Source organism: Botryllus schlosseri, chromosome 2, assembly GCF_051294905.1.
Source record: "Botryllus schlosseri isolate E-star chromosome 2, Bs_hap1, whole genome shotgun sequence".
Classification (NCBI taxonomy): Eukaryota; Metazoa; Chordata; class Ascidiacea; order Stolidobranchia; family Styelidae; genus Botryllus; species Botryllus schlosseri.
The window spans coordinates 25527888-25599976 of record NC_137237.1 but is presented as its reverse complement, the minus strand read 5'-3'; the positions used below and the strand labels follow the sequence as shown (position 1 = coordinate 25599976).

Below are 72089 nucleotides of genomic sequence, written 5' to 3'. Positions count from 1 at the left end.
ATCATCATCGGTCTACACAATCGCCTCTGCAATAGGCCTATGGTACGAAAGTTATAATCGCTGGCCTATCGCGTGATGGAACCAGGGCTGTGGAGTCGGTAAATTTTACTACCGACTCGGGCTCCGACTCCGACTCCACACATTTTCAATATACCGACTCCGACTCCGACTCCTGAGTCTTTAAACGTACTGACTCCGACTCCGACTACTGGGTCTTTAAACGTCCCGACTCCGACTCCGACTCCGACTCCCGACTCCGACTCCAGCATTATTACCAATTTACTTCGAAAATTACATGCCACATTGTCGGTTGAATGACTATCATACAACCATTAAAAATATGCAAACATATGATTAACGGTGGCATGCTAAATTGTTTCATTGTGGCACAACTCGAATTATCCACTATGCAATTAATATGAAAGAAAGATTTGCTAAATATCCTTCCTTTTTGAAATTTTTATAACATGATGGACTCTCTAATATCCTGAAATGTATGAATCATTCAAATATGGCAGATATCCAATACTGTATAATAAAAATGCAGATAAAAAATCCAAGTGTAGCTCTTGTGTATGAGTCAGCAACAAATAAAGAGATTGAACTTACTAATTTTGTCATTGCACACTATTCTGATTACAAGCACACACACTCTTACTACTAATAGCCAGTGGTCATAAACGGAATTTAGTTAAGCAGTCAAAGACCATAGCCTATATCTAGTCTACATGTACTTAATCAAGTCTTCAAGGATTGGGACTTGCAGTCTTTCTTAATCATTTTACAAAACTAGCCGATGCATTTGCTCTGCCATAGTATCATGGTATAATTCCAAAAATTGCATCAATTTTGACTGCATCGCGAAAACGCATATTGCGATTTTCTTCCCCTGTGCAACTGAGTTGTAATTTGCAAGTAATGTCTAATTTTATCTATATCAGGGGTGGGCGACTTTTTCGGGCAAAGGGACACATGAGATTTACGAACCATTGCGCGGGCAACTGGAATGTTGATAACATTTTTTAGTCGTCCGATAGGAGCGAACCGAATTAGGTAACATCGCAAACAAGACTTATATTAATAAGCTTTAAAATCGATAACAATATGTCATGCAACTGTGCAGTGCGCAATCAGGCCCTGGTCGAGCGCAGCGCGAAATTTTTTGCAAGATAATGACTGAATTATATCAATAAATATGTGACCAACATACATTGGGGGTCGCATCTGTATACCATTCGGCTCATTTGGCAAGGACAGGATTATTCGACGTTTAGACATAGCAAAATCGACGGTATCAGTGAACATGCCTCTATCATTTTGTTCAAATGTTTTGTCGACGATCTCGCTGCGAGAGCACAAGCGAAGCCGCATGTTGGACGACACGTTATCTCCTAATTGTGAATATAGTTAGACTCAATTCTGTGAATAATATGTATTTATAATTTTCAGAAGGGGGCTCGAATACTGAATGTAAGAAATCTAGTGACAATGAATCATGCTAAGTACCGAGAAAAATTTCAAGTCAAATAAATCTGCTATGAAATATTCTACTTTATGGTCATATACGAAGATCTGGGATAAATGTGGCTTGCCCCTGGATACGTCAATGCGTCAGAACTGTTGTTTTAGTCATCATCAAATTTCGCGGTCATGCTAATTAAATTTTGGTTGGCTTTGCAATTGTACCTGATGTCATAAATAATTTCGAGAATTACCTCGCAGGCCACTGGCCACACCTAACCTTCTCGTGTGCCTAATTTGGCCGGCGTGCCACGGGCTGGCCGCACCTGATCTGTATGGTTATTAATAACAGTGATTGGTGGTACATAAAAATTCTATTGAAAATTCTTTGAAGGCAAATGTTTTCATGATAGAGAAGTTGGAGTCGGAGTCGGAGTCGAAGTCAGGGTAATTCTCACAAACTCCGACTCCGACTCCAGTCAGTATTTCCCCACGACTCCGACTCCGACTCCAGCTATTATAGTTTTCACGACTCCGACTCCGACTCCATCAGGCGAAAATTACCCAGACTCCGACTCCGACTCCGACTCCACAGCCCTGGATGGAACTAGCTGACTTTGGCTCCTATCTCTCGATGGCTAGGAGACAATGCCGTTTAGTGTATGCTGATTAGCGATTGTGGTTAAATTGTGACATCGCGAACTGAGTGACATCGAATGTCGGCAAACATGTGCGACTGTGCGTGCCTACATGGGTATTGAGTAATTGATCTCCGCTAATGCTTAAACATGACCATCAGAAGATGTGTGTCAAGGCTTGAGTTATAAAAGATCCGGTTTGAGCCACCTGAAATCGGTGCCATTATAGAACAGATTCCATAACATTTCGGACATTTTGGCTTGCGCAAATCGTCGCCTAGGCCATGTAATACGCGTTGATAAGCGCGCGTGTCTTATTGTTCACCAGAGATCAGGGACTCGTCAATTGACAGCCCTCTCAGATTCGTTGACAAGCTTCTCATACGCGTAACTTCGTGAACACGAGGAGATTCTATAATCGTCATTTACGCATGTACCTAACCCTAATGAATTGATGCTATATTAGTAAATTCCAAAAAAAATCGAAGCCCCCACTTTTATTTCAAATTCCCCCTCCCCCTTATTTCTCGGCTGGATACGCGGCTGGATATTGCATATATTCGGATTGTTCTCGATACGCTGGTGTGACCTGTGAGAGTGAGCATTGAGCAATCACTCAATGATTTTGCGTTTTACTGAGCCTCCATTGGTCGATCACAAATAAATTGACCACAAAAAAGTGATCTCAGCTCGTAAACTATAGTAGTTAAGTAATATAATCTGATGGCAAAGTATAGATCTCTTTTCTATATGCTCATTGTGATCGGTATACCCACCTTAATCAAATCTCGTGAATGATTTGAATCGAACTTAAGTCTATTACTCGTCAACCATCGGCCCAGGCTTAAAGTATATCTCCCAGATGTGTACGTGGCTATTGAATTGCATCATATCAATTCAGTTACTTAGGTAGTTTAACAGTTTTACGTATGCGTGAGCGATACGAAGCCTTTTTTTGCATGTATATTCGTCCGTCGGTTCCAAATATATGGCAATATTCAAACAGCTATCAAAATGCAATGACGCAATTATGCCTATTACTTCGAAAAATCAACTTGACTTGATTTGTGACTTGACTCGTGACTTGACTTGTCTTCACCTCACTTGACTCAACTTGACTCGAGCCGCCTACAAAAATCGAGTGACTTGTCTTGACTCGAGTCACCTTTAAAAAGCGATTGACTCGACTTGACTCGAGTCAAAATGTGTAATGACTCGAGATGACTCGTGACTCGAAGGTAGTGACTTGATCCCAGCACTGGCCAAATGTACACACACAGCTCAGATATACTATGCAAAAATGGATCAATGGAGTTGGAGGAGTTGGAGTAGGACGAAGGGCGTAGGCGAAAGCGCTAATGCGGAACTGTTGTATGCAGGTTACACGGAGTATGTAATAGTTACCAAAACAATATAATTCAAATATATGTGGTGGCACTTAGGGTTGCATTAAAAACAAACGGTGTTTTAAAACACTTTGTTTAAAACATGTGTTAAACAGTGCTTTAAACAAAGGCCTTTTTTTTTAAATTGTTTTTTTCAAGCTGTAAAATTATGCCACAATTGCGATAATACTTTCCGAAAACATGTTTTATGAGCCTACGGACAATTACCACCCGATATAGCAGACGTATATCGATATGAGATGGTTGGAACCCTCAAAACAGTCGGTTCAACAATAATAGTACTGATATTTCGTCAAAGGAGCTATATTTACCCTATATTTTCAATTGTCAATGGGAATCTACTATGACGACACAATTGAGGGTCTTGTTTTAAACATGTTTGTTTTGTTTTAAATGCAACCCTATGGCACTATACCACATTTGATGACGATGAACAGAATCTCGACATCCGCGATTACAGTTCGACAGAGGTCGTCAGAGTAGTCAAGTAGAGTACTCGCGTAGAAGTAGAAAGAGTGACGCAGAATTCCACTCAAGTAAGAGTAGAAGTAGTGCATTTTGAACAACTTCAAGTAGAAGTAGAGCTTTCTGTCTTTTAAATTATTCAAGAAAGTAAGTAATTTTGGAAAGCAGTCATAATTACGCTTTCGTGTACCGCAGGGGTGGCCAACCTGCGGCCGTAGAAGGATATTTGTGCAGCCGTCGACACGAAATTCAATTGTGTGAATTGTTCTTGGTGGCCGTCGACATGCAAATTGAATTTACGAAGTGATTCCCGGATTTTTGAGAGATTTTTGTTAATCACGAAATTTTCTTCGCGCTGCGCTCGATTTAACGAGACTTCATTTTTCGAATGTAGTATCACCCATTGCAATCTGATCCAATCCAGAAATACCTACTCGGAATCGTGTGCTCCTCACGAAAGAAATTTGTTTCTGGTATACGTTTGAGCGATTCCAATATCTTTCCAGTATATCGACAATCCAGATGGGAGGTCAAGAAATAATAGCGTGCAACAAAATGACTTATAAGAATTGACTGTCCCGAAGAAGCATCATCATTTATAACTTGGCCTAAATTTTCGAAAACACCCCCTCCATCAAGTCTACCGGTGAATCTGATCACATGGGCTAGGGCAGGATAGTAATATGTGAAAATACCAATATTTATGACGTAATTCATTCGTGAATTTGTAAATATTTCGCGCCCATATCGAGTCCCCGAATTTATTCACAACATGACCACTCGCGACATCGGCGTGTATAGCAAGCCGATATGAATAAATAGATTAGTCCCGAGCTCACCGGAAAGGGACATGGACACTGGACAGTTGAACATGGACATTTGGCGTTAAGTTATTTCATTAGGACTATGCCTTGGAGTGCGGCCGTAGGGTACATTAGCAATCCGAAATGCGGCCGTGAATTGCAAAGAGGTTGGCCATCCCTGGTGCACCGTAAAAACCTGCAAACTGACATAAGCACGGTGCAGAGAGCTGGGTTTGCGTTTCCACATCACTTGCATGAGATACATACTTTGAGCAGCATAAGGGTTAGAAGATTGGTTATATGATGTACCTTTTTCACCTCAGTGCCTGCTTAAGGAATATTTGACAGTATAGCGCATTTCCACGTATTACAACGTCGTATTTAACAGGGTGTGAAATAGACAGATAAGTTGTACTGGATACTACACTAACGTCTTGCGTGATTATGAAGGCAACTGAAAACACGGTATGCCTATAGTTGGATAATTCTAAACGTTTTGCTGAGGAAATGGTCGTATGATCGACTTTATGGCCTGAAACTCCGCACATGAACCACGGAACAGCTACAAAAATTATATTGACCAACCGTCACGCAAAGAATGACGAAAATGCAAGACTCTGCGTGAAAACAGCCCCGAAATTTCTCCGTCTTAGGCTCTCTCTCTCAGGATTTGTGAAATTTTCGCGGATTTGGATTGGATTAGGATTTGAGATTTTTTTCAGTGAAGTAGGATTGGATTTACCGATTTTCGGGGAGATTGGTGTCCTGTGGCGAATGACGACAAAGTTTCTCGTCCTACCTCGATTTTACAAAGTTTGCAAATTTATTACTTCATATACTTTGGCCCCTATTGAGCGTTATATTTCTTTTTACAGAATTTTATTGTCATAAGATGTGGGCTATAACTTTCCAAGTGGAATTCAAACTGGAATTCCAAGTTTGAACCAGATTAGGATTAGGATTTGAATTTGAAGCTTCGGATTTGGATTGGATTAGGACATAGAAATATCTAATCCGCTCATTTCTGCAGTGAGGTGTAAAGTATCCACATTCGTGAATTTGTAAATATTTCGCGCCCATATCGAGTCCCCGAATTTATTCACAACATGACCACTCGCGACATCGGCGTGTATAGCAAGCCGATATGAATAAATAGATTAGTCCCGAGCTCACCGGAAAGGGACATGGACACTGGACAGTTGAACATGGACATTTGGCGTTAAGTTATTTCATTAGGACTATGCCTTGGAGTGCGGCCGTAGGGTACATTAGCAATCCGAAATGCGGCCGTGAATTGCAAAGAGGTTGGCCATCCCTGGTGCACCGTAAAAACCTGCAAACTGACATAAGCACGGTGCAGAGAGCTGGGTTTGCGTTTCCACATCACTTGCATGAGATACATACTTTGAGCAGCATAAGGATTAGAAGATTGGTTATATGATGTACCTTTTTCACCTCAGTGCCTGCTTAAGGAATATTTGACAGTATAGCGCATTTCCACGTATTACAACGTCGTATTTAACAGGGTGTGAAATAGACAGATAAGTTGTACTGGATACTACACTAACGTCTTGCGTGATTATGAAGGCAACTGAAAACACGGTATGCCTATAGTTGGATAATTCTAAACGTTTTGCTGAGGAAATGGTCGTATGATCGACTTTATGGCCTGAAACTCCGCACATGAACCACGGAACAGCTACAAAAATTATATTGACCAACCGTCACGCAAAGAATGACTAAAATGCAAGACTCTGCGTGAAAACAGCCGCTAAATTTCTCCGTCTTAGGCTCTCTCTCTCCCTCTCTCTCTCTCTCTCTCTCTCTCTCTCTCTCTCTCTCTCTCTCTCTCTCTTCTCTCTCTCTCTCTCTCTCTCTCTCTTATTGGAAGCTTCTACTTGCCAAACTGTAAATGACGAAAAACAAGTAAGTAAGTCACAACATGTGATAAAGTAAAAGTACCAAGTAGCGTAAAATGAAATTTACTTGAGTAAGTACCGCAAGTTTAACGGAAAACTACTTAAGTACTTCGAAAATTTTGAGTTCTTTGTTACTGACCACCTCTGCAGGTAAATCTGTCGTATTCAACACAATGCATACACAGGTCCAACGTATAGCATCTGAAACAAAAGTTGCATAGAAATATGCCAACTTCTATGATCGTCGTTAAAGTCATTGTTCTAGAGGTCTATAACTGTCTTTAATCGGCCAATCATCGTATTTTTTCAATTACGTTGTTTTCTAAAATAGCTGTTGCAAGAATAGAGTCCCCTGTGATCCGTATTATAATATTATATAAAGCTATGTATGTATCGGCTTCGTAATAAACCATTGAAATGATTGACAATGAGGGTATTTGGAGTTGGAGGTACCATTTTGAAGATCTTCCAGTATTGTTGAAGAGCGAGCAAAATTGGTAAATACAGTGAGGAACGTCCCTTGGGCCGATTACTAATGATAGGCATGGCAGCTTTATCCAGAAGTCTTATTGGACATACACTCACCCCCACATAGGGCGGCGAGATAGCGTAGTGGTACGTTCCACAGCTGGACTGCAATAGGTTGCGGGTTCGAGTCCGACTGAGGTCGACTTCAGGATTTCTACCTAAGTGGTAGATCCCTACCTAATTTTCAAAGGCTTCTTGACAATCGTTTGTTTGGTTCGGTACCTATAGGAAGGCGATAACCAACATTGAGAGCCGTAGCAAACTTCACCCGTAGCGTGAAATATTATGCTCAAATTTCAGAGCAAACTGTTTCGCTTGTTAGGTCCAAAATAATCGCCTTAGTTATACGGTGCAAGTCATATAGACTAGAGATGCAATCATGACTGCATAGGCCTAGGTGGCACTGTTGGGGTGACTCGGGTTAACTTTTTCATATGACTTGACTTGACTCGAGTCACTTTGCAAAAATGAATTGACTTGACTCGGCGTTTCAGAAATGGGGATTGACTCGTCACTCGGATCAAAATTTACGAGTTAATTTCAAGTCATCAAGTAATCGCTGAATCCTGTGTATGTTCAGATTGTTCGCGATACGCTGGTGTGACTTGATTGTAAGAGCAAATAGTCATTCCATTATTGTGCGTCACATTGTTCCATCGCAAATAAATTGACCGCAAACGAAATGATCATAGCTTACAGCTTGCGTTGTTGTCGTACTAGCAATCTACCCTCAAAGCTGCGCGCGTGAGGGGCCGCGCACTGCTGACAAAATCGCCGCGCACAAGAAATCCGAAGTGATGACGTTTTTTTTCTCCTTTTTAGTCGTTACGCACCGATGTCGAAGGGACCGCGCAGTGAGTTGGTGAGTGTGCGCAGACTCATGAAAATTAGAGCGAACATTGCGTACTAGTGTATCTCTGTTCTGTAGACTGCTCACATTGCTCGGTGATCACCTTTATCAACCCTCTTGTGTGATACAAATCGAACGAATATAGTTTATGCTAGGCTTACCATACGTCCTCTTTTAAGAGGATTTGTCCTCTTTTTTGACTTTTTTGAAAGTGTCCTCGGAGGACGCCCTTTTGTCCTCTTTTTTGAGATTTTGTCCTCTTTTTTGAAAATTTAGGTCAGATTTAGAGGAAATTGCGAGTGATATGCCGCAAATTAGCGCAGAAGTGAAGCTCCGGCGGGTATTTCGGAGGGAAAAGTGGTGATTTCAGCTCTGAGCGAGAAGAAGACCTTTTTTTTTTTTTAGTCATCCACCTGGCAATGTGTAGTGAAAAACGTGATTTTGAGCTCTGAGCGGAAGTGATGACCTTTTTTTTTTTTTTAGTCAACCGATCATGAAGTGGGAAAAATTTACCGGTTTATGAGAATTCTTCTCCAGTTTTGCATGTTTGAAATTTCTGAAAAAGTGTCCTCTTTTTTCATTTCCGAAATATGGTAAGCCTAGTTTATGCTTCTATATTACTCGCCAAAAGTAGTAGATTTAAATCGTATCTCACGGATGTGTCGATGTGTAGTGAATTGCATCATATCAATTTGTTTCGACTTCTCGGGGATTCGTATTCGATCCTCTATTTTCACTGACAATTACGCATTGTAGCTATACAGTTCCATATTTTATTAGCAGTAAGCGATACAACTCATTTTTGTATGTAATTTAACTTTATATTCGTTATTTGATTGAGACTAAACGACGACCTATTCTGTATTTCAAACAGCTGACAAAATGTAATGACTTTGAATCATCCCTTATACTTCGAAAATTCAATCTGACTTGCATTGTGATTTGACTCCTGACTTGACTAGAGTAACTTCCAAAAATCGAGTGACTTGACTCGACTCACCTTCGCAAATCGAACGACTTGACTTCACTTAAGTGAAAATGAGCAATGACTCGAAGGTAGTGACTTGGTCCCAACCAGGGTTGTAAACCAGGTCACAAGGTTCCGAGTCACAATTCAATTTCTTTTTCATCGTTTTGACTCGAGTCAAGTCGAGTTACATTTAATTCACCACCCAGTCAAGTCCGAGTCCAAGTCGGAGAGTGTTGAGTCCGAGTCCTAGTGTTTCGACTCGAGTCCGAGTCCAAGTCATTATGTTCACTGTTCAGTTATCAGTTCAATCCGGTTCAATCCACTTTTTCCAACTCTGCTCGAGTGATATAGAATGGCTCACATTCATAATGTAGTATTTTTCCTCTGTCTTGACAGCTTTTAGCCCTATTGTCCAAGTATCAGGACTAATAGACCAATAATGGGTAACTTTACTATTCTTCGAAGTTGCAATGAAATGTCAGTCTCGGTCGTCCTAGTCTCGAGTCCTGCACAATGACTCGAATACAAGCCAAGTCAATACAAAAATGGACTCGAGTCAAGTCGAGTAACCAAAAAATCGCGACTCGAGTCATTACAACCCTGGTAGGTGGACTGGCAAGAGTAGGTCGTTTGGAAGGAGTACAGGAATTGTGGCGAGGCAGAGATGAGCATGAATTAGAATTAGGATTTAGGAAACCCGGATTTGTGAAATTTTCGCGGATTTGGATTGGATTAGGATTTGAGATTTTTTTCAGTGAAGTAGGATTGGATTTACCGATTTTCGGGGAGATTGGTGTCCTGTGGCGAATGACGACAAAGTTTCTCGTCCTACCTCGATTTTACAAAGTTTGCAAATTTATTACTTCATATACTTTGGCCCCTATTGAGCGTTATATTTCTTTTTACAGAATTTTATTGTCATAAGATGTGGGCTATAACTTTCCAAGTGGAATTCAAACTGGAATTCCAAGTTTGAACCAGATTAGGATTAGGATTTGAATTTGAAGCTTCGGATTTGGATTGGATTAGGACATAGAAATATCTAATCCGCTCATTTCTGCAGTGAGGTGTAAAGTATCCACACCACCATCAATTCATATGCGTGAGGTGAAGTATTCGATTTACACCTCACAGAATGAGGTGAATTCTGACCATTTACATCAGAGGTCTCAAACACGCGGCCCGCGGGCCGCATGCGGCCCCCGAGAACATTTTGTGCGGCCCGCGAAGGCATTTTGGAATCTGAAGTATTCAACAATATTTTCAAGTGTCATATATTATTTTTAGATTTAAGAACTTAAAGTTCACTCTAAAACTACTGCAAAAACCTGAAATCTAAACAAACCTTACCATCACATCACTTCTAAAATGTACCACGAGGTGTGAGATCGCTATTACGTCACATTTCAGGTTCATGATAATAAAACATGACCCGTTGATGATTCGTGACTGATAATTGTTATTCCGTTTGGTGCGACGTTTCGTCAAATTACTCGATTTTGGATTGATTGGGTGATAAACTGAAAATGACTCGAGTTCAGCCGGGCCAAACATTAAAATCAGAGAAAGACTTGCGTCTCGGAGTAGTGACTTGGTAATCATACGGACGCAACAATCTATGAAACTGTCGTGGGAAATAGTAATATATCAAAACCCCGTAGCTTGCGTTGTGTATGGTATCTAACCAGGTATATATGGAAACCATTGGCATTTTGTGGCCCCTGTGACGTACAATTTGTTACATCCTGGGTGTAGTTTGTTCTCTTTATTCATGTTATTATCGGGTGCGATTAAGACAGTGATACGTTCCACAGCTGTTACACCAGTGGATTCTTCGGCGACTGGTCATTTCTATTCCAGGGGTTTCTTAACCAAGGGTCCGTAGCCCCTTCGAGGTACGAAGCACCACATCAGGGGGAACGAGATGCATTGTGGAAATAGGCCTATATACTGTGAAATATTTTCTGGGCTAATTTATTCAACTGAAAAAATAATCTTCGCGCTACGCGCGATTTTATGTTAACGGGCTTTCTAATTTTTATATACTTACCATCAGAAATTGTGCTGAAAATGGACAGGGGACACGGGCAATCTTATTGAAATCACAAGGGGTACGATCGCTAAAACGGTTGAAAAACGATGCTATTACTATTTGAGTTGTTATTGATCTGTTCCAATATTAATCGAAGAAAATCTAACGCTGGTTTAATTTGACTTTGGCAATGACAATAACAATAGCTTACTTATCACGACTATATCCGAAACCCCGATTAGGCTACACCGCTCACATGCTCTGATATCAGATCAATCTTTAGTAAATTCTAAAATATTCCACATAAAATTGTGGCACGTCAAAGGTCCACTACCTTCAATATTATAACCCGACCGCTTTTACGATGTCATCATGCGTACTCTCCAGGGCTGTGGAGTCGGTAAATTTTACCACCGACTCCGGCTCCGACTCCGACTCCACACATTTTCAATATACCGATTCCGACTCCGACTCCTGAGTCTTTAAATGTACCGACTCCGACTCCGACTCCGACTCCTGGGTCTTTAAACGTACCGACTCCGTCTCCGACTCCCGACTCCGACTCCAGCATTATTACCAATTTACTTCGAAAATTATATGCCACATTTTCGGTTGAATGACTATCATAAAACCATTAAACATATGCGAACATATGATTAACTGTGGCATGCTAAATTATTTCATTGTGGCACAGCTCGAATTATCCACTATGCAATTAACATGAAATAAAGATTTGCTAAATATCCTCCCTTATTTAAGTTTTTACAACATGGCCTCTCTAATATCCTGAAATGTATGAATCATTCAAATATGGCAGATATCCAATCCTGTATAATAAAAATGTAGATAAAAAAATGCAAGTGTAGCTCTTGTGTATGACTCAGCAACTAATAAAGAAATTGAACTTACTAATTTTGTCATCGCACCTTATCCTGATTACAAGCAAAAACACACTTACTACTAATAATAGACATTGGTCATAAATGGAATTTAGTTAAGTAGTCAAAGACCATAGCCAATGTCTAGTCTACATGTTTATACTTAATCAAGTATTAAGGATTGGGACTTGCAGTCTTTCTTAATCATTGTTCGACCCAAACAGCTAAGTTACACTACAAATATTTTTAATTTTTTCAAGTGGGAAGCATCGTTTGGTGATATTCACATCATTTTTACAATTTGACAAAACCAGCCGATGCATTTTCTCTGTCACAGTATCATGGTACAATTCCAAAAATTGCATCAATTTTGACTGCATCGCGAAAACGCATCTTGCGATTTTCTTCCCCTCTGCAACTGAGTTGTAATTTGCAAGTAATGTCTAATTTTATCTATATCAGGGGTGGGCAACTTTTTCGGCGAAAGGGACACCTGAGATTTACGAGCCATTGCGCGGGCAACTGGAATGTTGATAACCTTTTTTTAGTCGTCGATAGGAGCGAACCGAATTAGGTAACATGCCAAACAAGACTTATATTATTACGCTCTAATATTGATAACAATATGTCATGCAACTGTGCAGTGCGCAATCATGCCCTGGTCGCGCGAAGCGCGAAATTTTTTTGCAAGATAACGACATAATTAGGTTATAGCTATATCAATAAATATGTCGCTAACATACATTGGGGGTCGCATCTATATACCATTGGGCTCATTTGGCAAGGACAGGATTATTCAACGTTTAGACATAGCAAAATCGACGGTATCAGTGAACATGCCTCTATCATTTTGTGCAAATGTTTTGTCGACGATCTCGCTGCGAGTGCACAAGCGAAGCCGTATCTCCTAATTTCGCATATAGTTAGACTCAATTCTGTGAATAATATGTATTTATAATTTTCAGAAGGGGGCTCAAATACTGAATGCAAGAAATCTAGTGACAACGAATCATACGAAGTACCGAGAAAAATTTCAAGTCAAATTAATCAGCTATGAAATATTCTACTTCATGGTCATATACGAAGATCTGGGATAAATGTGGCTGGCCCCTGGACACGTCAATGCGTCAGAACTGTTGTTTTAGTCATCATCAAAATTCGCGGTCATGCTAATCAAATTTTGGTTGGCCTTGCAATTGTACCTGATGTCATAAATAATTTCGAGAATTACCTCGCAGGCCACATCCAACCTTCTCGTGTGCCAAATTTGGCCCGCGTGCCACGGGATGGCCGCACCTGATCTATATGTTTAATAATAACAGTGATTGGTGGTACATAAAAATTCTATTGGAAATTCTTTGAAAGCAAATGTTTTCATGATAGAGAAGTTGGAGTCGGAGTCGGAGTCGAAGTCACAGTCATTCTCACAAACTCCGACTCCGACTCCAGTCAGTATTTTCCCACCGACTCCGACTCCGACTCCAGCTATGATAGTTGTAGCGGTCGCTGCAACGGCTTGTTGCAAGACACGCTGGTATAGTGCTTGATTGGAGTCGACGCTACAGCTTACAGTTCCTGTTGTACGCACTAGTCACTGACTAATGACAGCTCTGAGTATACTCTTGCAATCCTGATCACACACGCAGATCCAAGGAGCTTTCTTTACTAGCAAAGAACAGCCAAATAGTAGTAATTAGTGGTCAGAAACTTGTAGATTTACCAGGTTCACATCATACTGCAACATATTAACGAATATAGAAAGAACAAAGTTAGATGTATCTAATTGTATGTGTACGACTCTGCGACTGACTCGCGAACACGCGCGCTACGGCGCTACACTGGCATTCTCTCAAAGCACGTGGCTTGTGCTTCGCAGACTACTTTATCAATAAGAGATTAGGGTCGTGGGAAATGAGGGAAGATTACTGGCACCCTGCTGGGACGGATCTTACAATAGTTTTCACGACTCCGACTCCGACTCCATCAAGCGAAAATTACCCCGACTCCGACTCCGACTCCACCGACTCCGACTCCGACTCCACAGCCTTGGTACTCTCGCATGATGTCTATAACTCATTATTTTAACGAATTATGCCCGCGGCACAAAAACTATTTTATTCAAATATTTGAAAATATGATCTTTTTTTGTGTCAAGCGTGAATAGTATATTAGTAAATTACATTTTCACGATGTTTGTGAAATGCCTGTCTGCAAGGTTCCGTCAAATAAGGCCTACTTGGATATTATACATTGAATACCCCTATTATTGATGCTGCGGCCCGCGGCGTCATCAAAAATGAGGAAATTGGTCCGCGAGCACATTTGAGTTTTAGACCTCTGATTTACATATATGTGGGGTGAGATAGATTCCCTTTTCGTGTTCCACCAGTTGGGGTCTGAATACACAATCTTTTCGCCAAGATTGGAGAGGTTCTGAACGTATGGGTGGATCGCGAGATGTTAACAAAACTCGGATTTGAGGTGCGGTCTATAAAGTGGGGGAGGCCGGGGACAATTGTAACACTTTTTGGATTTTCCAACATCACGTATTGTTCTCGTGGAAATTTCATTTCCAAAGTTTTATATAAGGAAGCCAACAACTCGATAGTTTATATAGAAACTAAAATGGAACTCAATCAACACTCAATCATGGAAATTTCGAATCGCGAAAATCGCCGCTCAAATGTTACAATCGCCCCGTACCCAGGGGCAATTGTACCACCCATGCGGGGCAAGTATAACAGTGTTATTTATAACTGAAAATAAACAAAATGAACAACGAAAACGGGACAATATCTTGTATTATTGCATCAAACTAAAGAAATAGAAGTTTGAACGCTTCCAGGCTACGCCCCATAGCATTTTGGCATTTAAATACAATATCACCCTTCGTGCCTTCTTCATGAGCTCAAAGTGTACAAGAACCACATTCATTCCATCATCTCCCAACACATATTAGTCATCTTCTGCCAAGGTGCTGTTGTTCAGCGTGCACAATGGGTTAGGCATTGGGTCACCTGCGAAGGTGCGAAACCGACCTGGCTAAAATATTTTGGTTGAATGCGCCGATGATAGTGTAGCAAAACGAGGACACAACATTTTGTGGAGTCAAAGCTAATGGCATTCTCCTGTTCTGTAGGAAATTGTTCACAACAAATGACAAAATGTAATTGGGCCATGCTCAAAGTCAGAGGATGAGGATTCAGTCATATGGGCAAGTTCTTAAGTGACCATTGAAGGTCGACACACCAAAAGTCGATCAACATGAGGAAGGGTGGTAGAATCACGGAAATAACCGAACCGTAAGATTCACATCACCACTGCTGTATGGCCATTCCGACAGATAATCATGTTAGAATTGGTATGGCAAGGTATTATCTGTTCTGGTATTGAACTTCTGGCTGTTTCAAGATTCATCTGCAGTAGATAAATGGTTATACCAACATATGAACAAAGATATTCACTATTCAGTATTGAAAAGATGTTGTAACGGGGCAAAAGTAACAGAGCGTTACGTTTGCCCCTGACACGCTCGACCATGATTAGTGTCTCAGTATGGTACCTTTCCGGCGATGCAAGTCCTAGTTTTTCTATCATCAAGGTAGACTGTGGTAACATTGTTCCAGCTACATATATTACGTTGAAACCACTTGAGGTATTATTCGTTTGAACAAATTATTCCAGATCAGAAAATATTTACTCAAGTGTCCAAAATTTCGTTTTTTTCAAATTATTTTGGAGTGTCGCGTCGTATCTCAACGTAACTTCAGATATGTTAGGAGAGATAACTACCACATGCGCACACAAAATATCAAGGTGAGTTATCCACCCTACTAGCGGTGAGGTCGATTGTTACATTTGCCTCTAGTTACATTTGTCCCCGCGGTCTCCCCTGCTATATGTCAACAATATCGTCTGTATAAAGCCACATGTATGTTACTAGCACTGCAACAGTATACAGTACACTGAACAAGTGAACATTAATGCTGCCCGCAAACGACTGCTGTTGTTGAATGCCTTTTCTCTACTGCGTAAGAACAGACATGTAGTTCAGACTTGTACAGACTACTGGATTTTCAAACTAGAACTACAACCGAAACTAGAACTACTAATTTTTTTAAACTCTCAACTATAACTATAACTACACATTGTGTAAATTAACTTACCTCTCCAGAACTTCGTCCTGGTGTCGCCGACAGACATTCGTTAGGCAATAATCTGACCATCGCCATTTCGCTCATCATGCTAGCGGATTACCTTCATATTCCAAATTCTGATTACGACCAGCCATTGAAACTGGCAGTCCATCCCTGTTCTACGTCAATTCAGTATGGGACGTTAGCTACGGTTGCCCGACATATGATAATGAGCACGCAATGGAGTACGACAGCTGAGCGTGCGTCACTGTATAACCCCAAACTAACCCTAAACATACTCCTACAATTAACCCCTATATCTATCCTAAATCCATGCCTTACCCGTACGAAACCTTAAATCCAACCCTAACCCGTAATTGAACCCACGTGCTCATGCCGCATACCGAAGTCTCGCATGTTCTGCTCAATGTCCACGGACCCTTCGCTACGGGATTGCCTCTGATTTCGATGTGTGTGAAAGCATTTAATTGATTCGATCTGGCGCAATAACATTTGTGAACGACCTTCAATTTTAAAAAAGATTGATTCTTTTCACCAGCCCCTGCGGAAGTTCAAGGCATCTTACCACACGAGACAGCATAATAAAAACCTCAACCTCCCTAACCAACCATCCTGTCCCGAACCACTCCCAATGCCAGCAATACTGCTAAAAACAAACACTCATAAATACCACTATGTTTGCAGACGAACGTGCAACAGCTATCTCATGGTGCCCCACCACTAACAGACAGCACAGTAAAAAGCTATATATGTCCGGGACCTCAACCATATCAAGGCCTAATTCCGGGTAAACGTATCTGATATACTCGAGTTGCCATACTGTTATTTCTAATATTTGTCCCATCTTATTTTATGCACGAAGGCCATGGTTAGGTTGACCATGTTCACAAGCTTTGCAGTTACAATTTAACTAAGTGACTTTGGCTGTCCCTAGTTTTTGATACATGACAATGGTAACCCTGCATATTCTAGCAAAATTCGTTTTCGAGTCGTGTATTCTACTATCACGGTCGCTGCACAACCACTAACACACCATGTAGGCCAATTCTTACCAACTACAAATCATGTTTAGTAAAACTCGAGATCCTGATTTGTTACGCCCAGCCCTAGTGACAATAACATGATCTCACTAATTTCAGCAACCACAGAAAGGTCACACTGATTAAACGTCAAAAATTTTCCTACTATTTTTTACCGAGAAACATGTCATTTTCATAACTAATTCCATTCCGACATAATATGTAAGCCGCCTGACAACTTTGTCGCAAGAATAAGACAGTGGTCAGAGTTAATACGGCGTACGAGGGTAACATTACTCATTTTAAATGGCAGTCCCTTTTGTAAAGTGACAGACCTCAAAACCTCGGGCTCCGACGTCTTTGCGAACGACTCGGATCCTCCGCGTACACGCCATAGGGAGTTTTAATAATCTCGGCGTACGGCGGCGCGTGCTTGCAGTTCAAAGGCCGTCGGATGCTAATTTTCAACGGCATGATCACGGGCACGATCGGGTTATTCAACTTCCTCACCATGATATCGTTTGCCTGCTCGCGGGGCCTCGCGGAATACGAGGATAGTTTAACGGGCGCTGCGCATTTCCGTTTTCGCCTCGGCGGCATTGTCGATTCCTGCCCGATAGCGGGCGTGACCATGGCGGGCGCGTGCTTGCTATCGTCGAGAAAATTCGGAGCGTTGCCGATCACATAATTCCGCTCCGTATTTCGTTTCGTAAAGTCCATTTCAAAAATGCCCTTCCTTATCGCTTTGGAACTCTCTTCGGGCGAAGGCTCCCTCCTTCTCTTAGATTTATTACTCTCTTTCGGCGGCATTTTCGAGTTCTTATCACTAAAAGCGCTTGTCGTTGATAAAAACGAGCTGTTGGAATTGCAATCTGAGTCGTAACTGCCGCACTCGCTCGGCGATGGAATGTACTCGTAATCGCTCAACGGCGAGTGCTCGCCTTTCTCATAAGGATCAGAGTTACTCAAAGTCGAGGGCGACGTGTCTTTCGACCGTTTCAGTCTTTTTAATCGTTTCTCCGTTTCTCTCAAACCGTATTTACTGGAAAAAATCTTGCGTGGGCTGCCCTCAGAATCTTGCTCCTTGAAAGCGCCGGTTCTTCGCCTGAACAATAACAAGACTAGAAATATTTGGTACAAGACCGATCCAATCATATGGGTGACGTCACCTTTCGCAGGTCTCGCATTCGCAAAGGCAATTCTTTTCGCCAAAAAATGAATCGCCGTAGTAGCAGGTCAGCTCTTCTCCGCACGCAATGTCCCGCAGAGCCTTCACACACGCTGTGTCTCGGCCGGTGGGCACAAAGCAACAATTAGGTCGACAATCTGGAATATAAAGGGGTAAAAAATCACCCAAAAAAGAACAAGGCAACATATCATAATAACCAAAATACGCAAATATCTTCCTACACATTTTTGTCCGTAAATGAGGACTTGCGAACTGACTAGTGAGATATGCATGATAAAGGGGGGTGTCTGGTATTAGGGGCCCGGAGCGGAGGCCCCAACACACTTTGTTTATCACCAGACTGAGAATTCAATAATAGTTATCATATAGCATGCCATGGTCTGATTTGAACACATATATAGGTGTTTGGCAGAACTACCGTTGCTCAGTTTGAGATTATCAACTGAGATTTTCATTTTAAACAATGGACGTACCATGCTCAACAAATCAATTCCAAAAACAGATGTTGGGCACAGGACAATATGTTATGGGTACTGACTGACATATTAAAGTAAGGATGCATGAAAAAACAAAAAGCTCCATGTCTTGTTGGCCAAATTTCTGCTAAACAAACCAGTAGGTATATCTCAAAAGTTCTTACCGTGGTTAATGAAGGACGCCGGGCCTAGCCAGAGCTGAGCGCAATTTTTCCTAGTAGAGAACATGACGCTGAAATCATTTTCACCGGGACGTAACAATTGTCCCTCCTCTTCTTTTGTCAACTCCGCGATGCAGCCGATGAGAAGCGGAACCTTATCATGTTTCAGCCACTCCTGAGTGGCTACAATTTTAGCGCCCACTCCTTCCATGGAGTACCGTGTACATTTTCTGATATTGTATCCGCACACCGGGTCAAACATCGCCAGATATCTCATGAGGTGGGTTTCAAATGCCTGTAACACAGTGCTCGTAAAATCCAACAGCAGAAATTATGGCATATATTCTGCTCACCAATTTCTGTTGCATATTCTTATTAAGAAATGCCAATTGGATTGAATCCATACTCGTGAGACACCTAATTGCATAGTCATAATCGACAGTTCGTTGAAACTGGGTGACGATCCGAAGAAGGTCGTGGGATCGTCCATTGGCAGGCCGAAACCTTCAATGAAGTTGGCATTTTATCGTGCACCTCAGATCTATGCAATCTTCAATACATACTTCACATTCATCTTGTGCGTACGAAATCCCAAATAGGGGTCGAGAATCAACGAAGAGGCATGATCATCAAAATCACAGAGTTCTTTTGGTGTCATCATAACAGCTGACCGAGGCAAACTACTACGAGGCTTTGTAGTACCTATTGGCCATGAAGATGCTACCATTTCAACGAAAGATTTTACTCTTATTAAGAACGTTATTCTGAAAATTTCACACAATTCATTGAGATATCATCAAAGAATTTGTAGAAAATTCGCCAATCCGATCATGCACTTTACCACAATACGTCATCCTATCAATCATGCAAAAGAATACTGATACGACGACGCTCAGGGCGGAGCTATAGATCGGTCATCATTGTGAGGTAAGGGTTCAATGAAAGACGAAGACAATACGCATGGTAGCATATAAAAGGGTGTTTAGAGAAAAGCAGACTACACTAGTTCATTAACACGAGATGAGTTTGCGGCTTTACATATATTCATCACATCAGTTCAATTTCTGTCAGTTACATATACATATATATTGCCATTAATTTCGTGTACTAGGCCAATATGTGTTCGGAACAATTAAATCTGGAGCAACAAGATCAATATAGCCAACTGTAGGTACCATAACATCTTTGAGTTACGGTGCTAACTGTTACAATTAAATATAAAACAAAGCAGGACCTTTACAGAGTTCATGCGATTTAATCAAGATTTGTGATAGAATTTCTGTTAGTATTTGTTTAGTGTATTAAGAACAGATAATACTAGTGACCAATGATGAATCGGATACAGGCAAAATAAGACCAGTGACACAGAAGTAATATAGCAATTCACAGAGGTTAGCTGTACAGACTAACTCGGGCATGACTATCACATTGAACAGCTTTTTACTAATGTATGGATAACTCTTCAGTGCATAAGGCAATGAAATGACATTCTATTTGAGCAAAGTCTGGCATTTTGGAATATCGTAGCATTTTTGTGCCGAATCATTTCCAGATTCAAGAACATAAATTCAGAGCAGTTAGCACCACACACCAGGTATATTTTACATTCAGATTTAATTGGTCAAGCTTATGTCATTCAAACCTAGTTTCAATTTCAACCGGTGAGGTGAATAGGCGACTATGATAGGATATTATTGGTCAAAAGTTCGATTAACAGTCATTACATAACAAGGTACAGAACAGACCTATACTCAACTAACATCCACCCGAATGGCGATTTCAATACAGGGTATTGCATTTATTTGGGTGTTTCGTGTCCCGTTCAACGCCCTACGAATCCTAGAACACTTGTTTACATATATGACGTCACATTTCCAAGAACCCAAATGATGGATCCTCTCATTAGAATATGTAGAAACGATAGCAAGTATGAATATAGTACGGCTGAAACGAAGGTGTCAGCTAGCAATTATACTTTCGTTTCAACAAGGCCCAAGACGCGCTAAGAACATACACGGTCGTGAACACCGTGATACCATAAACAACGCCAACTCAATCTCTTAATTCGAAAAAAAAAACGCCAACCCATGATGGAAAATGGTACAGCCATGCATGTAATACGTAGAACAACCTCATATTACTGACAGACACACCCCAGCCTCGATGAAAGCCCAAAACTACATTTACCCAACCCAGACTGAAACGGGAATCGAAATCTTGAATTGCAGAACTCAGAGAGATGCGTTTTACGTTCGATCACGTGTCATACTTGTACGCTTACAGTAAATAGTCCCATGGATATGAAGTATGATGTCGACATTATAGTTCTATATCTGAATCATTTGTGTGTTAATAGAAACTCTACATAGAAGCATTAGAGATCTACATTCTGTGGAGGCATTAGTTCTCCATTGATTTCTTCATAAAACAACATGCAGTAGGTTCGGATCCGAACACCGGATTGGATATCCGGAACGGCGTCAGTTTCTTGTAGATAAGGAAAGTGAAACAAAACATCAATATTATTTTCTACGATATATTCCACATTCGCTACCATATTTTAGATTTCTTCGCGATTTACTTTAATCATTTTAAAATAGCCTATGTGGAAAGAGTGATACACTGAAAAGATATAGAAAATGAATCTTGTAGACCAGGGGTTCTCAACTTTCCTCGTGTGGTGTAATGGTGTATGAATAGTGTGATGGTTATGCGTCCGGCTTTTCGAGCGGTTGGTCGTGGGTTCGATTCCCGGCCGGGTCACACTCTATGGGGAAGAAAAAATTGGAAGTGTAATAATGACCTTTTGCGAGATGACGTGTACCGAGATATAATATCTAATCTCATAAGCTTTGAGGAGAATAATATTCAACACTGCCACGGAATACAACAATGGTGGGACAGACTAAAAGATAGAATTGCCAACGTAAGCAAGAGATATGAAATAGACAAATATCAAACCTGTGACCCTCAGATAACGTATCAGAGGGTAAAAGGAAAATTGCGCATGTTAACCAAAATTGACCGTTGCGAAGGTGAATCTAACACGACGAGACAATTTTGGCAAGAATTGAAGACCAGACGGCGCAAGATCGAGCTTAAAGAACTACAGCTCAGAGATGGAACGGTAACGACTGACCGTAATATTATTGCTAACCAGATTGAACAATTTTACACAGAATTGTGGACCCGACACGACGGCACTAATTCGTACGATCAAGACGAATATCTATCATCGTATAAGCAAGACTGCATGCACGGGAAAGACAATGAACAAACATCGGTAATACAATCTAGCGAAATATTACAAATACTGAAAGCAATGAACAGGGAAAGGTCGCCGGGGTTCGACGGCCTAACAGTGGAATTCTACCTTGCAATGTGGAAAAACATTGGCTCGAGATTAACAGAAATCATAAACAACGCGCTAATATACGGAAACATACCGCATAGTTGGAAACGTGCTAAAATTATTTTGATTCACAAAGGAAAGGACAAAAAGGATTTAGCGAACTGGCGACCCATTTCGCTGTTAAACACGGACTACAAAATAATGGCGAAAATTCTCAACAACAGACTGGTTGAGGATATTTCGAGCAACATCAACATGACACAGAAAGCGGGAATTCCCGGAAGACAAATGGACGTGATACACAACAATGTGAGTGCAATTGTTAATTATCATCAAGAAAAACCTTTGGAAGGTTATATAATGACCATAGACGCAAGAAAAGCCTTTGATAAGGTCGATCACCAAATGCTGTTCAAAGTGCTTGATAAACTGCCCGTCAAGAGAGAAACTCTTAAAGTGATCAAAGCCATATATGATAATCCTATTGCGACCCTCGAGGTTAACGGCCTCCAAGCAGCAAATGTAAATTGTACGAGGGGCATTAGACAAGGATGTCCTTTAAGTATGACACTATACGCGATTAGCGCAGACCCTCTAGCCCACAAACTATGCACTAACGACAACATCAGAGTTATCCGAATCGGCGGGATAGAGCATAAATTAGACCAATTTGCTGATGACGTCACACTGTATCTAAGAACAACTGACTCTATTACAGCAGTCCTTAACGAATATCAAAGCCTGCATAGAGTGACAGGTCAAGATATCAACACAGGCAAGACGGAAATCCTACCACTGAACGAAAAATCGCGTATCAGACTGCAAAAAACTGCGCACGCACATATGCTGAAGCCAGTAATTAAGATACTGGGCTTATACCACGGTGAAAGCGAACTGCAAATGAACTTCGACAGACTCTGGCAAGGAGTCGAGAAAAGCGTAAGGCATATTAAATCAAAACGGCTTTCTTGGATTGGTAAAATAACGGCGATTAAGGCATATATAATTAGCAAAATAACTTATACATATGCCAACAAGCAAATTCCAGACGACAAGCTCAAGCAACTCGAACGCCTCGTCTTCGGCCTACTGTGGAGTCCTGAGAAGCTCGAGCAGAAAAGCAGAATACAACTGATCAGACCTAAGCCAGAAGGAGGGATTGATATGCCAGATATCGAATCTGCAACACAAGCAAAGAGAGCAAAAAGACTACAACAACTTAGTCGACTCGAAAACCCGATTGATATCTGGCATGCAGAAGCGATATACAATCTAACAACGAAGGTGAGAGATATAAATTGCAATTTATACAACAACCTATACCCTCACAGAAATACATTGACGGAGGAATGGAAGAAGGAAAAGAAAATCTTCGACGTAATTAAAAGCCAATCACAAGATATACAAGAACTACGCCAGAAAGAAATGTACCAGATCCTTGTTAAAACGAAGACGCAACAAGGAGGAAGCCGCATGGCGGACTGGAAAGAGATATGGCTATACCAACCCAATATCAAAGACCACATTGACAACAAGAAACGTGAGATTTCGTATCGCATTAACACTGAGAGCTACTTTACAGGCTCCAGAAAAACCAACGCAGGCTGGGTACGACGAAAAGATGCCTACTTGAAAAACAAATGCAAATTCTGCCAACACGCCGAAGACACTCTGCGCCACACTTTCGCAGAATGTGCAACTTACAAAAAACTGTTCTCTCTTGTAATACAGGATCTCGAGAACGACCTGCAAACGACTATTGACGCTACACCAGACGAGATCATACGCAACGTCTACGACGGACCGCAAGCTCCGACTATAATACAAGCTTTTATGAACGTGAAAACCCTTGTGTGGGAATGGAAAAATGCACTCGACATACAAAATGAATACGCCCAAAATATTGACGAACGCATCAACGATATAAGAAGTAAAATATACCGAATAATTTAAGCGAGCCCATTAAACGCTCGCGCGATAAATTGTATTGTATTTATCGACCCACAAAACCCAACCAATCCACCTACCACCTATCCCCCCCCAAACCTCCCATCCCATCCCTCTTTACCTCAACCCTAAACAACAAACCCCCCTACCCTATCCACCCCTAACCCTACCATATTCCTACCCCACCCCTCACCACTCCACCAAATTTATATGAAAAACACACGCAAACGAGCGCCAAGTACTGACGACTCCTACTACGACCGCAACAACGAATCGACATCGACTGATGCGATGAGATGAGCCGAGCGACTACGAGCGCCAACCTACGACGGCGTCTACCACGACAGCGAATACGAATCCGACTTCGGCAACGGCTGAGACGAGATGAACCGATGATGGGGAAAGATTTTCTTTATGAAATTTTTGATATTTTATGTACATACTTGAATAAACATCACTAAAACGGTCATACCAAAGACTCGAAAATTGGAAAAGAATATCATATCTCTATCTCTCTCTCACGGGCCGCATTTTAACAGCAGAAAACGCTGCGGGCCGCAGACCATTATTGCCGTGTATCTGTGGGCTACTATTAAATTGAGGCTACTGTAGCCTATATTTACCAGTCACATACGGGCATTTAGTGGATTTTTATGCATTCTAAAGTCGTTATGGACAGCGTTCGTGAGTTTGCAGTTACTGCTTCTTGTGAGAATATGCCATGTTCCAGCGGCGCAAGCAAATCCCTTCATGAAGCGTGCATTGCATTCGTTGCAGTGTGCAAGCCTTCAAACCCTTCAACCAGAGAACCAAAACCCGTGTTTCAATGTTCGAGCGAGAAAAATTACGGTAACTTTTCCGTTACAGAGACCATTGTCGCTTTGAGCTTTCAGTGATATGAGAAGAAATCTGGAGTTCGGGATAATTTCTGAGCAAACCAATCAACCCTTCTCCTTTCCTTTCGTGGCTGGAGCCCTGCACCGATAGTTAAAAAGTCAGCTTTGTCAAGTTGATGTTTTTGCTGGTCCCCTCTCCACGTATATGCCCTGCCAGCTTTTCGTCTGCAAATATGTCCATGTCCACTCTGATAAAATAAACCCGGAGAAGTAGCTATATGCAATGTCTGTGGAGTAGGTGGCTTCGCCCAATGCTAGGCTAAAGTAGTCTACGCCGCAAAGTGATTCAGAACATGCGACAAAAAATTGACTGTCATAGCTGATACTCTTCCGGTCACGGTTGAATCAGACAATTGTAGCTTCAAAATTTGTCAGGTGATGTTGTCCTTGCTGCTAAGTTCCGGAACAGGCGATATGTCTAACTCCAGGCCAAACTCTCGTGGTATCATTTTAAGCTTCGACGCTTTGTTACGACAACTGTTCTTCGACAAATATGACACGTCGGGTTTCCATTTGTATCTGAGGGAGAAAATTCATTGTTCCACGCAGAGTTACAAACCCAGTTTTCGCCGTTCAATTTCTCGTTCCTTTAGGCTTACCATACGTCCTCTTTTAAGAGGATTTGTCCTCTTTTTTGACTTTTTTGAAAGTGTCCTCGGAGGACGCCCTTTTGTCCTCTTTTTTGAGATTTTGTCCTCTTTTTTGAAAATTTAGGTCAGATTTAGAGCAAATTGCGAGTGATATGCCGCAAATTAGCACAGAAGTGAAGCTCCGGCGGGTATTTAGGAGTGAAAAACGGTGATTTTAGCTCTGAGCGAAAAGATGACCTTTTTTTTTTCTTTTTTTTTTTAGTCAACCGGTCACAAAGTGGGAAAAATTAATCGGTTTTTGAGAATTCTACTCCGGTTTTGCAAGTTGCAAATTTCTGAAAAAGTGTCCTCTTTTTAGAATTCCAAAATATGGTAAGCCTACGTTCCTTGTTCTTGTTTCTGTTCAAACCATTCTTGGTGAGTGAAACTATAGAAATTAAACATGGAACGGCAACGTCCGATTTTGCAGCTTCGTTCCGCTTCGCCGGGGCTGGAGTGGAGAATTGTTTTGCGTAAGCGACTGTAGGATTTCTGGCAATCCAAAAGCTATCTTCCCGAGCGCAGAAATTATTGAATCTGGTCTTGATCGAAAGCTACTGTTGCACTGATTCCGGAAATATAAAGTAAAATAATTATCAGGCACTGATCCACCTAGAATCCGTCCTCAAAGTCTGAAATATCGGCATTGTTCGAACAATCGGAGAGTTATGGTCATTGTGTTGCGGTTACTCGATTGTTCTAAACAATGCCGACATTTCAGACTTGGAGGACAGATTCTAGGTGGATCAGTGCCTGATCAATATTTTAATGTATATTTTCGGAGTCGGTGCAACAGTAGCTTTCGATCAAGACCAGATTCCATAATTTCTGCGCTCGGGAAGATAGCTTTTGGATTGCCAGAAATCCTACAGTCGCTTACGCAAAACGATTCTCCACTCCAGCCCCGGCGAAGCGGAACGAAGCTGCAAAATCGGTCGTTGCCGTTCCATGTTTAATTTCTATAGTGAAACATTCTCCTTAAGTGTACTACGCAGCGGGATTCTCTTGAACCCGAGTCGAGCCGAATATATACCGATTCAAAACAATCAGAATCGAAACCCGAGCATATATCAAGAAACCAGAACACATCGAAGAATGAGTATGTTCAAACGAAACAGAGACGGTGCGATAAGAGAGCTAACGCAGCTTAATTCATATGTAACAAATTGCGACAGTACTCAGTAGTAATTGCGTTCATAATGAAACATGTCGCGGGCCGCAAAATAAACGTCTGCGGGTTGAGAACCCCTGTTGTAGACTATCGAATCGATTCGATTCATAAATCAATCAATATAATCAATCGTCAGATTATATTTTCATCTGCGCGAGACACTTACAACGATGTAAGGAACACATGGGAGGATGCTGAAACAAACAGTTGTGGCTCTTTTGATCTGGCATCCATCTTGGCCTAGTGCCCGAATCACAATCTTTACGACGTTATTCTTTATTCATTGGTTTCAAGTCGCTATTTCTTATTCTTGTTTATATGTCATTCTTTATTTGGTCTTTTTTACTGGGCTTGTTTGTCAGGAACGGCGGTATGAAATAATAATCGACTGACACACGCGACTTGGATATTCCACGTAGGCTACTACTATATTGAGTAATCTACTGTCAAAACGTGTTTAATATTCGTTTTTGTAACAGAAATCTTTCATCAAGGCTTTGTTTCAAGTACCCCCACCTTTCACCTACCACCTAGGCATTTTATGGCCACAGCCGGCAAATAACCTCCGCTACAAAAACCAAAACACACAGTTTTAGAAATGATGCCAGTTATAGCGGTGAGAAATTGGTCGGATATGGTACGCAGGCTGGGGGGTGTCGAAACCCCCTCCTTTTCAAACGCAAAACCCCGTCCTTTTGAAATGACCATTCTGACGCTAATATTCAGTTGCAATTCAACAAGTTGTATTATTAGTGTTACGAGGGCCGCGACCAATTAGCGAGATTCGTATTACGACGGTTGCGAAATTATGTCATTGATTGCCGCGCGCTCGGCATTCGTCGCTGGACTGAGCAGTAACACGGCGCGACAATTCTAGAACACGAAAGACAGACAAGAATTATGATTACAAACGCGCGCGGCCAATCAGTAATTATCCTTTGCCGCCAACACAATGGGTTTTTACTTAGTATTGAGTGGCTCGCATCGCGACAATTGGTTGCTATTTGAAACATCGATTTTGACTGCATTGCTGCATTTCCCGATTTACGTATACGCAAAGCATAATTGGATTAATATAAAGGGCACTGGAATAAATTTCAACTAGCAGGCACACACAATTAAACATTGTTCAACTTTGCGCTCCGAGAATATTTATCACAAATATGGTTCACAAAATACTTCAAACGCAGCTTGCGGCCCTCATAAATGCAAATAATGCACCTTAATTTGTAGAAGGTGAACGTGCATTTGGTCGTCAATCTACGTTTCTAACGATGAGGTCGAATTTGTACATCTAATAAGGATCGTTAGTTTGCTGAAGTCAGCCTCAGTACGCTGTGCGAAATACATAGCAGTGATCAATTTTATAGGACTGTGCGTACAATCGGCCGGTAAGGTTGCGCTGATAACGAAATTCAGACATGCCGCGAACCTGCAATAATTACAATTGCAGGGTGTGCTAGCCATACCTGAATACCCAGATTCGGCAATGGCAAAGAGCACAATTTGTTCAGACGCGGGCATAAGTTTTAATCAAAAAGATACATAAACACAAACAATATTGCACTCAGAGATTTTTACTGTTTGGAGAAAGTGTATCTGCGAACGGGAGCGAGCCTACATAAGGACGCGCTAAATCAAACCACCGCCGATAGTGCACATGAGATATCGATGACCCATTTTGCATACAAATGATTCTCGCTAATTTGCAGTACACAGCATCGATAATACGAATTAGTGAATTGGCGTTTCAAAAGGACGGGATTTCTAGTTATAAATGAGGAACTCCCTGGCTACACACCTGGGGTTTTAATGCTGATGATTCGAAATCGCAGACGGCGGGCGTTTAATCTAATTACACGGGGTGGCCGCCACCCCGCCACTCCGTAACTCGGCGCCTATGCTTGCTCGGACACTGTTAGATTGCATTTGATGAACATAAGGGTGCGAAATTTTCTGGCTCCAGTAAATTTGGCCAAGATTGGAGGAACGAATCTACGTAAGCACGCGCGAATCGTTTTTATAAGCACATCACTGAAATAATTAAAACTGGATTGGCCAATCTGAAATCACACTAGTGATCCGAATTATGTCAATCTTGTTTGGGATTTATGTGATGTTTATCAGTTGAAATCATTCAATCTGCGGGGACCTTGAGATCGGGATGTCGCGCCAGAAATTAAACATAGAAAATGATATAGGAAGTATTTAACTCCGAACAGTGGTTCTCAAACTTTTCAAGACATGCCACCCCACCCCCTTTATGATGGTAAAAGAGTTCGCACCCCCTTATCGTCATATCACAAATCGCAACCAGGATGCTAGCAAACCTAACGGACAGTGGCATGGAAGGTTACGACAGTGGATGAGAGATTTTTTAAATATGAAATTCAGTAGGGATGGTGTGAACGTGAGGTTCACGTTCGCGTTCTGTGTGTGAACCTCGGAAATTTAGAGGTTCACGTTCACAAACGAACCTCGGAAGGTTCTGCACTGTGAACCTTTTTTATATATTACAATTTTAACATCATTATACCATCTTTGGTTAAAGTTTATTACATTTCAATTGCGGGCCACTCTATGCATGTCGCTGGCAGCATAAAAAAATCAACACTTAACGAACATGCACATCGACAATCTCAAAAATTTTAGCTGCTTTGTTACAAATGTTTTCTCGAAATATCCAGCTTTCTGTTTGTGAATATTTAGTGACGCTCTGCTGTGAGCTTGACCCGCAAACGCAAAACAGCAAGAGCTATACATGTAGGTAGCCAGCAGATGATGCTTATTCAATTAAATTGATATCGTTCTCTGATGTAAAATATCTAGGTAGCGTAGGGGTCCATCTCGATTTCATGATTATTGTATCATACAAACCAAATCCGTGCGATTGGGATGTTGGCTACTGCTGTATGAATGGTTAATGGGGTAAAACCCGTTTACACTCTGATCAATATCAACGTAGCAACACTCAGACGCCAAATACATTGTTCGGTCTGGCCCAGACCGTTAGGGCGTAAGCTTATATTCCTTTGCAACTCCTCGTCGAAATTGTAGACAATGCGACGAATGATATTGATTTTATGGGATTATTATATCATTTGATTGCTCCAATTGATACATTTGGTGACGTTGAAAAAGTCAGTATGTAGGCCTACTTCAGCAATGTGGCCTGAGTCGTCGTTAGGTATCACTTCACTGAAATGTAGGGTTGGAATTAGCAATATGGCGTCACGTGACGTCACGAGGTTCACGTTCGCGTTCACACAGAACCTTTCAAGAAGGTTCGCGTTCACACGAACCTGAACCTTTCAGAAGTTCACACCATCCCTAAAATTCAGACTAAATATGCAGAGCAACAAGTATGAATGGGATGTAGATCGTGCGAAGCGCGAAAAATAATTTCAGTTGAGCTCAGACTCGCGCCCATCTTCAGATGCTTTCACCACCACCAGGGGGGTGCGCCCCCAGTTGGAGAACCACTGTCTTTGAATTATCATGGTGGAATATACCAAGAAAATGTTTAATCAAGTCCCGGCCTTCATTCGATTTTTAGTACGCGTTTTATCAACATTTTTAATAAGTTTCTTTAGACTCTCGCAGGCCGCACATAACGACGTGGAGGGCCGCATGCGGCCCGCGGGCCGTAGTTTGCCCACACCTGGTCTAAAGTGTGCAGAGGTGGTTAAAGTAGTCAAGAAAGCTACTCAAGTAGAAGTAGAAGTAACGACGAAAATCTACTCAAGTACGAGTAGAAGTACTTCTTTCATAAGCAACCTAAAACTACTTGAAGTAGAAGTAGAATTGACAGACTTTAAATCTACTCAAGTAAGTAAGTAGTTGTGAAAACGATCATCGTCATTCGTTCGCATGGACTGTCAAAAGCCGCAAATGGAGTTATGCGGAAGGTGTAGAGAGCTTGATTTATATTGATGAGTTTCCAAATTTTGATAGAATAAGCACTCGTCCACGTCATGGGATGTAAATGATAGTATTGATATGGAAATGCGATACTAATCCTTTATTTACTCGAACATCCCGTTTTAGAGAATATCATGGCATGGCGCCCTCCCCCATATTATACGGCCCCTAGTTCAGTCGAAGAGCAAAACGGAGAAGTTGTGTCGGATACGGCTTTATTTTCGGAAAATACAGGGCATTACTACACTTGCTTTTATACTTCCGCATGCATGTTCTCCAGACAAAAGAACTGAGACTATAATTAAAACTCAACGTATAATACTCGTATTTGAACGAAAAATACTACTTCTAACAAGCGGAAAATATATTTCATGTCTCTTGTCCAGCAAGTTTCAACGGTGGTCTGCTAAAACAAGTCTAACATAAAAAAAAAAGTCAAAGTCAACTTTTCCAGATTAGGACATGTCATGGGCTGCTAGGTATAATAGGTAATTGCTAGATTGCGAAACGGTAGTCTCAAATGTTATGGGAGGCCATACTTACTGTAATGAAATATTTGATATATGCGACAATGTGGTGTGAACGGAACCACGCAACCCGGTATCTAAATTATATTCAGCCATACTTTCGTTAAAACATATTTGTCACGCAGCGAAAATTTCGGGTATTACATGACTTTTATGAAAATTAAATGTTGGTACTACGTGAAAACAGCCCCGAAATTCCTTAGCGGCTTAGGCTATCTTTCTTACTGGGGGATTAAACTACTTCTAATTGACAAACTAAAAATAGTGAAAAGTAAGTAAGATTTCACAAAATATTACGAAGTAGAAGTAGAAGTAGCGAAAAATCGATCTACTTAAGTAAGTACCAGAAGTAGAGGATAACTACTCGAGTACTTCGAAAAAGAGAAAGAAAGAGAGAGTCTTTATTTTCATCCAACCAAAATACATGAAAAACAGACGGCAACGATGGTGTTACATAAAAAATGCATGCACACTTGGCACAGTATTCGGTATCAGATAGGAATGATCGATACGACCGTGAAGGTCAACTAGACTGATCACACCAGCATCAAACAGGTAGGCTACACTTGACTCTATACAGTCAGGCTGTAAAAATTACAGTTTTTCCTACACATTAAAGGTGGTTGACTAAAGAAAAAGGTCAACTTTCTCGCTCAGTGACCGAAATACAGTTTTTCTTTCACATTATTATATGGTTGACCAACAAAAAAAAGGTCAACTTTCCGGCTCAGCTCCCAAAATAGTCGACGGAACGTTACTTCAGTGCTGATTTACTGTAGGCCTATCTCAGTCGATTTTGCCCTACGTTTAACAAAAATTCACAAAAAAGAGGACAACATCTCAAAAAGGAGGATATTTACGGGTCCTCGGAGGACATTTCCAAAAACCTGCAAAAGGAGGACAAATCCTCCTAAAGGATGACGTATTGGTAACCCTGTATTAAATAATCTGGAGGAGCCCCGGAAACTTATAGATGGCTGTTACTGTAATATGGGTGACATTTCAGGGTTCAGAAGAACTAAAAAGTTACGTGACTAAATCAAATGCGGATCTTTTGACTTCAAGGTTTAAAGTAGGGAACTTGCTTGATTCAAGTGCCGATGTTCTTCAGCGAGAAAAAGGCATGAAATATTTTCAAGGTAATTTTCTGCGGCAGGGTCTCTTTGCTTGTGCAGCAATGTTGACAACCTTTTTAAAGACATAGGAATTGCCAATGACCTAAGCCAGTGGCAGATATTCCTAACGTCCAAAATGAGTGTTCCCTAGCAATGCAAACCAGGATCCATCTACACCCGTTGGGCATTCTGCCCGAATGATAAAATATAACAAAAATGTGAAACTTCTTCTTAATAGTATTAACTATGCCAGATATACAACTGGTAACTCTGCCGAGATTTAAAAATGATTGGCTTCTTGACAGGATTCCAAAGATGTTATACAGAGCATTCTTGTTTTCTTTGTTTATGGGATTTCCGAGCTGACATGAACACTATTCTCGATATAATGTATGAAAATGGATGAAAAAGTGCACGGAAGAATGCAGTGGGGCATGTCCTTAAAAACTCATAACCTGCACTCTCACATTGATTTTTCTAGTCCAAATAAATGGGTGATGTATGCGTGGAACATGGTGAAGTGTTTCAGAAGGATATTTCTGATTTGGAAAGAGGATACTAAGGAAGGTGGAGATGCATCATTATGCTGGGGGCTTATATTTGTGGTCCATAATAAGAGAAGATTTCTCATTTCATAGACGCAAATCACGAGTAACGAATTATGCTGATTATTACATGGAAATTTTGGGTAAAACTAGAAATCTGAAAAAGTGACATTTCTCGAAGACTAGGGAAACCTCGGAATTTTTTTTTGTATTTTAGTGATTAGTTTAGAATAGCAGAACACAATACAGGAAAATTTTTACTCGACTACAAGTTTGCAAAATGTTGTTACATGGTTTAATAATAATCAGTGTTGGGATGACTCGAGTCATTGACTCGAGTCAACTTTCTAGTATGACTTGACTTGACTCGAGTCACGTTGCCAAAATGACTTGACTTGACTTGACTCGACGCTTCAGAAATGCGGATTGACTCGTGACTCGAAGCAAAATTTACGAGTCAATTTCAAGTCATCAATAAGTAAATGGTGTTGACTAAATCACTGCATATTCGGACTATTCGGGATACGCCGGTGACGACACACGTGAGAGCAACCAGCCATGTACTTTTGTATACGTTTCACTGGTCCTCCATTGTTACATCACAAATAAATTGGCCGTAAACGGAATGATCACAGCATACGTTGCCATAGTAGTAGTAGCAGTTGATTAATAGCAACGTATCTGTGTTTCTTAGTCGGCTCAGAGCTTACATTGCGCAGTGATCACCTTTACCAACCCTCATGTATGATTTAAATCGAATGAATATAGTTTATGCGTTTAAGTTCTCACGGATGGGTAGTGTATTGTACCATATAAATTTGTTTAAATTTCTCGAGGCTTCGTATTCGATCCTCTATTTTAGCTGATAATAACAGACTGTGCATGTAACTATATACAGTTTCTCACTTATTTCATTAGCAGTTCTACGTGTGTCTGTGCGATACAACGCCTTTTTGCATGCATATTTAACTTTATATTCGTGATTTGGTTCAAGATAAATGGCTTAATAATCTGTCATTCACGCAGCTGGCAAAATGTTATGACTTTGAAGCATCACTCATACTTAGAAAATTCAATTTGACTTGAATTGTGACTTGACTCGTGACTTGACTTGACTTGACTCGACTGGACTCGAGTCACCTCCAAAAATCGAGTGACCTGACTAGACTCGAGTCACCTTCGAAAATCGATTGACTTGACTTGACTCGAGTCAAAATTTGCAATGACTCGAGATGACTCGTGACTCGAAGGCAGTGATTCCCAACACTGAAAAGTGTTAAACTACGTAAGTAATTGCATAGCCTCAGTGTATAGTTCTTAGCAGAATAGAGAATAATGAAACGAATTGATAAGATGCAATACATTACCCACTTACAAATTGATATGATACAATTCGAGCCTGCGCCAATGATTGAAAACTATATAAACTATATTCGAATTCAATATCAATAAAACAAGAGGCTTGGTTAAGGTAAAAACAGAAATAGACATTTTGCTGTTAAATTACTTTACTATACTAGTTTACGACAACGTAAGCTGTAAGCTTCGATCACTTCGTTTGAGGTCAATTTATTTGCGAGAGGACAATGGTGGCTCATTAAATCATTGAATCATTTAATGATTGCGGGTTACGCCAGCATTTCGCGAACAATTCGACCATATGCAAGATACAGTGATTTTTATCCACACCGATTACTTGATGACTTGAAATTGACTCGTTAATTTTGCTCCGAGTCCCAATTCAATCCACATTTCTGATACGGCGAGTCAAGTCAAGTCAAGTCATTTTGCAAAGTGACTCGAGTCAAGTCAAGTCATACGAAAAAGGTGACTCGAGTCATCCCAACACTGACTTCTACATAAATGTGAGCGATACAGCGTCTATATTTAACTCTGCATTCGTTCATCGGTTCAGAATCAATGACTACTCAATCTGTATTTCAGACAGCTAGAATAATGCAATGACGTAATCATGCCCCATACTTCGAAAAGGCAACTTGACTTGAATTGTGACTTGACTCGTGACTTGACTTGACTCGACTTGACTCGAGTCACCTCCAAAAATCGGGTGACTTGACTTGACTCGAGTCACTTTCGAAAATCGATTGACTTGACTTGACTCGAGTCAAAATGTGCAGTGACTCGAAATGACTCGTGACTCGAAGGTAGTGACTTGATCCCAACACTGCCATGTATATAAGTATATACCTAGATACTCAAATAACGTTGCAATAATTTAATTAGTTTTATGTCAACCACCTATTTTAAATTCAAAATATTCAGTTGGAATATAATATTAATAACCTATCTTAAAGCAAAATTGGTTATTGTACTATTTTCGGTTGTAAGCAATTTAGTGCAGTTTTTCGAAAGGCTCCGGCAAGTCTGCCATAATATGTTCGTCGCATCTGCACTGATATCTTTCTCATGTTGTTATGATGTATTGGTGGACCCATTTCCCTTTCTATTCCCTCTAATCAACAATATTATTAGAAAATATATCAAGATGACTGAACATGAAGTGAGATTTAATGCTCATGTTTGATACGTGGTTTCCATATGCAGATACCAATTCTCGGACCAACTATTTGGAGTTCGGTGCTTTGTGATCTTCCAAAAACTTTTACTTACTGCATCCTAGAAGGGATTCCATGCAGTGAGCACCTTTCTTAATATGAAATTGTAATCATTAGTCCGTATTCGAATCTGAGATCCATTATCCATTTACAAGTGAAAAGAGATGAGACGCATATGAGTATTTTAGTTAAGCTTTCCAGGGACAAATTTGATAGCTTTATACTCCTCTTTCATCTAAGTAGAATTACCAATTGGTACGAGAGAAATACATTTCCATTAGGCAAATGTACAATTTTTAGGCTTGACAAACTGCTTTTTTAACAAAGAAAGTTCTCGCATCAGGTCACGTTTATATTGATGGAATAACTGAGAACGACATGATAGTCACACTCACACAGACCCATGTTTAGTCGAAAAAATAACTTCTAAACCATGAAATTCAGGGTGTATTCGAATGTTCTGATAACCATCAAAGCCTCTGACTAACTTGCTGGGGGTGTACACAACTGGATCTCGGTCTCCGTCCGAGTGTCCCTGTTGTTACTAAATTTTTGGAGTGCTACTGGCATTCAAGTCTTAAATCGTTTTTAACTGTAAGACAGCGGATCCAATAAGTTGCCCTATGAACATGACTTTTTGCGACCTGGAAGTTACTATTCAATGAAGCTCCATCGCATCACGCGAAGACCTATCAGTTAAGTAATGAAACAGTATCTCAAAGACGCTGTCGTTACAAACTTACAATAACAGCGAAATCCATTCACAATGGCGAACTCAAGAGCGTGCATTTTATGATATTATGATCTTATTAATCTAATGATTAATTTTCGAGCGTAAAACTGACTTGACGAACATGATGTTGAAAAAATCCAGATTTGAGGGACAAAAACCCAGAAACCCGGTGATGATAAAAAAAACGGATCTGGGTAGAAGAAACCAGGAGTGGCATATGTCTGGCTCAACTGTGTGGCCTATTTTGTCTCGACATTGCATTCTTGTGGCCCGCGGCCTCTGCAAAATTTGAAAAGTGGCCCGCGAACCATTTTTAGTTGGCTACTCCTGCTATAGTAACTTATACAGTGTTGTAACAAACGATATGAGTACTCTGTCGGGGCCTGTCATTTTTATCCGGAGATTAAAATAGCCCTATAACGAAAGCGAAATGACATCGTGATTACTCGACGACTGAGCGGAGCAAGTCATCTGCGACATGACGTGACGAACTGCAGTTCATGACGGCCAAGCTAAGCGGACGTTCCGTGCACTGTACGTGACTGAATACACGATTTATGTAAAGACTTCACGACCCGTAATACATTTCGCTTCGCTCGTCAAAGGCGGGAGTCGGGATCGAGTCGCACTTTTTACAATACGATTTTAAAGAGCCGGGGGCACAGTGCAAATTTAGATGGGAGTGAGTCGTGAATAAAAGTCGGGATCGGCGTCTCAAACTCAACTTGATAAGAATATAACTCATCATTATTATGTTAGAATTGTGGAGCTCTGGCCCCTTCTCTCTCCTATCTGTTATGGTATAATGCTATATCACGTGACTTATCGCTGGTATATTACCTAGCGCATATCGTGTAATAGATCATATACGAGACTCATGTACGCTGAAACTTACTGCTAAAACTATCCGAATTACTGTACAATATATCTGGAAAAGGCAATTGTTGTCGTCTCTATTGAACTGCCAGTCAAGAACTACACCGAACACAGGACGTTCGTGTCAGCTACTGCGGAAGTGTCAGTTAAGTATAAACTGTAAGCTGATATCCGTAGACAACGGACTTGCCGTATACTATCCGCAGACGACGGACGGGCTATATCTGTCATAGAATATATTAAGAAAAAGTTAAATCAAGTACGATACCCACAGTAATTTGATATTCGTTCGCATTTTATCAATATTTTTACAACGATTCTCGAGGCTTCCGGGGGCCGCACAACACGGTGTTGCGGGCCGTATAGGTTGCCAACCCCTGGCGTAGGCTGTACCGACTCACACCTTTCATTTTAATTGCTCTACCATTTTGATGCAATTTTTCGGTGTGACTCTAAGAGACATAGTAGTTGGTCCATTCGATAGTCCCCCATCTGCTGTTTATAGCGCAGTGTGTCTTGCGTTGTACATTGTTCGTCTTGAGTGGATGGAGCATAAAAAGCCCACCGATGCCGAGCCTGCGAGTGTACAAGTATCATGCAGCATTGGTTCCCAGCCTTTTGGTTGACGACCCCGATCAACGTTCTATCAAGTATGCTGGACCACAACTGTGAAGCAGTATCCGACAGTCGTCAAGGATGTCCAGTGTTCACTTTCAAGGTGAAATACAAGCAGTTTCTACTGATATAGCCCTCAACATTACCGGACCACGACATGATACATCGACCTTGCATACAAACATATGCTACATTGATTTTCATCGCTAGTCCTTTTATGTTATCCTTTCTTTTCATCCAGTGTACATGTGCAATGTGCAGGTCGTGTTATTTTGAGCATTTCGGGAACCAAATGCCAAAACTGCCAAAAATAAAAATTGTGAAATGCCAAAAATAACGTAGTTTTGGTATTTTTGGCATCTACCAAAATATAGATTTTTTTGAACGTTTTAGATAGAAATGTCAACAAGTATTGAAATGAGTCTGCATGAGCCAACAAAACAAGTGTGTAACGCTAAATTCCTAAATTGAGGCCCGTGAACCCTTCGGAAGGCCGCGGTCTACCGCCCAAGGGATCTATGTAAAGAGAATGTTAAAATCTTAGCGTCAAGGCAAAATAGTCGAGTACTGAAATCCGATTAATCCGGTAAATTAGATAAAATGGGTATAAATGGAAAGCTGCTGCTGTACCGATTACGAAAAGATAAAATTTTATTCTGCTCATGGTCTTGGAACCCCCCAAATCAGCCTCGAATTTTGCATCGTGATCGAGTTTTGACATTGTGACGCAACAATTCTGTCTGGTAAAACGAGAGTGAAGCTATAGAATGTTTACATTCTATAGTGAAGCCAAGAAGAAGGAACAGACAGCATTATTGCGTCACAATTCAAAACTCGATCACAATGCTAAATGAAAAGGCAAGATCGTTAATCTATAGATAACTAACCTACGGATAGATGGGCAGCACGAGAGTCACGGTCGAGTGATGCGACAACGGCAGATTTGTCGCTTCATAGCATGAAACGGGAGCGTAATTGCTAATCCCATAGATGACGACCCGAGCGCTCAAATTAAATAAAGTTGATCTTATTTGAAAGCTACAGTCGCGCTGATTCTGATAATATACATTAAATTTACATCAAGGCAATGGAACCACCTCGAAATAGCCTTCGAAATATGAAAATCGGCATTGTTCTAAAACAATTGCAACGGCGCAGCACAATGACCATAACAACGGTCCGTGCGTGGTTGCGATTGTTTAGAACAATGCCGATTTTCATATTTTGAAGGCTTTTTCGAGGTGGTTCCATTGCCTTGATGTAAATTTAATGTATATTATCAGAATCAGCGCGACTGTAGCTTTTAAATAAGATCAACTTTATTTAATTTGAGCGCTCGGGTCGTCATCTATGGGATTAGCAATTACGCTCCCGTTTCATGCTATGAAACGACAACAAATCTGCCGTTGTCGCATCACTCGACCGTGACTCTCGTGCTGCCCATCTATCCGTAGGTTAGTTATCTATAGTTAATCTTGAGGGCGGTCTAGTATTTATTAGAGATGGGCTTAACCGATATTTTGCAGTAGCAGTTACCAACTGCTACTTTCGAAATCTTAACTGTGATTTTTAACTGTTACTTTTTAGCAGTTAAATTGGAGGTAAAGCCTATACGTCACAATTGACTGCTAATTTAGTCGAAAAAGTGGAAATGTATTAGTTCACTTCTCAACTCGCCGATATCAAACCTCAACTTTAAACTAACAATTGATTATGATTGAAATCATAATCATACGGAGTCGTCTGGCCTCATCTTACTATTACGCTTGCAGAAAATCCTTTCATGGAGTATATTTACAGAAGCGCCCACTTTATGCCCTTCATGACAAACATGGATTTAATTTAGCAACCGAAGATGTCCAGTCAAATTGGGCGTTGGTTGAGGATAAGCCCTGTTATTGTCACGAGTGTGATGTGGTTTTCTGGTTGAGACTGTACTGCAGTGACACTCATTTCTCGAATGATGAAACAAACCAGAGAACTACCGGGATAAATGTATTGAATGTCAAGGCTATGTGCTTAAGTGCTATTCGGTTAACTGTGATTCGGGTTATCAGGTAACTGCTACTGCTACTTGAAAAGCTTAACTGTTACTTTTTAACAGGCTGCTATTTTTTTCACATCTCTAGTATTTATTTAGTAGATATTGCTTGTATTATGACTTGAATGTGGACACTGGACAAGTGGACATGCTCGTCGATTGTCGGATGACATGTGTCCGGAAGCAGAAGGCGTTTACCTCGAAATATATGTGTCGCGTTGGCTCGCACTCCCTCGTTGCACACCCCTACATTAAAGCATTCCAACGGGCTTCCACAGTGTTTATCACAGAAACCAGTTGTACAAATCTTATCATGAGTTGAAACCAATTTGTGAAATACAAAGGTTGGTACATTTCCATGATCAAGCCATATTTTCTGCGTGTCTCACCTATGGCTATAGTAGGCCTAACCAACACAGTGACCTTGGGCGTTATGCAAAATACCTTGGTGTTTTACTGGATTCGGACATGTCCTGGAAGAGTCACGTACAATAATCACTCAAACCACTACTATGGAAGGTATGTGGTCTATTTCGCCGCATTAGCTACACTGCCAGTCAGCGTGCTGTTGATACTCTTCAACACTCTATTCCTATCAAAGTTACAATACAGAATTCCTTGTTGGGGTGCTGCCTGCAAGAATACAATTGGCCCACTGCAAAAACTTCAACATCTGATCATCCGTAGGCCTATCATTGCCAAAGCCCCACGGGGGCCTGGATGTGCAACTGATAAATCGCTTCTCAAAATATTTGGTGTTCTAAACTTAGAAGATATGAGGAAGCTAGAAATTGCCAAGTTTATGTATCAGTTCCATTGAGGTCAATGTACCTCAAATTTCAACGACTACTTCACCTCGGAGACAAAAGCGCACAAGTATAGCACGTGCGCGTCAACGAAGAACAACTTACACCATATGATCAGGACTGAATACAAGAAAACGCATTGCTTTATCAAGTATGCCGGACCCCAATTGTGGAACAGCATCTCGCCGGCTATCCGACACTCCGACAGTCGTCGAGCATGTCCGCATTCAAGTCGAAATAAAAGCAATTTCTTCTAAATGAATACTAGCCAGTTTCCAGGATTACCGGACCACGACCTAACATCGACCTCGCCCTCCGCCACATGCCACCTCATTTTGTCGCTCGCGTATTATATTCTCTGCATTACTTTTCATTCCGTGTGCATGCCTCTTATTTACTTCACCTAGGCTAAGTTGGATGTCTGATCTTAAAGGCTACTCCAAGTTGTTTCGACACCTTCATATCTTTTCATTGTATCGTAGTCTTGTGATGTTTTGCAACGATGAAAATATTAATAAACCTGATTGATGCAAAAAAATATCCACAAGAATTCGGGCGAAGCGCGAATAAATGTTTTCGCAAGAAATTGAACAAATATCACAGACATATTAACAGATCGGTCTGGTGCCGTGTCGACCCAAAATTATAGCGTTTGCGTAACAATAACTTGCAAATGTGAGTCTGTAATGTTGGTATTTACTACTATGTTCGTGCCTCGTGCCAATCGAACCGTTATTACGAAAATATGATGATTGATCAGAGAATGAAAGCGGAAAGTCAATTTTACGTCATTTTTTTCCGCGTAGGCCTACTGTATGCCTGCCACTTTTGGGGTTACCATATTTTGGAATCGGGAAAGGAGGACACTCTTTGAAAATTTTCAGACATAAAATACTGGAGTCAAATCCGGAAAAAATGGTAAATTTTCCACGACATTTTGGTAGGTTGACTTAAAAAAACTCGTCACTTTCGTTCGCACTTCGAACCACGAATTTGCTGTTTAGCATCATTTATGCCCATTTTCACTCGAAACTATCGACAATCTTAGCTCTAAAAGTTGTGAAGGAGGACGAATTGCCAAAAAGGAGGATATTTAGGTGTTCTCGGAGGACATTTTGAAAAACCTGGAAAAGGAGGACGTATGGTAATCCTATTAACTATACGTATACACACGCTTTCGAACCATACATTGGATTACGTAAAAATATAGTGCGTAAATATTAAAATTCACTACGGCTCCACCCAAAGTCATTGTAAAAGCTGCGATTAGTGGTGCGCCGTAAGTCAACAAGTTCTCTAAAAGGGAACAGCAGAAATCACATTGACTTCCATTCATTATGTTTTCGCTGTGTGAAAATCACATTGTAATGGTTTGGTACGGTTACCCCTGGTTAATAACCCCTGTTAATGTTTCTCATGCATTCACAATTTCAATTACATCGTCACTATCTCACCAAGTGCTAGGGGTTTATCTAGGATTCTCTTCACCACGTGATCCGCACAGGCGGAGTCTTAAAAGCCTAGAAGTCGGCCGTGTTTACAAGTCGGTAAAATGAGGAATCATAATCATAATATGGAATATCGGCCTGGTGTAAAATGACCAATGCTGTCGAAACCTCACGAATAACAAACAAGAACATCGTCACTGGAATCGCTCTGTCACAACCACTGTGGCCTAAATCGTTACCACCAGCAGATCTCAACTCCATCTCGCGGCAATCCACCCTACGCTGGCACCAAAACACACGCCACACCAACGTCCAGCTCTGCTGAAAACCATGTATTCAAAATATGTTGCATTTGAATTCAACCGTTTCCCAAATTAATAAAAGAGACGTAACATGATAGAGAAATGACGACATTCGCACTTCGAGACAAGCTTCTTCAAAACCACGCTGGCAGTGAACAGTAAGAATTCCACCGCACCCTCAAACCCCAAACCGCGCTTACCCCCGCCGATTACCGTTGGCAGAGCGCGCGCTTTAGAAACCGAATCATCGCACATAGCGCGCCTGTACAATCGGCCAACGCAGCAGTCTGGCAAAACCTAGGCCAGCCGTCCCACGGGACTAAATCGTAAGCACAAAACGCACAGTCGGCCGCGATAAAAGCTAACGCCGACTGGACATATTCGCGAGGGAAAGAATTTAAGGGCCGGGCAAAATCGAGTACCTGCGTGACCTGATTCTGAGTCGAGAATCAACCTTAGAGTCCAGTATTCGAGCATCACCTATCAAGTCGTAAGGCGTAACAGTAATGATGCCTTGAGATGTTAAAGGTAACGAAGCACGCCATCCAAATTAATTTTGCATGTCCGGACTGACTTCATCAATGTCTATACACGAATTTGTGACCAAGGTAACATCGTTTTCGACCACACCTACATCAGTACTTCATTGCACTTACATCAATGCTATGAGTTGGTTGATCACGGCTTCACAGGAACGCCATTCTCGATATAGTGCGCGGCTTCATACTCCATGTTTTGGAAGATGTGATACGATCAATCGAGGTTTCACGGATTCCACGTTGGCATCAAAACTAGGGTTAGCATATTTTGGATTCGGGATAGGACACTTTTACCAAATCATAAAAGTTTGTTGAACGAAATTGAAAACTGCTGATTCTGTAATATTTACTGGGAATCTTATGATGTTGACCAAAAAAAAATTCAGTTATTCTGTTATTCTGTCCGTTATACTAGCCGTAAAAGCTCTAAAAAAGGACGAATTGCCAGAAATGAGGACATTTTCAATTTCCTGAACAAGGAGAACAAATGGACGTATGGTAACCCAATCAAAACAATATTTCTCGTTGGTAATAGAATCTTAATGGAAAATTGCGCATAATTTCGGTACTCGAATAAAACGACTCTCACTAGACTCGAATCATTGCAATTAATACTCATTACAGATTCGAGTACTCGGATCATCATTCCCGGCCCTGCATAAAACATCGATTTCATATATACGCTTTGACAAGAGCAGACGCACGTCATTTTAGTGAAAAGTTAATAATAAACAGGAATAGAGAAATAGAAAATAGCTAAAGCAATGGAACTACGATTTATATCATCATCTGCTAGAAAATTAGTATGGCACAACGGAGCGCCGCGCGGCTGCAAGACCGCGCCGCCGACGATGCCGCACTGTGTTTACTTATTTCATCCGCCGGGCGTGGGTCCCCCCTCAGTTTCTGACGGCGCGATCATCGTAGCGCCGAGCCCCCGTCTTGTGTCAGGTGGCCCACTCCGCCGTGTTGGGGTTGGCGTCGACGCGCTGCCGCTTTCGTGGTTCTTCCCCGTTTTCCAGAATCATCCCCCCTCCGCCGTCCTCAGTGTTGTAGCTGCCCATAATCTCCATGGGCGACCTGGGTCAACGGGATTAGCAAAGCGTCACTAATCTTGTGTGCGAAGAAATTGACCGAGCAAAGAAGATGAGTTGGGGAGATTAGCAATGAGCATATCACGGCAAATATATGAATATGCTTCATAGTAATAAAGTACAACACTATACAATACAGAGATAATTGACTGAAAGGTACCGAACAATTTTGTCGTAGCCGATTCAAACGTATTTGAGACTCACCCCGTTTGCATGATTTGTTTGTTACTACTACTTCTAGAAATAGCTATGATTAAACACGCAGGAAATGACAAACGTCAAATTCCCTTTGTGACATCAGTGGTAGGATAGAACTTTCCTGTGCAAATTGGCGTTCTCTCTTGAAAACTAGATGTGAACTGGCAAGTTATTGCACATGGTCATACGGTATGCATTGTCCATTGCGTGTCTTGTGTAAATAGTAAATAGTAGGGTCGATGGTTTTTAAAAAGGACCATAACATCGAGTGACACACACACACACACATGCAAGAAGAATTCAGATTGCTACCAGATTACTTCTCTATATGCAAAGAGCACTTCCCTGTGGTCCCAGCCATGCAGAAACTAATTTCGCAGCAAGGAGCAAGTCACATGGGAAATGAACAGGTCCTGGTAGAGTGACTCATTGCATTCCTCTCACATCAACCAAAGAAAATAAGGTTCACAAGGAGGCTGAATCATCGACAGACACTGAATCTAACAAGATGTTTTTACCAAAATCGTGCAATGAATGCCGAGACTACACTTCTACCAACAAAGGTTCACTCCAAAGGACATAGGCTAGAAACACCAAAGTAGCCACAGTCTCAGACATGTGTCGTTACTGCTACTATCATACCAATTAAATGAATCAGACCAACAGGAAAAACTAAGAACACAAACACAAGAATGGAATGAAAGCGCATGAAGTGGATATGGCTATTTGCAGACAAGCCACTACTTGTGGGTTCGAAAAACTAGATTAGCATAAGCCGTCATTGGCACAATTAGCCAATGATGATTACTTTGACAATATCTGGTGAAAACAGCACACTGTCATTAGTATCATCATATGTTCGACAAATACAACTACAGCGCTAAAATGCGAGTTTAATTTTAACCCACCTGTTGGGAGGCGGTCTTCTCATGCTCGACTCGTTGGGCTTGTCTGTTGGCGAACCGGGTTCCCGTTTTATGGCAAAGGAATGCAGCGGTCCGGCCCCGTGGTGCATACCGACCACTGCTAGCGTGTTATCATCCATCCTAAAACGATTAAAACGGGATTTATACCAAAGACTAAAGGCACGGGCAACTTCGAGAACACCAGTACACCCTGTTCTATAACGCACTCAAACTGTCCCACAATAATGTGAGGATTGTCAAACATAAGGTCCGAGATGCAGCGCAGCGGATGAACGAGAGAACGCTATTACTGTACAGCTCATTTCTAATAGAAGTTAAGATTTTACCAAGATAGAAAGGGAGCACGTGCTGACTTGTATTGTCTTGAGCTTGACCCACAGAACTATATTTGATCAGCCAATCACAGCAATTTTACCAATTCCATGACCGGCGTAACAAGATGTTTCTACAACAGGGCCCTAATAATAACAGTATAGGATGTAGTTTTGATTATGGAATGTCCCAATGAAAATCAAAGATACTGATTTGGAATTAACATGATGGCAGGTCCGGTCTGCAAGCGATTAAAATATCTTATTCGGGCTCGCATCCCAAATTGAGGCCGACACGCCTGATTTTACGTTCATCAGCCAGTTATGCATGGTGAAAAAGAGAGACAGAAATATTTATTGATTTGTCCACCGAAAAGAAAATAACGTTGGCGGATGAAATAATAACAAATGAATATAACGGTGTAGGACAGGGTGTGATCGATGACTTAGGGTTACATCAACTGGTCTGATCACACCCTACAATCAACAATTACAGATATTATTCATAAACTTGGTTGGAGTACAGACTTATTAATTGTGAATTCTGTTTCCTTGAACAATGGGCCGCACTTTCCACCACTAACCTGCTCAAGTGCGAAGGCACGTTGGCCATGCCTGCCGACGCCACCAGATGGGGGTTCCAATGCTGGGACTGCAGAACGCTGGGAGTGTTGAACCCGGCGAATCCACCTCCGCCTTCGTGAACCATTGAATACTCTGGAACAAGTGTCGCGTACGGATAAGAAAAACCAGCCGCTAGATCGGAAAAAGTTTTTCAAGGTTAGCGTGGCATCGCATGCTGAATCGCCATCGTTAAAGTGATGTATGAGAGTTACAATTCTGACCCAATCGTTAGTTCGTAGCGATGCTCTACGTATATATGTCATTGATCTGAACAAGGTTTGATTCCGGAACACACAACTCATCATGCGGGGTGCTGTATAAAGAGTAATGAGTAATAAAAATAAATATCAAATCACAAGCATCATCTAGTTTTCCCTAAAACACTGAATACTGTACTCTGTACAAGTATTCTAAAATCTTAACCACTTGAGAAAGGAGTGCAAGTACACCAAGCACTTCTTTACTGACCACATGCGCAAACGTTTAGTAAAAGGTAGAGTCCTTCTTCACTCTTCCACGAACGAAAAAAAACGCCAAGGACTTCCATTGAAATTATATTTGAAATCGAAGACCTTTTTGTGCGTCTCTTATCAAGGGTTAACGGCATATTGCAGCAAGATCGACACCGTTTTCTAACGAATACCAGCATAGCCAAGTATGACGTGACAATGAGTTTTAGAAATACAATACGGGAGATTCTGAAACGTATTGATGGCAACAGTAGAGCAAGTTTGGGCACTAGGGATGTTTAGAAATGACTTTTTATCAAATTGTTCTGGCTACTTGATAAAAGTGTTGGGTTACATAAAAAAAAACTATGCACACCAATTTTGGTGCAATTCCAACCAGTAGAGGCATTGCTATAAGAGAAAAAAGTTTTGGATCTATTTAATAAAAATAATATAAAAAATATCAAATTTACCCCATGAAATTGCTAGGTTGTCTGAAAAGAAAAAACGGTGCACAACAATTTTGACTCAATTCGGACCAGTAGGAGCGAAGTTATTGACGTTCAAAATTTGAAATCATAGTAGGCTACTTACGGTGGGTAGATCTATAATAAATATAATTAAAGAATTTGCCACCGTAAATACTATATTTTCCAAATCCAAAATTTTGTGCTCCAATAGCTTCGCTTCTACGGGTTGGAATTGAGCCAAACTTGGTGTGCAGCGTTTCTTTAGGCAACCTAATAATAAAACCAGTGTGTCGCCGGAATCCGGGAAAGTTATTTTTGAACAGCCCTATCGGAAACTGCTTTGCAGTAGCACGTAAAGTCAGATATAGTAACAAATAGTGATGAGAATAGTGTGAGATATGGGAAGCAACCAACCAGTAGCGTTGTAGTGCTGGTAAGGATTTCCAGGCACGCTGGGTGTAGAGAGACTAACGATCGGAGTTGACAATTGCGTAGAACCGTCCAATCCATCCTGTTTGAAAAATCAATCAAATAAATACCATTACAAAGAATCCTAACTTGGATGATTCACGACTACATCCAGAAGCATTCGCTTCACAATAAACAAAACACACAACATATCCGTATAGCATGAGTGTGTACAGTGCAACCATTTTGACAAGCGCGCCAATTATAAATAATGCAGTGAAACCGCAGGACACAAATAGAGTTTCCAGTACAGTTGCAAGACCCATCATCTCATTCACTTCATATAGGCAACCGAGCCGAGATTTAAGATGAGATAAAGAAGTAGGGCTCACAAATACGGATAATATCTTGTCAGTTTTTAACTACAGAATGCGTATTAGTGATACATCAAGTAACCTATTCTACATGATTATCTGGCTCTTCTGACCAGCAGATTACACCTCCTGTGGATCGGGGAGGGGTTATTAGAAGGGTGTGGCATAGAACATGGATAAGGTCTTACTGCTGCATAGCACGTGGACTTTCTGAAATTTACAGTAGATAAAATTCTCAAGAAAAATTGAACAGTTAGAGGAATATCACCAGGGTATTGGGTAAATTTTGTCGCATAGCCTATAGCTTTTCCTCTAGCCCACTTACGCTGAGCTCAAATGTTTAAGACTAAGCAAAATCAGAAGCGCATTCTGTGGGCCACATACCGTTAGATGTTGGAATGTTGCAAAACCCTGTCTTCAAGTGTAGACTCAATTTCAATGTACAAACAGTCAATCTCATAAAGTCACGTTACCAATGGATGCAAAATTACACAGTTTATATTTCTAATAAGACTCAATGGAAAGTAAAGTGCAAACCATTGTCGATCTTGAAGCAGGTATGCTGATGTGCAGAGCCCCCGATTTCCTCGGAGGTGATGGCTGACGAGGCGAAGTCTGCTTTGTCATCTGCGTGGGTTGCTTTTGAGGCATTGGAGACGTCCGACCCATATGTACGACGGACGGCGATGTGCGTTGAATGCTCGGGTATCCATTTGGGCCGGCTACAAAACAAAGCTCCTTGACTCAATCACACACTCCAATAACCTTATCGCAAGTCAGCGGTGTGTGTACGGTTGCATGCGACACAATGAGACATGTATGCAATCCCTAAAACCATCCCTAATCCCCAAATTACCAGTACCTAAAGCCTATCCCTAACCTAACCCTAAATCTAACCAGAACCCGACGCCAAACCCATACTTGAACCCAGAGGCTCATGTGACACAATAAATTTCTTGGGTACCTCACAATTAAGAGAGCACTAATCGAACTTCACGTTCTGACGTAAGCAAGGCAACAAGGTTCTGTTGATTGATGCAAACACATTGCACACAACACAAATCAGACGGTAAAGGATCAAACGGTAGAAGTGACTGAGCACTTGGACTGTAGTGTTTGCAGTAAACCCAAACTGGTATCATGGAATGCGGCATGGCATCACAATGATTCTGGCATGTTTTAACTGTAAAGAGCGAGAGCACCCAGACAGCTGATGAGATAATGATGTCCCTAGAGTGCAACTGACCACCAAATGATTTCACAACCCAACAGGGTAATGCAATTACTGAGCTGATATGAAAATATCCCAACGAAATACAACACAAGTCTCGTAATGACGGTTTGCAAAAGCAAGATAGCAGAATGGTACACTATCAAATTGCTTCATCTGGTTGATATATGAGAATAACTTCCATAAAATAAAAGCTACCGATTCACAAACAAAATGCGCACAAAAAGGGAACAAAACACACCATGCGTGATGCAATAGATTTTGCGTTCTAGAGAATTCAGGATTCCTAATACCCCAACACAACAGTACAAACACACCACTACTTTCATAATATCACCAGTACATGTGTCTGTTGATTGATACTCGTACACACATCCAACTATTTCCACAATAAATATAGATAACCAGCTTGGATAACATACTATCATGGGCCAATCAGTCTGGTCAGTGGTCACCTGCTGATAGCAACCTCATTTGATGAAATACACAACATAAACTTCTTCGTGCCATGTTCAAATCACATTGTCAACTGTAAGATGGCTATGATGCTGGTATGTTCTACCAATATGGGCAGTTGAACACATGTCTACTGAAACAACAATCCTGTAGAAAATTTGTCGAACTATAAACTATGTCAGGAAGTATATTCTGGATTGTATTTGACAAGCAAGAATCTCAAGAACTTGCAGGATTCATGCTTTGAAAAGGCAAAATGAAAATTCTGCACACATGACAGGTACCGAATTACATCTTTGATATCCAACAATAAAGTCAATAAATTTCCGAGGTTATGACAGGCTTTTTTGAGCCAATCTTCTCACGCGAGATCGCAAACCTAACCATGATTACATCACAAAGATATCTACCGAGAATTAACAATATTGATAGCGCATATTACTGATTCAAGTTGAACAGAACTTCAATCTCATCTCGAAAACCTGATGCTTACCAAAGGAAATTCAATTCATGCCAAAAAAAATCCGATGCAATACCCCATGCCCAAGGCAAATTGTTAGCCACAAAGTCGTGCGTTGTGTTATTGCATACAGACAAAGAACCACAACAGAACACAACTGCTACAAAAATCGACAGAGGACAGCCCATTCAGATCTTACCCGGCGACGAAACATCCGACATGACACTCATATCAGAGCCATGCATGGCACCTAACAAAAATAGTATACATCGCTTTTAATTACTGAGAGACCTGTCACATTGAAATATGACGAAGGGGATAACAGAAAAGCAAATGTACTTGGTTAAAAATTAAAACATTTCGCATCTTGTGCATCAATTTCATCTGGTTAAGACTGAGCTGAATGTTCAGTGCTCATATATGAGCAGTTGGGTTAACTGATTAGAGATGGTGATTGGTTTTTCCTCTATTATGAGTACCGACTTTATTGCCTTTTTGCGTAAAAACACCACAAATATTGTTTCGGTTTACTCAACACCTAGGGAGACTTGCAACCGGATTTGACATATGCATGACTTCATGAATGTGTATTGTGTAGCCTACACCGCAAATAACCTGCAATCAAACAGAACCAAGTATTACCGTACAAGACTTTATGCCGCAGAGCACAGTAGTATGTGTAAGCATGCCAAGTCTTAGTTCATACTGAATATTTTCGGTGATAGTTTGAATTTATTCAAGTAGATTAGTAGCATAAGGGTGAATTTGCAAGTAGTACTCTGCAGCAAAGCTAGATGCCACCCAATTATAGAGCTTAGGCTAGTTATAGTCTTTGCATAAACGTAAACGCCACCGCTGTATTAGAAGTAACCCCTATCCAGTTTTCATGTATAATGAACACCGATAAAAAATATTGAAACTCTAAATGAGACGCTGGTTTAGCCGATCTTACCTGATGGCGATCTACTTGGGCTTTGAGCAAGCGGGCTTCTTGGCAATGGACTTATGCTATGCCGACTTGCATGCGGATGAGGTGGATGGAGTAAACTGGGGTCAGCTATCTGCTGTCCTTGATGAATAAGATGCATCTGTCCATAACCCGCACTCAATCCGACCTGTCCGTGTACATTCGAAACTGGTACGGTGACCGGCATCTGAATAAAGTCACCACCCTAAAGTGAAATACCTCTCAATAACTGAAAAAGTCTGCGACAACATCAAAACGCATGTCAACCTACAGCTCCGTGATGTGGCAACTGCTGCGGAGGTCTCACGTTTTTCATCATATCGTCGAATTCTTGATTAATGGTGTCGTATCTTTTTATGGTGTTTGGAGTTAAGATGTATCCTTGTGCTTCAGGATCTGGGCTGTCGCAGTGCTTGTTTTCCTTTTTGTTGAGCATCTGGAATGGAAAATCAGGCCCGTTGTGTTTACGATCATATTGAAATTGGTGGTTTCCCCATCATATGCCACCGGAAAATTATATCTACTTAGAGCATCATTACGTCATTTTTCATATAGAACAATGATCTTCAAACTGAACATTATTCTCATTTTTTTTACCGGGAACCGTGCAATAGAACCTTTGAGAAATATTTTCAGTCAGTAATTTACCACCAATGGCTGACTATCATCAACAAAGCAAAATTACAATAATTTTCGAAATTACTAATCACATTTTGCGGTGGGATGAGAATCGATGCATAAGTTGAGCCTTGCCAAACTATTTATATTCATGGAGGATTTTTTCAAGCTACCCAACCCAGCGTATTCCGCATCGAGAGGCCTGGTCCAAGTTCAAACGCAAACGAGCTGAGTGTTGTAGTAAAATAGGGTCTGAATCAGCGGTTCTTAACTTTTACTTATCGCTGACCAACTAATGTGCCTCACGAGGACATTACAGTTTGGTGGGCTGCATCTATGTTGTCACTGCATTTTAGTGACTTTCACTTTCATTTTAGTCCTTCATTAGCGGTTCAATTCAGCCAAATGAACATTTCCTATTAATGGGTGAATATTAAAAAAACAGCTGCACAGCATGCTTCCAAAGACGATGAACAGGCTTTGGAAGTTAGGTGCGCTGCCTACAGAAAGTGAGCACATAAATTGCCATCAATCGGCCAGGTCTGACGGTGTGATAGATTATTTCAACATTTAGCAATATCTGTTGCTATATTGCAAATTTAATATGCTGCATATAAGTGCGTAGATCTACCTGACATATACAGCATTGGGCCTACAGTATTGAATAATTTAGCAAGCAAAGGCAAGTGTGATGGGATCGATTAGGCAGGTACAGGTTTTCGTGGTCACTCAGAACGTCGAAGCCGCAGTCGGATGGTTAAGCACAGTCAGCTATTCCCTGCTGACTGGCGCCCTATCAAGCATAACGTGCGTCATCAGCACGCGTAGGCACATTATCGTCATGCGACGTTCGCGAGAAAGTAAATAGTTCCGAACGACCACGAACTCCCGTAAGACGCGCGAGGATTCTTGCGGAAGGGCAATGGAGCCTAGAAAGGTCCAGCCTAATCCCTGACTAATATTGGGCGAAACCCATTTCCGGAAACGTTGGAGATTCCGCAATGTGACAGCAACGTAAATTCACAGCAGGGGTAAAACCAGCGACGATCGAGACGCTGAAAATGCTCCACAGCAAGTCGGGTTTATTTCTGTACGCGATGTATTTTTATATTACTGAATAGCTTCAAGCTAAATATACCATATCACGCGATCAACGAAATTGCGCGCGTTAATTACTGGTCGAAAAGCACGCCACCACCTTCAAGCGAGCGCCGTCCTAAATATCAGTGCGCGGCCTCTAATTTCGCGTTTCAAAATTGCGGGTTTCAGGTCAGGAACAAGTATACGCGCTTAACCACTGTTAATTGCGTTGATATCGCATAGAAATACACGGCTCTTGCAGAGCTGCGAACGCAAAATCCGGCGCGTTCCTACCTCGATAATGTCTGTATTCGTGCGGCTTTCGTGCGGCTCGTTGTATTCCGTGTATTTCAAGAGCACCTTGTCCATGTCTGTGCTGGCGTATTGGAAAAGCTTGTTCGAACTATTAAATATGATGAGGGCGATCTCGCAATCGCACAGGACCGACAGCTCGTAGGCTTTTTTCATCAGACCGAACTTTCGCTTCGTGAAAGTAACCTGACGCACACAAATAACAAGCGTTGAAACGGGCACGGTCGACCGGGTAATCACGGAAATAATCCACCTGTCGATTACGCTCGTCGCCGATACGCGATATCTGAATCTTCTTTCTTCCCATATTGCAAGTTGCTATTTATATGAGCGCTATGATATGAAATTTAGGAAGCCCTGGTAAAGCCTAAAAAGTCAACGGTTTGACAACATTATTAACATGGGATCGAAATTACGCTTACGCACTCAGGCAACGAAATCACTTCTGCCGTTCGTGAACAGTGAACACGCCACAAAATGCAACCTAACATTAAATATACTGTGCCGTTGAACAGATTAGTTCAAAATCATCTTGGAGGTACTGAACTTCAATATACAATTGAATAATATGAATATGAACAATGAACATATTATTCAATTATTATTTGCAACCGCGTTTGCCGTCACTTTGAATGCGTTGAATTATAGATATAGCAATGATACGGAATACTGAGAATGAGACGGTCACTTCATGTAATATCGCTGCTAAAAACGTGCTGAATTTGGAACTTGTATGATAGGCAAACGTATTTTCTCAACATTTCATTGTCTTGCCGACGTGTACTTGGCTAGGACATTTCCGTATATTCTTTCCTAATACGGTGTACGCGTACGCGACAGTACCGCAAAATCACTATACCCGCGCGAAGCGCCGGAGGCGAAAATTTCCAACGTCACTACAGATACTAAAATTAACTTCACTGGTACGGATGCGGAGAATAGCCCGTTAACCACAATGTACGAGCGCAGACCCGTGCCTGGCGGAGTGCTGCGTCACGGAAGGCTCCAAAAACGACTACAGCTTCAGGACAGACGTTAAATTATTGCACTCGTTGGCAATCGGATGCATTTAGCCTTTTCACGAATCATTCTATCGCTGTGACGTCACACCAGTCATCGCATAAATTCGAGCCACGATCGAATTCAGCGCGTGTAGATCAATTAACCCATTGTTATCGACGTAAACCGCCAACGTGAAACACACTCGAATCGCGGGCGGTACATACACGATATCACGATTTCTAAAAATAGGGATTTAAAAATATCTAGCTCGCGGTTACATACGAAACTATGACGACAGACGTTATGAAATTCCCCGGGAATGCTGGATTCCAATCGTAGTATTCCGACTCTACCAGTGTGAGCTTGGTTAATTTCTGGACGAGACGCAGTTCGGGAACAGTGTTCGAGGTTCGTGTGTCATGGATTCATTCTCATTTGAACGGGAAAACAAACTCGAACATCAAATATTAGCGAAGAAGTTCTCATGCTACAAACAAGCTTCGAATCAATATGCAATGTACTGTGATACGTTCTTACATTCATTGACAAAAATTTAGTTCTCGGAAACAGCGCGTCGGTATTAATAGCCGCGCACTACCATGGCCGAAAGGGTTAACGACTGCTATCAATACATTCAGCGCACGATTGATCAAGCTGTGAGTACATGACGCGTACTACGAACAATGTCGACGTCTGTGCACGATTCGCAATGCACTATTGCAGTGCTGTTTTATTGTGGAAGGACACAACGATGCAAAGATCACACAGCTATTCTCAAATGCGCTACACCAACGCTTTCGATATTTTTAGAAAAACGTATATTAATATATGCCTATATTTATGGTGATACAGTTGACGAAATTAGAATTCCGCATTTGCGTATACTTTCACCAGCATAACATACCAGCGCCTGCATGAAACAAAACTATCAACCCCTAATTGTACTGGCATAATTCCAGAAACATATTTGAATACTGTACTTATTTACATTGAGATTGAAACTTGTTAAGAAGTGGAATGATAATCTACATTTGAAAATTCCCCTTGAAGGATAGCTAGTGTAAGCAGACTCTAAAGCAGCTTTTTCATGCAGCAATTCTAAACAGATTGTATTGTACACATTAAGATTAATTAACTGGTACGGTGGCGGCTTTCTCATTCCTTGCAATTATCAATTGAGTATATTTCAGAGCTGAGACTCCATGCTTAATCCAATATGAGGTTAAGTGAAGAATAAACGCTAAATCACTCCCTTAACGATAGCGCTTCTGGTTCTGAACATGAAGTTTTGAACCTGACATTCCCATAAATATGAGCTAAAAAGCGATCAAAAATGCTATCGCATTAACTATGAGATATAGCAGTATAGAAAATATTATTTATAATATTCTGCTAATGACACATATACTACAATTACTACATTGATGAAATTTGTTAATTCCGCTACTTAGAGAACGAAATGTTCCATTGAAAACATGAAAAAGAACTAGGTCAATTTACTTTGTATATAGAAGTAAATTTATGCACAATGAATAAAAGTTCAAAAGGGGCCAATAAATAATTGGGAATTTTGTAAAATGCACACATTTCATACTGGTATTCGGTTATGCTTTATGTATTATTGATAGATGTGAATGTGAGCAGCAAGCATTTTATATGTAATATTATATAATATAAGTAATATAATATAATAATTTTCCCTTAACTTTTCGGCGATTTCAACTTATTTAGCAAGCACGCTCATACTCCTGTACATAAAATAATGATGATAGTTGTCTCAAAAGGTATTATTTATCAAGTATGAAGTGATTGTGAATGAATTAGTTAATTTCATCAATAATATAGAATGCCATCATTAGACATTATATGACAGCGGTTTTTAGGCTTTTTATAGTTGTCCTGGGGCCCACTTTTCATTTTCAAAATATAGCGGTGCACCTCTCAAAGTTTTGGAAATATAATCAAATTGGGTTTGTGATATAATAGTGGCCAGTGATCATAGCTTTGAACTGCAAAATTAAATGATCTTCAAATATATCATTAGTCACTAGACTCACTCTACTATTGTGCCAGCCATGGTTTTACACCACAGATCATCACTACTACTCGCCCTCACTCTTTAAAGTGTGAAATGGCATATTCATAATCCTTCTGATTTAGCATCAACCAAAGCCAGTGATATGCATTGATTTAGGGCCACTGGAAATGTGGCTGGTCCATGGTCATGGGTGTGACTCAATATGGTGTGGGTGTCAAAGACGCAAACGAATAATTTCCTGTACACATAAATGACGGGATGTCACACGCCATTCCCAAGCCGGCTTATTTGTCATCATTAAGGGCATCGGATCTATTATTTTTCGACTTGAAAAACAAAAATTTTGCCCAAAAAATTAAATACTTTGACAGTTTTTGACATTAAAACACTTTTTTTGACAAAATTTTGACTTATGACAAAATCCTGCAGTTGAGTTATGCAACATTGTATGAAAATTCGAAATTTATTCACACACGTCACTAAAACTAGAGACACTTTGCTACATTTTCAGATGGTCATTCAGCCAATCATTTATTGAAATTTTAACGATTCAAAAGAACCACAAGATAGCAATATAATGAAAATGATACAAACTGTGTGTCCCTAAGAAGTGGCTTGGAAAGAATGGAGAAAGAACGATTAACAGTAGCAGTTGTTGGCTGGCAGCGCTGAAGTTCAGCGCATATTGCTTGTGACACACTCTGTTGCTTCATACTGACAAGGTTGTCTACATCGTGGAGTTGTTTGTTCATCCTGCTGTTTTTGATATAGGACTCGATATCCACGCACATTTGTTTCAGATTCAGATTTGAGATATCGGAGTGAGTTTCTTTAATCATATGTTGGAACTCCCCATCTTTTTGAGAGGCTGGTTGATAGTCGCACTTTCGGTAGGTTTACCAACACATCCTCATTGTAAAATGAATTAGGACCCACGTGTAGTTTGGTTGACTATCACACCGTATTAACCTAATTATTTGACTTAATGGTGTATGATTCACAGCAAGTTGACAATGTAGGCTACCACCTAAAAGCACAAGCTAATGCTGCAAAATGTAAGATGAGGAGTTTGCAGACAGTGCAACATCTACGACACAAAGACAATTCTGCTTGTAAAAAAGATTCTAAAAAATAATCACACTTGCTGTCATTGTCAATTGTCATCCACTCATAGCGATAAAATCCTATTGATTGAATTCGGCTGACAACATTTACTCATGACATTTGCTAGAGCTAGTGAAAAACGGAATATATTAGGGATTATATGTGTATATTTTCCAGAAAGAAACAAAACTACAATAAAATCTGAAGCCTTCGAAGCGCCATTAGCAGTTCTCTCTGAAATCGAGTATGAACATCTAATGTCATCCTAAAACATAGCAACGGACCACGACCTGACATATCGATCCTACCTTCCCTCACAAGCTGCCTCATTTTGTTGCATGTCCATTTTTATTATCTTTTACTCTTCATTCAGTGTGCATGCCTCCTCTTTACATTGCCTCAGACCTGGGTGAATGTCTGATTTCAAAGACTACTCCAAGTCGTTTCGACACCTTCCTATCTTTTCATAGTATCACAGTCTTGTGTTTTGAAATTATGAAAATTCTTAATAAACTGAACTGAACTGAACGTATAGTTTAGCTACAGTTCACTACTTAACTATCTCAGTGCCAAATCGGCTTGTATAAGAATGCAACAAATGAATCTTTTCACACAATACAATCGTAGCGGCGTAACACCAACCGCAATGGCGAAAAAATTTATCATCAATTTGAGACAATTGTAGAAAGTGAAACAATTCATCAATCAAAACGTCTCATCGAACTTCAATTCCCCGATTTGACATCTCAGCAATCAATGTGAACATACCACCAAACCAAAATAAATAACTCGTCAGTACGCATGCTACCTTCAAACATACCCGCACTATTCATCTATTTTTATTTGCGGTCTAAATTTAGCACACGAATCGCTCGAGAAAAGCATCAAGTGTAAAGCAGCGCTGACCGATGCCAACCAGACGAGATCTCGGTGGCGGAAGAATATGCTCTGTATATATGACGTCAAATCAAGAGAGCAAAAAAACATAACAGAAGCTGCCATCCGTAGAGGATCGGAATGCCGATCGTTTGCTTTTGTATTACGTGTTCAATCAACTGTGGAAAGTATTGACACTCAGTTAGTTCATGACGACTGTGCAAAACGTTCGAAATTTTTCGTTGGTTGAATCCGAAGATAGGAGCAAAAAACGGGATATTCATAGGAATCTCAGTTTTCTGTATAAAAATGTAAAAACAGCCCTATTCCAAGTCGTTTCGACTGCTTCCTATCTTTTAGTGGTATCCCAATCCTGTAGTGCTTTGAACGAAATGAATGAATGACGGAACGGACAGCGAACACATACCATCCGCCTTTCTACTTCGTTCATTCGTCTACGGCCATACGCCAATGCCGTTGTTAATACGGTGTAGTCCGATCATTTTGTAGCAGTGCAAGACTCCATAACGTTTGTTCGCTGGTTTATTTGTTTCCTGTCTGGGTGGCTCAACTATAATGACTCTGTTATATCGAGCCTCCCGTCTATACTATACCCTGCCTTTCATAGTACTAATATACAGGGTTGCCATACCGTCCTTATTTCTAAGATTTGTCCTTATTTTTAAGGGCCACGTCTTAGAAAACTCAACTGTCCTTATTTTCGACTTGCGTCCTTATTTTGTCTTATTTTCAACCACTACAGAACTTCCATCGTTTTCCTCTGGTATCTGTGTTGCATAATATTGCAAAATACGTTTTTGCGTCAAAATGTTATGACATCATATATGAAAGGTCATAGGCGCCGAGTTACGGGGTGGCGGAGTGGCTCAGCCACCCAATGACATAATTATGGGGTGGCGGCCACCCCATACAAAATGCTTAAACGCCCGCCGTCCGCCCTGTCAATTAGCGAGTCCGTGATATCGCGTAAGTGCCAACTATTTACTATTAACCGATTCGCGCGCGAATAATTGAATACGCAGCTTAAAGTAGTGCTTAAAACGTCCCAATACATTGTAATCCGTGATTAGTAATCGAATAAAATCGAAGCGACCTCGTTTACGACGTCGATTTCGACACACGTGACACTATCTCCTCTCTGTACCAGACGAGCGAATTCACGTTCCACTTCTCTCAATTAAATTGTATTTGTGCGCATATTCGTTTACAAAATAATTCTTGATTTAGTTTCATGATAGTCTTTTTAATTGGAGCGCGAAATAGGACAGTGTGTTTGTGTATGCCTGCGAATTGAAAGTCATCCATACGCATAGTGCGCATATTCATTACTCTAACAAGGCATCAATGCTAACTTTTATCGGGAAATGCAGCAATGCAGCTCAAATGTCGTACTTATAATGAGGAAACAATAGACACTTACGTGACCTTTGACACGGACCAATCAGGTTGCAGCAGGATGTAAACAAAGATCAAGCCCGGGCAAACTTACAATGAGCTCTTATGGAGAAAGGGTGAAAAATGAAGATTTTTAGCAAAATGACATTGAATTGGGGATAGCTGGCTTTGATGAATGGTAATAACGCATAGCTAGTATGTTTTTACAGTGTTCTAACCTAGAATAAACTTGAATGGTGGCAAGCACGCATCAGCATGGTGTGTCCAAATGCATGGAGTTTTGACAATTTTTCGGATTATAAGCAACGATTGTTGTATACTATACTACAAGATTGTGGTAATGCGTATTTTGACGATTTCATAGGCTCAAGTCACGAGCAAAATTTTCAAGCTTATCTCGTGTTCAGAAATATATGGTAGAAAAATATAGCTGCTGCCACACAGCACAATTTTGGCGTATATTGATGATATGATGATGATATTGATTGAAAGCTACATGGAGAATCTATCGGATTTTTGGATTTGAGTGGAACAGTATTTTATTTTACCTCCGCGGAGAAATCTACGAAGTATTTGATGGAAGGCTACGTACACGAGGGATAAAGATTGAGGAGACAATCCTCTCTTATTGTGGAAGCAATATTCTATTGTGAACAGCCAATGTTATCACAATTTGCAGAAAAGTGAGATACCACACCCAATGGAAATATCTCAGAAAATGTAGTATTGATTCACCTTGCACTTGTAAGTCAGGGTAAGTAAGGAAACAGACATTTCCTCAGAGACTGCGATGATGCAGTAGATATTGTAACCATGATTTATTTTCAGATTATAGGTTCTGATATATTATGGTTACCATACGACATACGTCCTCTTTTAAGAGGATTTGTCCTCTTTTGACTTTTTTGAAAGTGTCCTCGGAGGACGCCCTTTTGTCCTCTTCTTTTGAGATTTTGTCCCCGTTTTTGAGAATTTTGGTCATATTCATAGCAAATTCGACTGAGATGCCATGCACCTGCTCAAGTGAAGGAAAAAACAGTATTTTGGTCGCTGGCGAGAAAATTGACATTTTTTTTGGTCAACCGCCCACAAAGTAGGAAAAATTTACCATTTTTGAGAATTCTCATCCGGTTTTGCAAGTCTGAAAAAGTGTCCTCTTTTCAGATTTCCAAAATATGGTAACCCTATGATATATGCTCTCATGTATATGCATGGATTAAGACGCTCCAACACCTGAAGCTACAAGGGCTGAAAGACATACATTGTGATTTGCATCATCATCAGTGAGCTCCATCGTGATTGCCAAGCCATCTCTCGACCGTACTCGCTACCCATCAACTCCTGCCTCAAGGTAGATTTTGGTGTATCTAGTGTCTTCGGGTTCATAACATTTCACCCACGCAAATAATCCTACAGCATCTGCACCTGGAAAAATGTTCATTCAACAAATTGGGCATCTAAATGAGATTCAATGCACACCACTGGAACGAATAGACATGCACTGTTGGTACACAATGACCATGGAACCGCGCAATTAGGATCTGTAGCATGCTATTAGGCATTACAATATTCGCAATGGAACTGAATTTGCACAATTGCCAAATATGTTGCGTCATTCATTTTTAATTTTTAATCTTGAATTAGAGTAAGCCAATTAGTCCATAGTTGATACACAATGTTGCATAATATGACAACGGACAAAATTTTATACTCCTTGATTCTTCCGATCAGTTGTTTAATATGAATACGATGTCTCGCCATCTTTCTTGTTGTGGAACAGTTTGGCCCTGACATTTGACGGTGTGTGGCAATCATGTGCAGGAATATTAAAATCTAGATTTAATTTCTTGATTTCAGACTCAATGGCAAATCCCTTTTCTGCCATGGTAGCATCTCTTGGTGCACCATAGCTCCATGTGAATAGTTCTCGCACAAAAGTTAGTGCACCACAATCCATCAATCCTTTTAAAGTTGTATGTAATTTTATTGTGAATGTAATCGCAATGAGCAGGGCGTTTTTTTCTTAATCAGTTCATTACAGTCAATAATCATTCTAGATTTGAGAATTCACGAATGAATGCAAATGGTGCATTTTTAAGAACCACATCTTTACATAGCCAAATCGAAATTTCATGAAGCAGTTACATACAGTTCACCCAATGGTTTACCACTATACTTACTACAATGATAGAAATTTGACTTCAGTAGGATAAGTCGGGCAATTCAGAAAGAATTTAATGTAGTCCAGTATGTAATTTCATCAGCTTCTCCACATCTTTTGACACTATGGTGCTATGAGAGCTGAACTTCACTAGCAATAATTGTCCGTCAATTTGTAATTTTCTTGGACGAGTTTCCTGTTTTGTGCTTCTATACTTCTTCCAGAAATTTGATTTTCTTGCGTTTTATCCATCAACTTCCTCTTTCTGCAGCTTCATAGAAGATATCCATCAAGCCTGCACAAAATATATAATATGTTTATTGTTTATTTTACAGAGCAACACTGCTGTGCAGGCACCTATCAAGGCGTACTCATCCGACTCATGTCGACCTCTACCAATGTCATCAACTATCCATCTCATTATTGAATATATTGCTTTCAACAATTTCAATCCATTGCACACCATCAAGCACTGGAGTGGAATAATATGACACACACCTAGTTTCAGTTTGGACTCATTTTGAAACGCAAAATTGTGTCTAAATGTGACGATTCAATATTTTTGGTACAATAATGCATACATCATTTTATTAATAAAATGAGAATTCAGATGGCTATAGAAAGTCCACATGCCTTTATCCAGATTTCACATTCTTCCGTGCATGTTATCGGCTCTAGGAAAGGTACAAGCGCACACCAGGAACGGTCTGGGTAGCAATCTCCAAGTTACACAGGCTATTAGCACAGTGTTTATGCGGCATTTAACCTGATTGATTCAATACACGAGCTAGAGCAGAAAATGACGATTTCAGCTGGGAACGGATCATGTTCCCTAACATATATTATATTAATATGTTGATTATTGAATATGCAGACAAGTGCCCAGTGTAACAGTAATTTGCTAGATAATGATACAGACTGGACTATACCATATACCAGGGTTGTAACCAAGTCACAAGGCTCTGAGTCAGAAGTCAATCTCACTTTTATAGTTTTGACTCGAGTCATTTTCAATTCACCACCGAGTCAAGTCCAAGTCATCGAACAGAGGTTCGAGTCCGAGTCATGGTATTATGACTTGAGTCCAAGTCATTGTGCTGACTGCTCAGTTTCCAGTTAAAGTCTTGTTAAACCCACTTTTATACCTCTGTTTGGTGATATCGAATGGTTTCCATTTATAATATACTAATTTTCCTCACTTTTAACAGTTTCTGGTCGCATTTTCAAGTACTATAGTACCAATCGACCGAATCCCAATAGGTTGGTTCCTTTACTATTCTTCGAAATCGCAATGAAATGTCGGTCTTGGCCGTCTGAGTCTTGAGTCATATGACTTTGGTTCGAGTCATGCGCAATAACTCGAGTCGAGCCATTTCCGTATTTTGAGAAAATGACTCGAGTCCTCAGAAAATCGTGACTCGAGACTGACTCGAGTCGAGTCATTACAACCCTGCCATATACGATTCTATAAATAGAACACATATAACACCGAGCACACGTAATGAATACCCCACCTATCCTGTCTCAAGATTCCTCTAATACATGCTATTCGGTACGAAAATCTTATAGTATTGCATACGACTAAGGATAATACAGCAATAGTTGCTTCATCCTAGCGTTGTTAGAAATCCATTAATTTGGACATGCCATGCTTATGCGTGCTTGCCACCATTCATGTTTATTCTGGGTTAGAACACTGTAAATACATACTAGCTATACGTTATTAACATTCATCAAAGCCAGCTATCCCAATTTCAATGTCATTTTGCTAAATATCTTCATTTTTCAACCTTTCTCCATAAGAGCTCATTGTAAGTTTGCCCGGGCTTGATCTTTGTTTACATCCTGCTGCAACCTGATTGGTCCGTGTCAAAGGTCACGTAAGTGTCTATTGTCGCGATGTCGGACTCGGAACACCATTGTGCTGTACGCAAGTTGAGGAATTACTGATTAGATGCGCGCTTTCTCGTTTTCTAACATCTCTAGGCTACTAGTTCTTCTCTGCTTTATACACTCGTATTCCCTCTATGACACTTGTCGGTGTTTGATTTGTTATTAACAATACGCATTGTGCAGTGCACGGCGTTGAATTACGCTGTCAAATATTGATGCAACAAGAGATTCTCGGTGGCGGAAATTCTGAATTTATTGGATTAGTTTGAGCGGGAACCTTCTATGTTCCAATAGACTTCATTGCTGGACGGGCCCTATAGGGCGCAACCATATCGCGGATCGAATTTCAGACAATCGGGACTTGTATTTCTAATGATTAGGTTGCGGCATGCGCCCATATTGCTCTTGCTGCAATAACACCTGGATAATTAAATTCGCACCATTTCCCGATCAAATTCGACTGGCTGATCGGGACCTACGTAGGACCCGGGCTGATATTAACCAGCGCGTTGTCGGTATTAAATAGGCTTACCATATTTTGAAAATCAAAAAAGAGGACACTTTTTCAGAAATTTGCAACTTGTAAAACCGGAGTGAAATTCTCAAAAATCGGTTAATTTTACCCCCTTTGTGATCGGTTGACTAAAAAAAAAAAAAAAAAAAAAAAAAAGGTCTGTGCTATTATGTGGCATATCACTCGCAATTTGCTCTAAATCTGCTCTAAATCCTAAAAAAGAGGACAAAATCTCAAAAAAGAGGACAAAAGGGCGTCCTCCGAGGACACTTTCAAAAAAGTCAAAAAAGAGGACAAATCCTCTTAAAAGAGGACGTATGGTAAGCCTAGTATTAAAACTCAGGTGCGTAGCCAGCGAGTTTCTCATTTAAAACTAGAAATCCCGTCCTGTTGAAATGCCAATTCACTATTTCGTATTATCGATGCTGCGTACTGCAAATTAGCGGGAATCATTTGTATGCGAAATGGGTCATTGATATCTGATGTGCGCTATCGTCTCTTGTTTGATTTAGCGCGTCCGCCTGTAGGTGTAGGCCTGCACGCTATAGTCGCTGGCATGAGCTATTGAACTATCAGGTGCACCAGGCCAGGCCTGATATCGTTACCAGCCTAAACTGTCGAGTCTACAGCAGTGTTGGGATGACTCGAGTCATGACTTGACTCGAGTCAGACTCGAGTCAACTTTTTCGTATGACTTGACTTGACTCGTGTCACGTTGCAAAAATGACTTGACTTGACTTGACTCGGCGCTTCAAAAATGCAGATTGACTCGTGACTCGGAGCAAAATCTACGAGTCAATTTCAAGTCATCAAGTAAACCGCGTCGATCAAATCACTGTATTTTGTGCATGTTCAGATTATTATTCGCGATACGCCGCTGTCACTTGTGAGAGCAACCAGTCGTTAACTGATTGCACATTTCAATCATCATCAATTGTTACATCACAAATAAACTGACCGCAAACGAAATGATCACCGCCTGCGCTGTCGTAACGGTAGTATTAGATTAATCTATTAAGGCTCTGTCCTTACACGGCACAGCACCCAACTTTACCAACCCTCTTGTATGATTTAAATCGAACGAATATAGTTTATGCGTATATATTTTCGCGGATGTGTAGATGTTGGTAGTGCATTGTACGATATCAATTTCTTTCAACTTCTCGAGGCTTGGTATTCGATCCTCTATTTTGGCTGATAGTAACAGAATGAAGCATGTAGCGCAGAGTTGTCAAACTCAACTGATGTCACGGACCGAATTCAAACATTAAGTTCACTCGCGGGGCCGCACCAGTCCAATGATGCCAAAATATTAGCAACTCTTAACTCAATATATGCACTTTTTCGCATTCTCGGAATTGGGTATCAATGTCAGCGATTTGCGCCTGACGATTTCTATAGAAATCACAACTGCGCTGTCGGGTGGTAATAATGTGGCCTATGAACATACTCGACATTTGCTATTTTGAAGGAATATTTATGAGAAGTATTTGTTACTACAAATTCGAGAAATGTGCTGCATAAAATACAAGATTTTTTTAAATGTCTACTCTGAATTGTTTCGCGGCCCAATGAAAACATTTGGCGGGCCGTATGTTTGATACCCCTGATGTAGCTATACATGTACAGTTATTGACGAATTTTATTAGCAGTTCTACGTGTGCGTGAGCGATACAACGCATTTTTGCATGTGTATTTAGTTTTATATTCGTTATTTTATTCAAGAAAAGCGGCCAATTAATCTGTCTTTAACGCATCTAGCAAAATGTATTGACTTCGAATGATCACTTATACTTCGAAATTTCAATTTGACTTGAATTGTGACGTGTGACTTGACTCGTGACTTGACTTGACTTGACTCGAGTCATCTCCAAAAACGAGTGACTTGACTCGACTCGAGTCACCTTCAAAAATCGATTGACTTGACTTGACTCGAGTCAAAATTTGCAATGACTCGAAATGACTCGTGACTCGAAGTTAGTGACTTGATCCCAACACTGGTCTACAGCAGGACTGGCGCATGTCATAACTACGCTAGTCTAAACTATAGCGACTGCTTCAAGCCTCGCATGATTTTCCTGCTATCTCTTTTCTCTACTTATGCGATTGTACTGTAATACTGGCTTCAGACTGACCGCGTAAAATTGAATAACTATGAATCTGCGCAATTGGCCAAGAACAGGTTCTATCAGACGTAATTGATTAGCGCTAATACTAAAACATCAGAAGATATGTATGTGTTGAGGTCGAGTTATCAAAAGATACGAAAGGCCTGAATCACCTGTAATCGGTGCCATTACAGAACAGATTCCACAGCAAGCTTCAATCGTATTAATTTGTGAAATTGTTCGTCGTCACCGAGGTTGCGTATTTTTCAATTGTTCGCGTGCGTGTGTTGGTGAATTGTATAGATATTGGAGCGAGATCGAGGAATCGCTAATTAACCTCTGGACTCGCTGGCAAGCTTACGCGCACTTATACGCGTAAATTCGTCAACACGATGAAGCTCGTCCAATCCATGTATTATGAGCATTTACGCATGTAGATAACCGTAATAAATTGATGCTGACTTCGTAAATTTGAAATAATTTCAAACCCCGCCCTTTTTTTCAAACCCCTCCCTTTTTTCATCTGGCCACCCCATGTAAAATAAAAGTCGGCGCCTATGTGAAAGGTACTCCTGTGGCGTATACACCACAGGATTTGAGTTCTAAGGGGTAAGATAGCTAGGGCAGCGAGTGGTATAGTGGTTTCGGCTGTAGGCCTACCAAGCTATCGCAGTGGACGTCTTTTAGTAGTAAACAGCAGCACCAGGTTTCTGCCGTCTAGCCAGCTGAATAAGCCAGTGGCGGCTCGTCCTATAGGGCAACTGGGGCATTGCCCCACCTAAAATTCTGTTCAATAACAATTTAACCATTTATAGACGCACAGCAATCAATATATACCGAGATCACAGCGAAACCCGCGTTCTTCTTGTGCTTTCGCTTGCAAACGCCCATACATAGCGAAGTCTCTGCGAAAATCGAATTCTCTTCTGTGTTTTCGCTTTGTGAATGCCTAGCCGGGGCTTGCCCCGGTAGCGCTCATAACAAGCCTTCACTATCTATTCTCTCAAAGCCGCGCACAATAAAGAAACGGTGATTTACTCTCTCCTATTCGTAAAATGGCCGAGCAACCGGGGCAAATATGCCTACTCGCCCCTAAGGTGTGATGTAACAATCGTATCTATATCTGAACTCGGTTACCGTAATATGCGTTGAGTCGACCTTTGCTGGTATAGGTCGATTTTGACGGTGTTTCGCACCATGATAATTCTTGAAACTTGGTATGATATGTCGTGAAGGTAGTATTGAACACTGCTCCAAGTTTCAGGCTTGCTACTTAAAGATAATGGTAGTAATTCCGTTTCCGAAGTTCAGTGTGTGCTGATTAGTCCTGTAGAATTTGCGCTCAACCTAGAAAAAATTCTTATAAAGACGTATTATATACCGTTGGAAAGATAATTTTATCAGCTTTTCAATGATGGGTTTTGTCATTTTTTTTACCTTGGGGAAAAAAAGTTATGACCAAAAACGTTCCAGGGGGTAAAGCACTATTTTGTCTGACATTAAAATACAATTATAAACTAAAACACGACACCTTCGTAACAGAATACAACACCATAACTTGGAATATCACTCTCAGTAAAGCAAACTAACAATCGAACAGCAAAAAAATGAAACATAACTTTATTAAGAGGTTTTATCATAAGTTAAGGGGGCAAAAATTGACCGAGACGGAGATAACACTGATTTACGAATTTTGAAAAAAAAACAGCGTCAAAAATATTATTGATTGATTTAGGCTAATTTATGGTTGCTGACTCCGATTCTGTGCTTAATTTCTCGGTCACGTCAGATTTTTCCGTATTAATTTTTCTCATTTTCATAAATTAATCAAATTTCAGCTTTCGTTAGTGACATCACGGTAAGCATACAATAGCAACAGATCAAATATTGGTATTGAAATCATCTATCATGAAACCTGGGTTGTTGTAATACACAATGAGTGAGTTAGTTTTTCGGTGAACTTGAATACAGTGATTCTCTATCATCGTCCAATCAGAAGCTCTTTTCTACCCATACATTTACACTGGTGAACAAATACCAAATACCATACTTGAATAGAGGCAGATATGTTTTTAAATGGTATCGAGGCTTTTTGTTTGTGTTTTGCAATATTAAACGCCAGTTCTAAAAAGCTTTACATTTTCGGCGGTTTCTGATTTGCCGTAATATTTTTACTACGAACTTGAGCAGTGGTTCTCAACCTTTTTGTATTCGCGGACCCCTTTTGGACCCCCCCGCCCCCCAAGTTTTAGTTCAAATTGAGCTCAAATATCGTACAATCGTCATCTGTCTTGTGCAACTGATAACTGTATGCTAGTGATAAACAGCAACAGAATTACTTTTCTTGAAAATAACAGCATTCTATTTATGTAGAAATTGGGTTGACTTTTATTATTTCAAAGCTAATTATTCAACTGCATTCATTTTTTGAAATACGTGGCCGTGTCTTTAAAATCTGCACCTTCGATTTCATATCAACGAGTGCTGAAAATCCATTTAGACAAAGAAAGACGGTGGCGAATGTAATAATAAGGCATAACGGTTCCAACGACGCATTTGGGTATGATCGCAACAATGATGACACCAAAATTGACAAACAATTTTTTTATTGAACATATAACGTCAAGCCTGTTAATTTATATCTAGCAGCTCATCTTGAAGTTATTAGTGAAATGGTTATGTAGGCCTATATCACAGGAGAAAACGGATTTTTGCGAACATTTCAAAGTCTCCGTGATTGACTTTATGTATCAAACCATTTATTTTTTACCCAATGCCCAGCAAAACACCTCTATACAGTCGAATATTTGTATCAGTGGGCCATTGGCAATTTAGCAACTAAAATGAGTCCACACAGCAGGATATTCAATCTCAGACAGCCATCCTGTTGATGTGAGTTCTACTGTAATGAAGCAAAACTGCCTCGTGATTTTCCTAATTTGAAAAATATAAATTAGCTTATCAACCATTTTGTAAATTCGCTTCGCTTCGTGAACCCCCTGGAAATGCTTCACGGACCTCCAGGGGTCAGGGGTCCGCGGAGCCCTGGTTGAGAACCACTGAACTATAGTTTGTAGTGATTGGCGTTGCTACTCAAGTAGCACAAGTAACTCCCTATATTTTCTACTCAATTAACAGTATAAGTAGTAATTTTTAGGACACGTGAAAACTACTTCAAGTGGCAGAAATATCTAAGTATATTTGGTCGGGGGGAGGGTGGTCGCATACTTTCGACAGTTAGTCGGAGGTGGCTACATACGAAATCGCAACATGTATCTTCTCGGGCAACGCAAAATGTTTATAATGACACAATACCCATTGGTAGAACATTCGAAAATATATTCAGTTACCGCGCTTTAGGGACTGTTAAGTCTACTACATTCATGAAATCATTTGAAGCCAACATCGTCGCGGAGCGGAGCTTTGTTTGGGATACATTCGTGTTAAAATTAATAATGTGGGCAGATATCTCCATGACATTCCCAGTTGATTTACTAGACACACAAAGCACTAAAACAAAACCCAATGCAATTAATTTCCCGTATTGCCAATCACAAATGGGAATTCGGATTGCGTATATCTGGTTCGAAGCACATGGTATGAACCCTTCCCCGATGGCTGTTATAACAACCTTGATTTGACCCCGAATATACCACATGCAATTAATATATATATATATATGCGATTGAAGCGCAAAATATTTCCAATAGTAAAATCTCAACAGGAAAACCGCGACCGGACTTTGACCTCTTACCAGGACCGTAACTGCCGCACCCCAAATCGTCCAATTGGGGGTCCCGAAATTATGTCGGTGAATGAACATAAATTATTTATACATCACTTATCGACAATTTATGCAACTCTTTTCAAATTTTTTTCGCGCTGGTCGCGATTTCATGTTGCCAAATTTTTGATTATTGAGTACCCTTCCCCCACGAAAAAAGCATGATTTATAGAAAATAAAAAATAGGCATTTTGGCGTCGACCATTACCACGCCGCGATGCTCGAAAACATACGAAGTATTTGCCAATATGGTACTCTGAAAAGTGTGCCAATAGATCGCCTGCGATAAAACCTTAGCCGAAAAGGATTGCCCTTATGTCGACCGGGAACTTCGAAATAAATATAAGCCTATCTAATTTTCCATAGCTGCCTAGATGGCTCGTGTCTAATTATTCTATCGTGGCAATCTGAACCCAACAGGTCAAATAACATTTCTCAGAGAGAAAATATTTGCCAGAGAAGAAATACGAATTTTCGATAAAGCCTCCACAAACGTTTCTTGGATCTCGCATGGTTTCTCAATAAATTACGGCATGGTGTGTGGATGTACTGTAGGTCTTATGGCCATTTTCTTAATTTTTCTGAAAAGTTGTGATCAGCGTTTCACAATTCAGTTTCAAAGCATGACCAATTATAGTGTCTAACTAAAGTAGGGTTTCATTTAAAACAAACGGTGTTTTGAAACACTTTTTTTAAACATATTTTAAACGAAAGCCTTATTAAAAAACAAAATTGTATTTTTTTTCAAGTTATAAAATTATGCCATAATTGTGAATTGTGTAAATACTTTCCAAAAACATGTTGTATGAGCACACGGACAATTACCACCAAATTTAGCCGACGTATATCGTTGGGATGGTTGGAACCCTAAAAAATAGTCGGTTCAACAGTTGTAGTACAGATATTTTGTCAAAGGGGCTATATTTACCCTATATCAATTTATATCCATTATGACGTCACAATTCAATATTCATGACGCCATGGCTTAAAAACAAAAAACCAATGAAAAACATGTTTTAAATTAGGGCCTTGTTTTAAGTATGTTCATTTTTAATTGATTTTTGTTTTAAATGCAACCCTAGTCTAAAAAGTGTGTGGTACTATCACTCTCGCAGAAATGAGCTCCCGAATGACACAGTGAATCTCCAGTACGATAGCCTTTTCTACACTTAACACAAACTGCTGGTTTATTTTTTGACTAAGCACTATCTGAAAAACAAGCAAGGTAAATGAAACAGACTATAGTAAGTAAACAATAACATAATGAAGTTATAACGGACAACGACAGCTCTACTTGCGCCCCCCCCCCCCATCCCCTGTCTTGCTCAGTCTTACTCCCTGAAACAGATATATAATTCTATTTTATTTTCATATATTCCTTTTGCATATATATCCGGCTTTATATCCTGCTTTTCTGTTGATAATTCATTACTTTCTTGCACTTTGTTCATGTTTATGTCAATTTTTCCCCTAATTTCAATTTCTACCCCTTCGCACGTTTTTGGTCATAACTTTTTTCCCTCAACGTAAAAAAAATGACAAAACCTATCATTGAAAAGCTGATAAAATTACCTTTCCAACGGTATATCATACGTCTTTATAAGAAATAACAGAATGAAGTTATAACGAACAACGACAGCTCTACTGGTGCCCCCCTCCCCCAACGTCCCCCCCACCCCGTCTTGCTCACTCTTTCTCCCTGAAACAGATATATCATTCTACTGTCATTTTCATTTATAGCTTCTGCATCTATATCCTGCTCTTCTGTTGATAATTCATTAGTTTCTAGCCTTTTGTTCATATGTTTATGTCAATTTTTTCCCTAATTTCAATTTCTACCGGTTCGCACGTTTTTGGTCATAACTTTTTTTCACCAAAGTGAAAAAAATGACAAAACCTATCATTGAAAAGCTGATAAAATTACCTTTCCAACGGTATATCATATGTCTTTATAAGAATTTTTTCTAGGTTGACCCATTTTTAGACCAAATTCTACAGTACTAGATCTATCATGTACATTGTACAATTGTACATAGTACAGCAAACAGATTTTACTCAAAAGCCGGTATTGGTCTCCATTGATTTTGACGATGTTCTATACCCAGATCGGTCATGACATTTGGCACGGTAAGTGTTAGTATCGACCGCTGTAACAAGTTTTAAGTTTGTCACTGAACTATGTGGGTGGTAATTTCGTTTCCAAAGTCGAGTAAGAGCTGACTCT

General features: G+C 40.5%; 2 protein-coding genes and 1 long non-coding RNA gene across 6 annotated transcripts; 1 reads left to right on the top strand and 2 right to left on the bottom strand.

Moving 5' to 3' along the window:
* Positions 1–17269: 17269 nt before the first annotated feature.
* On the bottom strand, positions 17270–20011 carry LOC145434316 (histone-lysine N-methyltransferase KMT5B-like). Its single transcript, XM_080311684.1, has 5 exons — positions 19516–20011; positions 19306–19456; positions 18956–19247; positions 18296–18452; positions 17270–18231 (listed from the first exon to the last, which is right to left on the bottom strand). Exons 1-5 carry the CDS (start codon positions 19677–19679, stop codon positions 17463–17465), a joined length of 1533 nt encoding a protein of 510 aa, XP_080167810.1. The 5' UTR covers positions 19680–20011; the 3' UTR covers positions 17270–17462.
* A 22450-nt stretch (positions 20012–42461) lies between these two features.
* LOC145434314 (myocyte-specific enhancer factor 2C-like) lies at positions 42462–55961 on the bottom strand. 3 transcript variants are annotated; one of them, XM_080311680.1, is made up of 10 exons: positions 53223–55961; positions 52952–53155; positions 51231–51395; positions 50945–51146; positions 50192–50242; positions 48383–48567; positions 47478–47574; positions 46105–46237; positions 45192–45329; positions 42462–44071 (listed from the first exon to the last, which is right to left on the bottom strand). In XM_080311680.1, the coding sequence occupies exons 1-10, from the start codon at positions 53274–53276 to the stop codon at positions 43939–43941; spliced, it is 1362 nt and encodes a 453-aa protein (XP_080167806.1). In that variant the 5' UTR covers positions 53277–55961; the 3' UTR covers positions 42462–43938. The 3 variants fall into 3 exon arrangements, with proteins under 3 accessions (XP_080167806.1, XP_080167805.1, XP_080167807.1); XM_080311679.1 differs by having other exon boundaries at positions 50945–51164; positions 53223–55436; XM_080311681.1 differs by lacking the exon at positions 50192–50242 and having other exon boundaries at positions 50945–51164; positions 53223–55422.
* A 3460-nt stretch (positions 55962–59421) lies between these two features.
* Positions 59422–62204, top strand: LOC145434312 (uncharacterized). Of its 2 annotated transcripts, XR_013913329.1 has the most exons (3): positions 59422–60159; positions 60570–60756; positions 61902–62204. It is a non-coding gene; the product is annotated as an uncharacterized LOC145434312 (long non-coding RNA). The 2 variants fall into 2 exon arrangements; XR_013913328.1 differs by having other exon boundaries at positions 59422–60756.
* The last annotated feature ends 9885 nt before the right edge of the window (positions 62205–72089 follow it).

Bases quoted from the DNA above. Each gene is read 5' to 3' on its own strand.
- LOC145434316 (XM_080311684.1), bottom strand. From the start codon at position 19,679: ATGGTAGCATCTTCATGGCCAATAGGTACTACAAAGCCTCGTAGTAGT. The intron at 19,248-19,305 runs GTGAGCAGAATA...ACTGTGTTACAG, and splicing joins AGAATATGCAACAGAAATTG to GCATTTGAAACCCACCTCAT. The intron at 18,453-18,955 runs GTAAGAACTTTT...TTTATATTCCAG, and splicing joins GGCGTCCTTCATTAACCACG to ATTGTCGACCTAATTGTTGC.
- LOC145434314 (XM_080311679.1), bottom strand. From the start codon at position 53,276: ATGGGAAGAAAGAAGATTCAGATATCGCGTATCGGCGACGAGCGTAAT. The intron at 51,396-52,951 runs GTAGGAACGCGC...TTTCCATTCCAG, and splicing joins CGAATACAGACATTATCGAG to ATGCTCAACAAAAAGGAAAA. The intron at 51,165-51,230 runs GTAGGTTGACAT...ATTTCACTTTAG, and splicing joins AGTTGCCACATCACGGAGCT to GGTGGTGACTTTATTCAGAT.